Raw genomic sequence first — 69,847 nt, 5'->3', positions numbered from 1 at the left:
TTAATTACTATTACAAAAATATGCAACAGTCAATAGCTGTTATAGTAGGCCTATAACATAACATAAAATATGTACTGTATCAGCTTTCCATAAACAAATATATGAAGTTATGAATATATATAAAGTCCACACCTGTGGAGTAACGGTCAGCGCGTCTGGCCACGAAACCAGGTGGCCCGGGTTCGAATCCCGGTCGGGACAAGTTACCTCAACCCAATACGAGCAAATGCTGGGTAACTTTCGGTGCTGGACCCCGGACTCATTTCACCGGCATATCATTCAGACGCTAAATAACCTAGATGTTGATACAGCGTCGTAAAATAACCCAATAAAAAAGAAATATATATAAATAGAATTGTGTCAAATGATAAGCATAGGAACGGCATTTCTTTCGTAAAATCAATTCAGTTGTATTTTTCCTGGACCAAAAATAAAATACAAATGGAGTAGGCCTAAAAATTATTATTTTGCGTGGACCAAATTAATTCTTCCCATAACCCTAACAAAATTAATAACAGGTAATTACGTATTAAAATAAAATATTCAAACATAGTATCGTACATAAATACAGAGTGATTCACGAGGAGTTACCGCTACTTACGGAGCATATTCCCGAAGACATTTTGAGCAAAAAAAAAAAAAACATATAAACATGGGCCCTATTCAATATTTTCAGAGTTACACCAATTTGAAGTTGTTAAAAAGTATACTTTTTTTTCTTTAGTTTTAAGGGTAAAAGAACATTACAATTAGAGAATTAACTAACCATTTATAATAATTATAATAAATCACATCATTATTGTAAACTTCTTAAGACACACTACATTAGGATGCAAAATTGAACTGTAAAGAATCAAGTTGCTAGCAGTCATGTGATCTGGTTCAATTGTTGTGCTAGGTGTTAATAATAATGTAATTGTTATTTCAAAACTGTCTCCTTCATAAAAATGTGAAGTATTTCATATTTCATTTAGGAGAGAAGACTGTAGTATGCGGAAAGTGCTTGCAGAAAATTTTTTCTCGCACTGAATGTAGGAAATCGTACTTCCAATGTCAGTTCTGTTGCCAGGAAACCTGTAATTCCGCACTTTAGTAGAAAAATATTTTAATGGTAACTTTGTTCTAAATATTTAAATATCCTGATTAATAATTACTAACAGAGCATGCAAGAGTGAAGAAAGTTCCTGTAGTTACCCAGGAAACATTTTCGATTATTAAGAATAGCTTTCATGAAAACCTCCATTTATTAAGGTTTGTTTCTATGGAAACATCATTGATAAATGAGCGTTATGTGCACGAACGAAATTTTTAGAATTATAATTTATAATAATTCAATTCAAAGGCGACTTATATCATCTAATACAGCGATTATAATTATACTTCGAAGTTGAGGCACATAAAGTCTGAATGTACGTGCACACAGGATAGAATAATGTTTATAGAGCAGTTATAAGATAGTCCTCTCCTATCATCTGCGTATAAACAGGAGATTTTGCAATATAGGCCGAGCAAATAAATAAATAAAATGTCTCCTGAAGGACAAACGTAAATGTTATATTGACCAGAATACAATGTCTGTCGAGTGTAGAAACATAACATTATCCGAGACCTATAAAGAGTTATACAGAGCAATATTGTTTAAAAGGTAGGCCTAACTCTTAATAATTTTTAATAATTATTATTATAAGACTATTATTATTATTATTATTATTATTATTATTATTATTATTATTATTAACAACAGAAAATATAACATTAGTAATTAAAAGAAACCACATGAATCAAGTAAGTTACCGGGTAATTATAAAGTGTAAATCACAGATATAAACTTGCCTTAGATTAATATCATTGTTACAAAAGATTTTAGATAAACTTTTAGAAAAAAAATATGTTCTATTTTCTATAAATCTAACTCCGCACGATCTTCACTTCCGACCCAGGAGCGAGTTCACCACTTCCAGGCAGTGGGGAGCATTCCGGACGGTGCCTACCCTCGTACCAGGGTCGATGACATGATTGCGACGGAGATGAAGGAAGACCATGTGGGGAGGTCCACACGGTCTTTACCAAGGAAAATAGAATGGAAGGTACTGGCCATCAGACCCCTCAGCTCTGCTCATGACGTCATCTGCCATCAAGGCTGGGCCTTTAACATGCCTCGTACTATGGAAAGCAATGCACCGAAGATATTTATGGCTCTTATAAAAAGACCATTGTGATCCCAAACAATTTTTCAATTATTGTGGGCTCTTTAGACATTGTTAAAACACTTACAGTAGCGTGCAAATTAATCCGAACACGACATATTTTTACATTTTCTGTCATTGTTGGCCTCACAGCTGCTCATACCACTTTAATTGACATCTGTAGTACGTGTAATTCCATTGTTGAAGGTCTGTCGTTATTATTTTTTTTATAATATGTGACTTTTGCCTGTCGTTTTGTACTTATAAGCATTTCAGTTGTGTTGAAGACTTAATACTGCAATCCTGTGTACATTCTGTAGTCTTCACAAATGGATACAACTCCACGAAAACAGTCTAAAATTATAACATTAGCAGAGCATTCTTCTATTACACAGAGGAAAATTGCTGCAGAATGTCACATCGGTTTGGCTACTGTTAATTCGATCATAAAACGATACAGGGAGACTGGATCCATCGCACCCCAGAAAAAAGGAAACTGTGGCCGGAAAAGGAAGACTTCACCTGCAGATGATCGTTTAATTGTCAGGAAAAGTAAATTAAATCCTAGATTAACTGCTGTCGACTTAACCCGCGAGTTAATGGCTACCACTGGGGCGAATATTCACGTCACAACAGTGCGGCGTAGGCTTTTGGAAGCTGGACGAAGGGCTCGTAAGCCTATTAAGAAGCAATTGTTAACCCCTATTATGTGCAAAAAATGCTTAATGTGGGCAAAATTACATCAACACTGGACAGTGAATGACTGGAAGAATGTAATTTTTTCCGATAAGTCTCATTTCGAGGTCCACGGCCACCGTGTTTCTTACGTACGGAAAGGATCCGAAAAAGTAACAGCAGCTCATCTCCAACAAGCAGTGGCGTGTACTGGTTAAAGGGTTTGGGCTACCGCTGACCCTATTATTACACAAAATATATCTAACAATTACTTTAATTTTAATTACTATGGTAAAACTAATAATACAAAATTATTACATTATGTTATATTATAAACTTTTTCTTTTGTAATTTCCTTGGGCTACCGCCGGTAGCCCGCAAAATACGCCCCTGCGGCAACAAGCACCCAAATACCCCCCTAAAGTAATGTTTTGGGGTTGTTTTACACATGAAGGGCCTGCAGCAATAATACCTATCAAGGGAATGATGAATTCTGACAAATATATTCACTTACTGGAAACCAGAATCGTACCCCAGCTGCAAAAATCATTTCTGGATGGCAGAGGGGTGTTCCAACAAGACCTGGCACCATGCCATACGTCTCGAAAAACTACAGAATTCTTCAACAAGAAGAATATTCAGGTACTCCCCTGGCCAGGCAACTCACCCGACATCAACCCCATTGAGAACTTGTGGTCAATTTGCAAAAGAAGAATGCAAAAAATGGATTGTTCTACAAAGGAGAAGATGATTTCTGCCCTCATTGGTGTATGGTTTCGCGATAAAGAAATGAAGAATATTTGTGGGAAATCGTCTCAGAGCTGTTATTAGGAACAAGGGAGGCCACATAGATTACTGAGGTATGTCTTAGATCATTTTTTTTTATCCCGTTTGAGTGTTTTTGCATAAGTAATTACGTTGTTCGGATTAATTTGCACGCTGCTGTATTTCTTTAGAACGAGGATATGAAAATAATACAGAATGACTCTCTAAGAAGAATATTATGTTATTGTGCTCACATTACATAGTTGACGATTTTCTTAATTTTCTTTGCTGTTTTACGGTCAATTGTGGACGATTGACTTTTCTGCCCTGTCGGGGTTTGTTGAGAGCTTTCATGATCGAGTTCTAGAGTATCATTCAATAACGAACGGATCTATAGGCCTACTAGAGATCTTTTCGTTCAGTACAGTATATTAGCAAATGTTTGTGCTACGTTTCTGAACTTGTTTAATGTAGTCCCATGCTATTCCTCAAAACACTTCTCAAATTTGTAAACCACACGAAGCCAGTTAACAGAAGGACGAATATTTCTCCGTGAAACACATTGTAACCAATCGGATTTCTTACTTTCACAGTTTTTTTTTTCTTCACCATAGAAGAGTTTGTTTGCAGTTTACACACACATAGATATTTCTTCTTCAATCGGTACGAAAGATAACCGGGTAACATTTCAATCAATTCACTTTTTTCATAATTATTTAAGTTACTTTAGGACTTCGATTTAACTGCCATTGTTAAGTCCGTTGTTAATCGTATGTTTGTTTGTTGATGTTTGATAATTCAGTGTTTCTTAGTGAGTGCAAAAGGATTAATTTATAAAAATGTCTAGCAGTTGTGCATCAGCAACATGTAAACAGAGGAGAAAATTGTGCTGATAAAACGTAATTTACAATCGATATCCAAAGGCACAAGCTGTTTGTGAAAGATGGATATAGTATTTGCGTAATACAGCAGATAGTTTTAGACCTGAAATACCGCATATTTGTTCGATCATTTCGATAATTCTGATCATCGCGATTTTAAAGCAGAATTATTAAGGTTACCACAAAAACTGAAACTAAAGAATTCGGCCGAACCTTATTTATTTTATTCTTACCTAGTAATACACAGTGTGATATCCGAAAGGACGAACGCAATGCAAGGTTTTATTTAAGCACTATGAAAAACTTTTATGTGAAGTTTTGAAGCCAGGTACATCGAATACATGTAGTGAAAGTGAAAATACCGAAGAGAAAGGGTTATTAAAATTTGAGCAGTGAACGATAAACTGCAAAAAGAGCTACAAGTAGCAAATTACAAAATATTGCAGTTGGAACAAAAAATTTCAGAACTCGAGAAATAATTTTCAAAATCGAAATAATTTCTTGTTAAATATGAACAACTCTTTTCAAAATGCCAACGTAAAAACCACAACTCCTGGCTCATGATAAATTTTGAGACAGTAACTATATTTCAATAGTTGTGACACTTCATGCAATTTCGAAAAGACGTTCAGAATATGTAAGGAACATTACCCCTTACCCAGTGCACATACTTTACGTAAACGTCTTTCGACAACTGAGTGTCCGCCAGGCTTTAATTAAAATTAAGAAAAATATGGTCTTGTGTTACGACAGAATGAAAATAGGCAGTGGACCCAACAAGGAAGTGTTTCTATGAGTCATACAATAAAATTATGGCCAGTTCATATTTGTTCATTGTTTGACGGGGAAATGGAAGCAGTCAATGAAGTATATGTTTGATTGTACAGGGACATCATTTTAATTTTGCTCACATTTTTAATATTAACTTGCCTATACCTCTGGATCAACACCGTTTGCTATCCCCTTCCACGACTGGAGTTCGATGATAATGGCGTAATATACAAACAAATCACTTTACTAGGTATAGGAGGGAAGAAAAGTAGTTCACCCATTTACGTAAACTAGGAAATATTGCGCTTTTGAGTTTGATAATTTTCATTAGGTTTTTGTTTAATCAAAATACAGTACAGTATTAACATTGAGCGTTTTTATTCACGAACTGAGCTGTCCATGTGGACGTATTCATTATGCAGTGTATAATCATATACTGTCTACAGCACATTAGCGTACAATATAGAGAATGAAGTTAAATTGAAAAATAATCATAATATGGATATTTAAACACATTTTTGAAAATGGTGGCCGTTCATTTCGATACAGGCTTCAGTTCTAATGTGCATATTATCGCACTATAAACTATTGTACCTAATCCCAATTACCAGTTTCGTCCTTCGTACTAGTAACTCAAGTTGAAATAATCCTGTACCTACTCTATAAAAGAGTACCTTACATACTGTAAATTCAATCTTCACTTCTGCCCGATCCGAAAAGATAAAACTACTCAGACATACTATCTACTGTCCGTCCAAGTGGTTATGTCGTAGGGTCGTAGAAAAGGAGGAAATCACGTGACAGTTAATCACTTAACAAAGCTCTTTTATTTAAGTTATTTTAAACAGTTGTATAATATTACGTAGACGTCCAGTTCCTAACAGAAATTAATGTTCTCAGAAAAGAGCTAAGACAGCCCAGCCACTAGCTGGCGAATAAAAGCTGGTGGGGGAAACCGGAATACGACGTAGGCAAATGGACGACAGTACCTGTGCGAAAATGATTCAATATTGAAAGCTCTTTCGTCACTGGAAAACGCGAACATATTTTTGGAACGTACTGTTTACTATGACCGTAAGGCTACTACGACTGTATATGCGGTCTTGGTTCTGTGTGGAGGACGGTTGAACTTCATTAGTAGAAGGGGTGGGAGTGAAGTACATTCAAAAACTCAGGTACAATAAAAATTGAAGTAAAAATAAAATGATGTCCCTGTACTATCACACCATTATATATATATATATATATATATATATATATATAATAATAATAATAATAATAATAATAATAATAATAATAATAATAATCTCTGTACAAGCCTCTGGTTTTAAAGTACCGTCATTTCCCATAACTATGGTCCACGATGCAACTGTTCAAAGAACATTGTAGAAGTAATATAGACCGGTCATAGATAGCTGCAGTGACTTGACTTCAAACTACAGTATAGCAAAAATATAGATAAACAAGGTACTACGTTATTGAGTACAAAATTTGAATGGACCATAGTTGTGTTCTGGGACCATAGTTATGGGAAATGATGGTACGTGCTTTCTTCTGTGACATGGGTCCTCAAAATCAGAAACTACGGAAAGACATAGGAATTAATGTGAGTCAGACACATATTTCAATTGATGTGACATCTGAGCGTAGAATCTGAGGTTTGTGTGATATATTGCAAACGCTGAAATTAATGAGGAATCATTTATTATACACTGGATCTATTTCGGAAACTGGAAAAAGAGTGAGGCCAACAGTATCAGAAGATTTAAAACATAAGAGCGGGGTTAACAATGGCAGTCACATCGAAGCCTTAAAGTGAATTGATTGAAATGTTAGCCGATTATGTTTCGTACCGATTGAAGAAGAAATATCTATGTGTGTGTATACTGCAGACAAACTCTTCTGTAGTGAAGGAAAAAAAACTGTGAAAGTAAGAAATCCGATTGGTTGCAGTGTGTTTCACGGAGAAATATTCGTCCTTCTGTTAACTGGCTTCGTGTGGTTTACAAATTGGAGAAGTGTTTTGAGGAGTAGCATGGGACTACATTAAATAAATTCAGAAATGTATAGCACGAACATTTGCTAATATACTGAACGAAAAGATCTCTAGTAGGCCTATAGATCCATTCGTTAATGAATGATACTCCAGAACTCGATCATCATTTTTTTAGTAGGCCTAGGTTATTTTACGACGCTTTATCAACATCTTAGGTTATTTAGCGTCTGAAAGAGATGAAGATTATAATGCCGGTGAAATGAGTCCGGGGTCCAGCACCGAAAGTTACCCAGCATTTGCTCATATTGGGTTGAGGGAAAACCCCGGAAAAAACCTCAACCAGGTTACTTCCCCCGACCGGGAATCGAACCCGGGCCACCTGGTTTCGCGGCCAGACTCGTTAACCGTTACTCCACAGATGTGGACTCGATCATCATGAAAGCTATCAATAAACGCCGACAAGGGTAGAAAAGTAAATCGGCTACAACTAGTCGTAAAACAGCGAAGAAAATTAAGAAAATCGTCAACTATGCAATGTGAATATTAAAGATTTTATTAATTTGTCCCACAGAATAACATCTGTAATATTGACATTTAATATTTGAGGAGAAAAATTCGCTCCGGCGTCGGGGATCGAATTTTTCTCCTCAAATATTAATTATGTAATGTGAGCACAATAACATAATATTCTTCTTAGAGAGGCATTCTGTATTATTTTCATATCTTCGTTGTAAAGAAATACGTGTTTTAACAATGTCTAAAGAATATTATAGATTTATTAATTTGTCCTACAGAATAACATCTGTAATATTGACAATATTTGAGGAGAAAAATTCGCTCCGGCGCCGGGGATCGAACCCGGGTCCTTGGTTCTACGTACCAAGCGCTCTGACCACTGAGCTACGCCGAATTCAATCCACAGCACCGGACTGAACCCTCCTCCTTCAATGTTTCCCTTTGTGACCTGACTCCAAGTTAGGCATATATGTTGACGTAGGCCTATATGTCCAATGTCAACTGCCATTATACTAGGAGCGCACTCAGCTGAGTGACTTGTTTGGCCGGGATTCCGCAGTTACGTGCACAGTAATCTGTACAGACATATGCACTGCAGCTATGAGAATATTATAGATTTATTAATTTATCCTACAGAATAATATCTGTAATATTGACAATTAATATTTGAGGAGAAAAATTCGTTCCGGTACCGGGGACCGAACTCGGGTCCTTGGTTCTACGTACCAAGCGCTCTGACCACTGAGCTACGCCGAATTCAATCCACAGCACCGGACCGAACCCTCCTCCTTCAATGTTTCCCTTTGTGGCCTGACTCCAAGTTAGGCACAGAGCGCTTGGTGCGTAGAACCAAGGACCCGGGTTCGATCCCCGGCGCCGGAACGAATTTTTCTCTTCAAATATTAAATGTCTAAAGAGGCCACAATAATTGAAAAATTGTTTGGGATAACAATGGTCTTTTTATGAGTGCCATAATTATCTTCGGTGCATTGCTTTCCATAGTACGAGGCATGTTAAAGGCCCAGCCTTAACGGCTGATGACGTCGCGAGCAGAGCTGAGGGGTCTGATGGCCAGTACCTTCCATTCTATTTTCCTTGGTCTTTAATTCTGAGTGAAGAGCGAGTTCATCACTTCCGGGCAGTGGGGAGCAGTCTGGATGGTGCCTACCCTCGAACCAGTTGCGACGACATTACTCCGACGAAGAAGGAAGAAAGACATGATTCACATGATCCACCTTTGGATTAACGTATATATTATTTTAATGTACCGAAGCACATATGATATTTCCATGCAGATATTCTGCGTCATCATACGATGAAAAAGTAATGGAACAGAGAAAAATTCTCTCCGGGTTCAAATCCCGGTGCCGGAGAGAATTTTTCTCTGTTCCATTACTCTTTTATCGTATGATGACGCAGAATATCTGCATGGAAATATCATATGTACTTCGGCACATTAAAATAATATATACAGTGGGTGATCAAATTATTAGGGACACTTGGTAAAATTAGGAATTTCATCTTCAAATTCACATAAAACACAAGTAATTTGGATTTTCTCAACTGGAAAAGCTTTATTACTCTAAATAGCGTTTTATAAAGAATATTATTACATATTTAATTGTGTAATAATGAATATGGAATGAAATAAACAAGAAAGCTAATATTTTGTCACACATCCCTTTGCAGCAATTACAGTTTTAACTCTCTTTGGCATACTAGAAATGCATTGAAGACATTGTTTTTAATTTCTTGGCTATGATGCCACATATTGATCAGTTTTTCTGTTAAAGATTGTTTATTTGTAATAATTTCTGAATGAATTTGCCTCTTCATTAGCTCCCAAATATTTTCAATCGGATTAAGGTCCGGAGAGTTACCAGGCCAATCCAGAACCTTAATTTTGTTGTCAGACAGGAATTTTGTCACCTTATTTGCCTTGTGACAGGGCACAGAGTCGTGCATGAACACAAAATCACCATCAGGAAACCATTCACGGACTTGTGGAAGAAGCCGTTCCTTCAGAACCTTTATGTAATGATACTGACTCATCATTCCTTGAACAAAATACAGGCGACCAGTTCCATGACCACTAATCACAGACCACACCATGATGCTTAGAGGATGTTTAACAGTCTTCTGCATAGAAAGGCGCCAATGAGAGATACTGGAATCAACATATCTTCTATGACAACCCGTCGGAGGATCAAAGAGTTAGGGTTTTCATGTCGCACTCCAACCAAGAAACCATTCCTAAAACCATACAAAGTGAAGAAGCGTCCCTCTTGGGCAAAGCAGCATCAATTTTGGACTGTGGATGATTGGAAAAAAGAGAGCTGTTTGTCATTCACATGATTTCTTTGTTAGTCACAATTTTACTTTGTACAAATGTGTTTTATGTAGGCCTACTGTTTATTTATTTTTTCAGGTGTGTTTTTCAGATGAATCTACCATACAGATACTTGCTGACAAATCTGTGTTCGTTAGAAGGCGTAAAGGTGAAAAGTACAATAATGACTGTATTATGAAGACTGTTAAACATCCTCTAAGCCTCATGGTGTGGTCTGTGATTAGTGGTCATGGAACTGGTCGTCTGTATTTTGTTCAAGAAATGATGAGACAATATCAATACATAAAGATTCTGAAGGAACAGCTTCTTCCACAAGTCCGTGAATGGTTTCCTGATGGTGATTTTGTGTTCATGCACGACTCTGCGACCTGTCACAAGGCAAATAAGGTGACAAAATTCCTGTCTGACAACAAAATTAAGGTTCTGGATTGGCCTGATAACTCTCCGGACCTTAATCCGATTGAAAATATTTGGGAGCTAATGAAGAGGCAAATTCATTCAGAAATTATTACAAATAAACAATCTTTAATAGAAAAACTGATCAATGTGTGGCATCACGGCCAAGAAATTAAAAATAATTGTATCCAATGCATTTCTAGTATGCCAAATATAGTTAATGCTGTAATTGCTGCAAAGGGATGTGTGACAAAATATTAGTTTCCTTGTTTATTTCATTCCATATTCATTATTACACAATTAAATATGTAATAATATTGTTTATAAAACACTATTTAGAGTGATAAAGCTTTTCCAGTTGAGAAAATCCAAATTACTTGTGTTTTATGTGAATTTGAAGATGAAATTCCTACTTTTACCAAGTGTCCCTAATAATTTGATCACCCACTGTATGATATGCGTAAATCACTCTGTGATTTAAGACGGCGCTTATTCCGTCGGATCCCGGCCATAACGAGTGCACCTCAGCACATATGTGGACTTCAGTCCTAGGTTCATAGACATCTATGACGTAGTGCAGAGGGCGGCCACTAGAGGGAACCCAAGAGTTGGAACTTAAACTGAGACGATTCTGTCCGACACCGGGATGGGTATCCGGTGTGGCTTAGTGGCTAAATCATCAGCACGTAGATCTGAAAACCCGGGTTCAAATCCCGGTGCCGGAGAGAATTTTTCTCTGTTCCATTACTCTTTCATCGTTTAGATTAATGGTTAGCATGTCTAACCGTGAAACGTGAGGGCCCAGGTTCAAATCCTGGTTGGGACAAGTTATCTGGTTGAGGTTTTTTCCGAGGTTTTCCCTCAACCAATTGAAGCAGAATTGCTGGGTAACTTTTGGCGCTGGACCTCGGACTCACTTCGCCATCAGTAACACCCCTTATTTCTATGGCATAAAATTATATCAAGTTAACCTTTCTATGTATCTGAATAAATGCCAACTGAAACATCATCTGTGTCTTATTTGTAATCTAGCTTAACATTATTCAATAAAATTCCTTCTTCTTAATCGAACGTGACATCAGTGAAGTGACAACTATAGCTAGAGACTGAACACAGTGCATGCACCGATCGTCGTTTCACAGAGTCTACATATAAAGTGACTATTTGCAGTCTGTTGAGACTGTACCAACGCCAAGAATTTCCAATCAAGCATCTCAAAATCAAATCAATACTAGGGCTTATTTTCATAATAGTTAAATATGTCCATTCCTCGGCATGAAGGGTGGCGCCACAGGGGTACGAAGGAGGGGCTTGTGCACCCCTTCCAAGTACCTAACCTACCCAGTGTAGAATAATTTCAAGGACAAATTGTTTCGTGGCCGGGTATCGATCCCGGGACCCTTCGCTTAGCGCACGAATGCTCTACCGGCTGAGCTACCCCAGGAACTATACACGACACTGTCAAAATTCTTCCTTTATATCCATACAACTCAAATGGGCTGATAAGACGCCAGAACCCAACTTTGAGTGCACACAAATTCTGTATGACTTAAATTGTGGCTTCCTGTTAACATATCTCCATATTCGTTACTGGACCAGATTTGCATACTACCCAGTGTAATCTTAGTACAGGGACATCATTTTATTTTTACTAACATTTCTAATATTAACCTGCCTATACCTTTGGCTTAAAGGTTGTGAACCGGAAACACCGTTTGATACCCCCTTCCACTGGAGTTCGATGATACTGGTGTAAGATACAAACAAATCACTTTACTAGGTATAGGAGGGATGAAAAGTAGTTCATCCATTTACGTAAACTAGGAAATATCGCGATTTTAAGTTTGATAATTTTCATTCGGTTTTTCTTTAATCAAAATACAGTAAAATATTAACAATAAGTGTTTTTACTCTCGAACTGAGCTGTCCGTTCGGACGTATTCATTATGCAGCAGATATTATACTGTCTATAGCACATTAGCGTACAATGTAGAGAATGAAGTTAAGTTGAAAAATAATCATAATATGGATATTTAAATACAATTTTGAAAATGATGGCCGTTCATTTCTGTACAGGTTTCAGTTCTTTTTTGCATATTACCGCACTATATACTATTGTACCTAATTCCAATTAGCCTACCAGTTTCGTCTTTCGTACTACTAACTCATGTTGAAATAATTGTGTACCTACTCTACAAAGAGTACCTTACGTACTGTAAATTCAATCTTCACTTCTGCCTGATCCGAAAAGATAAAATTATTCAGACATGCTATTTATTGTCCGTTCAAGTGGTTTTGTCGAGGGTCGTAGAAAGGAGGGAAATCACGTGGCAGTTAATTACTTAACGAGGCCTTTTTATTTAAGTTATTTTAAACAGTTGTATAATATTACGTAGACGTCCAATTCCTAACAGAAATTAATGTTTTCAGAAAATAGCTAAGACAGCCCAGTCACAAAGGGAGGACAGAAGTGGATGGGGGAAACCGGATGCGACATAGGCAAACGGATGACAGTACCTGTGCGAGAATATGATTTAATATTGAAAGCGAACATATTTCTGGAACGTACTGTACTCACTAACTCAGTGCTGTTTATGTTTACTAAGACCGTAAGTCGACTTTGACTGTATACGCTTGGTTCTGTGTGGAGAGCGGTTGGAAATTTACTAGTAGAGGGGGTGGGAGTGAAGTACATTAAAAAACTCAGGTACAATAAAAATTGAAGTAAAAATAAAATGATGTCCCTGTATTATATTATCATGTATAGACTGGATGATGAAGAAGAAGAAGAAGAAGAAGAAGAAGAAGAAGAAGAAGAAGAAGAAGAAGAAGAAGAATTTAATGTACAGTAAGAGTAATTTTAAAGATTCGAACTGTGAATTATTACCAAAGATAGGATTCAAGCTTTTATAACTACTACTGTGGAACATTCTGGTTCACAAGATGTTTCAGCGATTGCATAGTCCACACCTGTGGAGTAACGGTTAGCGCGTCTGGCCGCGAAACCAGGTGGCCCGGGTTCGAATCCCAGTCGGGGCAAGTTATCTGGTTGAGGTTTTTCCCGGGGTTTTCCCTCAACCCAATAAGAGCAAATGCGGGGTAACTTCCGGTGTTGGACCCCGGACTCATTTCACCGGCATTATCACCTTCATATCATTCAGACGCTAAATAACCTAGATGTTGATACAGCGTCGTAAAATAACCCAATAAAATAAAAAATCGATTGCATATTTTCGTTTTAAAGTAGTATTAGCTAGAATCTTCTAGAACCACCTGCTATCGGAGTTCGACATGAAAGAGTTAGTTAATGGGGTTTAAAAAGGGCACTTCAGCTACTACGGGTATTTGCGCCCTTATCTAAAATTCATTCAAAAATAAAAACAAATAATAGCCTACCATAAGCTGAATGTTAACACGAACTGAAAAATGTTGTCACATTAAAAGGGAAATACACAAGACATTAAAGAGCACGAAAAGAAGAACCGGGGATCGAACCCTCACAGGCAGTCAAAATATTCATGGAACCCATTACTCTAGCTGAGAGCCGTTAACTGCCTTGAGAGATCCGCGTCTTAGAAATAAATGTTTCTTGACTTAAACCAGTCGTGGCGAAAATCCCATCGTGCGCCGAGCCACTGTGAAAGCTGCAACGTGCATAGCACCTATGGAGGGAGGCGGACACCCGAAGGGAAAGGAAGCAACTGTCTGACTTATTAACGGATTTTCATTTTCCTTACATCAACCACTTAAATAAAATTATATACAGTACAAGGCTACAAACTAATGTTTAGTACGTGTAACGAAGAAAGAAATGAACAAGAAAACCTAGGACACATTATCACAACCTAAAATTAATTGTCTTCAGAATGTCTCTGCGACAGAGTTTCAAAATAAGGAGTTATGTCACTTACTATCAGTCGTAGTTGATCACGAAGGTATTTGTCTGTCAGTCGTGATCTAAATTTGATTTTTACTATTTTCATTGTTGAAAATAATTTTTCACAAACGTAAGTTGTAGCGAACATGGCTTCAACAGAGCAAGCGAAAGAACGAAGCTTCAAATATTTATTTTTTGCCAAAGATTTGAAAAGTTCAACATTTGTCAAGTCCTTACATCTAGCTTTCATTTAACATCACATTGTAAATCTGTGAGTTTAAATTGAAGATCTAACCGTATTATTCGTACATCTGCTGAAAAAGGATCGACGTACAGAGATAATAATAATAATAATAATAATAATAATAATAATAATAATAATAATAATAATAATAATAACACTTAATCTTTTAATGTTTCATCAGTAACATGTAGTAACTTATAATGCCGTTTTATGTTATACAACCGTTTTCCTAGTAATACTGTGAACAAATCATACATTTAATATTCTCATCATATTGTCAGGAAAAAATGCATCCTCCCATCCTACTTGAAACTTTCGTTTTTATAGAGGTATATGGTTTCGAGAGAGACATTGCGACGATACGCCACTCGCAGGTCAGAGACTCCACTGAGTGAGAGAGAGGGTGGGGGTTGTAGGTAGGAAGCACAGTCTAAGACATACAGTCACGAAACTTCAACACTTTTTCTGCCAACATTCGCGACACTAGCGCCCAAGCGGCAGGCAAGGCACTGGCCATAGTCTCGTTCAGCCAGCACGTGCTTTAAAGGGATGCGAGATGTTATAATAACGTTTTAATCATGCATCGGAATAAAGGCAATGTGTGCAATGACGAAAATTGCAGTAACAACAAGTTTAAATCTCCGAATTTGTCGTTCTTCAGATTCCCTAAAGACCATGAGAAAATCATAACTCAGGAATAACCAATAATCCACGTTGTAGGTAGCCTACGTATTGTGTTCTATAAAACATTATTATTACTTATCAGTTACCTATTTGTATGTCAGGAAGGAGAATTTAAATAAAAACAAAGTAAATACCTGTTACAGTATATTATTTTTTTGTAGAAATCATATGTGTAAATGTGTAACCATTCCGATTTTGGATAATGTATCTACAGTTTTTAATGCAAGTAATTCCATAATTTTTGTATTCGTGTTTTTTTTTCTATATATTTTTCAAAAGTTGAACGTTATATTGCATTCAAGTAGGGATCATGGTGTTAATTTTTCAAGAATTCATGGAGTATTGTAATCCTTTTGCAAAATATTCACTTCTTGAATAAATCCAGACTGTGTCGATAGATTTCTGATGTGTTGGTGTAGATTCATGTGGCAGACGTATTAAGTTCTCAAGAGCCTTTTTAAATTTAATATAAAAAGCAATCTTTTCTGTAATAATTTGTATGACTGCTATTGGTGTTGATTTTACATTCCCAGTGATTATTTGAGCTGTTCAGAGCAGAAGTGGTATAAGTCAAAATTAGGTAATGAGATTTAAAGTAAATATTCTGTAAAATACAGCGCAAAGCAGCAATTAATATATCCTTCGTGCTATTCACTGACTACTAATAGTTTAAATAAATCCAATATTAACTGCTACTTTGCGCTGTATTTTAAAGAATGTTTACTTTAACCCTCATTACCCATTTTTACTTACACCACTTCTGCTCTGAAAATAAAATTAGGCCTACATTTTCTGAGTTAATTGAAGTCACAATTTTTTCAACAAAATTGTGTGTTCATTTATTTGTTTTCACCTACGTCATATTAAAAGTAAGGGCATGTAAATTACGTATTATATAGGTAGGATAAGTTAAAATTAGGCATTATATGTGAAAACTGGAAATGTAATGTAAAATGCGGTAAACTTGCCATAAACATTTAAACCATAATATCAGCACTATTTGTCACTCAAAATAATAAAGGAAATACCTGTTCTTAAGAAATGAAAAATAATAAACTTCATAAATCAATGTCTGTCATATTAAGGTCTAAATCTTCCCCTTTTTTATTTTCAAGTTTACCTCAGCGGCCGAGTTTACCCCAATTTGCGGTATGGAAAATAGTTAATTTCTCAGGAAATAGGGAGAGGAGTTCACCACGCAATGTAACCTACAATTTTGAAGCTACTAATTTTGACTCTTCTCACAGGAAATATAGAGTTCTAATGATTCATAAATATATTCAGGAATGAATTTAATTAACCATCCACGTACGAACAATTATATTATTTCGAACCATGATACGTGAACAGTTCCATGATTCAGTTGTAAGGAGCAGAAAGAATTACGTTTATTCTCAGCTTCTGAAACTTGTAGATTAACTGCGTGTGAAATTCTTCTAGGATTCTAAATTAAAATTAATAAGAATCATATACACTTACTGTATAGCATAAAAATATAAAACAAATTACGCAAAACCCGTTTTCTGATATGTTATCATATGTCGTGTGCACACTTTTAACTTGCCTGCCGCTAGAGGGCTACTGTCGCGCCGGCTGTCAAATGTTGGCATATTTTATACATATGAGTTGCGTGACCGTATGTCTTAGACTGTGGTAGGAAGCAAGGGAAATGCACTGCGAGCCACGATGTGCTCGTGAGTCGCATTTTCGCCACGGCTGACTTAAACGGATCGTATGAATCAATATTATAATCAGTCAACCTGTTTATACCTATTTATGGCAAAACTCCGTTGTAGGAAGTTACTAAACCTTATTGCTGTGCTGGAGGCGGAGTCTGGAGTTTCCCTCCATTAATTTAGTAGTAGTAGGTTTATTTTGCCTGGCAGAGTTAAGGCCATGAGGCCTTCTCTTCCACTCAACCAGGTTTCATTAATATACACGAGATACAAAATTTGATTACAAAACAACACAAAAGAAAATACCTTAGAAATTACATAAAATATAGTAGGAAATTACAATAGACAAGATCAACTACATAATATAAAATTACAAATAGTCAAGATCAGTTACATAATATTGTGACAGCGACGTGAGATTCGAACTCACGACCAGCGTCCCGCAAGAGAGAAGATCGCGCGGAGCACTTGGGATGGCGCGCGGCGGAGAGGGGAAAAGGGCCAACGCGGCGAGAGAGTGGAGCGAGAGTGCGCGCGCATCTGGTGCTGGTAGAGAGGAGAGGGCTCTGGATTTCTCTGGAGAGCCATCTCTAGAGACGCGTGGAACCTTCGAGGCTACGTCGCTGTGGTTATAAATTACGGTCGCGAAGGAACGACAGCAGTTTTGCAGTTTGCAGTTTTCAGTTATTCAGTCAGTGAGAAAGCCAGAGCAAGCAAGCCAGACTTGTGTGCCGGAGTTCGACTCGAGTGTGCGTCCGCATCTGCGTCAGCATCCGAAGGCCTGAGTTCGAGTGCAGTGGATCGCAGTTGGAGGGACCTGAGTTCGAGTGCAGTGGACCGCAGTTGGAGGGACCCGAGTTCGAATACAGTGAACTGTCTCTGAAGGTCTGTGATTCGAGATACTGTGAACTCGAGTGACTGAGATAGAAGAACTGTGAACTGAGAACTGATAGTTCTGATTTGTAAATAGTGCTTTGTAAATATTAGTTAAGATTAACAGTTCATTGTTGTGCGTAATAGTCCAAGTAAATTGTCATTGTCGTCGGTGGAGTGCTGTAACGAATACTGTGTTGAGTGAAGATCCAATTGTTGACGAGAGCGTTTAAGGTGAATTGTAGAAAGGAATTATTGTTGTGACAAATAAATTACATTGTTGTAACTAATAAAATTCACAATATATCAAATAAAGTGGAAAATTACACATAATCAAAAGCAGTTACATAACATACACACAAACAAACAATTTATAAGACCTAAAATGCCCGAGACAAATTGGACGATTAATTTAGTTGAGATATATTATTCAGTTAATATACTAACTGGAGAATACATATGGGTGACAAGACATAAAATGTTGATTAGCAAAGTCCTACTAAATGGCATACAAACACAAATGATTAAGTAATATATGAAGATAATAAAAAAAGAAAAGAGAAAAAAAAAGAAGAAGAGAGAGGAGAAAAAAATAACAACTTGGTCATTTAAGACTATTTAGAAACTTCCGCAAGAGTCTAGTTCTGTTCATTAAAGACATTTCTAAGTAGAGTGTACTTAAAAGATTTTAGACTCCGACTGCTCCTGATTTCCTGTGACAAGGAATTCCAGGAACGGGCTGAACCATTGTCGCAATAGATTGACAAGTCATCTGACACATCACTGCTGTCAGTACGTGATACTATTGGCTGACAATTACGAAGAAGGAGGTGAATAGTACATTGTGTCATTCTTTAAGATTGACACTTGCGCAGATCAATGGAGTTTTGTAAGTTGTTCACTTATAGCTGTTTTCAATCATTATTAAAACTTAAATATAAGCGCTGCGAGTTAGAGAAATTCAAGACGAAAACTGTCTACCCCAGTTCAGTTGTACGTGATGCCTAAAACAAATTATGAACGGCTTGCGTCAAACACTCTGTATATCTACACATTTCTCTAATTTTCTCTTTACCATTTTCTTACTAAGCGAATAATACTATTTTGCGCGAGTCATATGCTTTCAAAACCACTTTTCCTCAAGATTCGGTGAAGTTGTAAAGGCAAAAATGTGAACAGTGTTGTTTAAAAAAAACTCAAGGTTATGAACAAGCCTGTGGAATTGAAGTAGGTAAACGTGCTGAATGCCAATTAAGAAATTCTAACAGCAGAAGAAGTAGGTACCGCATTATGTAATGGGAAGAAGTTTTTCACTCCAAAACCGGTTTACACGGCGCAAGTAGAGTGGCAATAAGTGAACAAATACAATAGCTTGCTTATGTCGTAGTGAAGCAAGAGCATTTTCAAGTAGATAGAAAGCTAAGTTACCAAAATGGACCTAAAAATACGAGAGAATAATTAAAAATTTGTCAAGATTATTGAACAGCTTGCTGAGATTCTTGAAGAGGAAATTGTAAGGGAAAAGACGTTATGGTTAAGGAAATGATTGACAAAATGAAACACATAGCTGCTCAGCATTGCTTTTGAAAGAACTGAATGCAGAAGATACGACCACAGTCTACTATATACAGCCACGAAGCTTGAGTTTTGAGGGTGCTAGAAACAATAGACTGTGACGGTTCTATTTTGCATTGGCTGTAATGAGGCGATATTAGCGATCTTAGTGGTGAGCAACTATCTAATGTTTGCATATTTACTACGTATTGAGCTTCGCGACTGTATATACTAGACTGTGATACGACTGAACACAGGGCTTGTCTAAGAATATCTTCCGAATGCGTTGATATATTACACGATTTAATAGTCAATGATATAAAGAGATTATAGATTCACTGATACGAGACTCCATAATGTCTAGAATTAAACTGGAAATTGCACGTCATATTTAGCAATAGGTAGGGTTCGAATTAACAGGGGGGATGGGGTGGATTTCCCCCCTGTTGGAAAGTTATCCCCTCTCATGAATTCGTATTAACATCAGGGATAACTTCTATCCCCCTCACAAAATATATTTTTTTTATTATTTTAATACGAGTATACGGTTAGCGCGTCTAGCCGCGAAACCAGGTGGCCCGGGTTCGATTCCCGGTCGGGGCAAGTTACCTGGTTGAGGTTTTTTCCGGGGTTTTCCCTCAACCCAATATGAGCAAATGCTGGGTAACTTTCGGTGTTGGATCCCGGACTCATTTCACTGGCATTATCACCTCATCTCATTCAGACGCTAAATAACCTAAGCTGTTGATAAAGCGTCGTAAAATAACCTACTAAAGTAAAGTAATACGAGTATACTTTATAAAGTAAGCAAAGAGAATAATATTGATGTATTATCATCACTGGTAAGCTGACAACAATCAATAACTTAGGAATTACACATCTTATTTTAAGCCTGCTGCTGGATATAGGCCTAATTATTATTACGTTCAAGATGCAAGACAAGCAACTCAGTGGGACCAAGCTGTGAGCCGTATCGAATGAGGATAATAATAATTTTATGTTTGGTAGTCTCTACTTAGGATTCTATCTCCACCTCATCCAAAGACCTCATCACCTCATCAGATATCTTAGGCCTAATTGCACCTTGGTAATAGGATATAGTTACAGAAGTCTTCAACATTTTTTCCGGGTTTCAAAATCTTCAATATCTAAATTAATTCCTGAATTGTGTGCGTTTTTATTTCTGTGCTCATATGTTCCACTGGCATTCGTGCTTCTTTTATAATTCCACGAACTTACATTTTAATCGTTTCACCTTACAGGCATTTTATACCAGTACTAAGCTTAGTTATACGTAAAATGTAAAATAAAATTATATATTTAAATCACGCACTATAGACTGTATAGGGTGGAAGTGAAATAATCATACAGATTGAAAGGGACGATAAGGTACACTTAAATAAATAAAAACCCTATATTAGGCCCGTAACACACTGGAAGAGTTTTCGCCAGCGAGAAATGTGTTGCGAGAAAATTAAAAAATTGATAACATGGATTCAAATGGACGTCCACACACTGGAAGAGATTCTCGTTCGAGGCAAAAACCTCGCGCTAGTTTCTCGCTGGGATCGGTAGCTCAGCGAATTTTCTTGACACATTTATCAAAGATGTTTGACATTTATTCTCTTTATGGCGATTGAATGTAGAAAAAGAAATCACAGGTGGCGATGAATTGTATTGTTTTTATTTGAAAATGAGGAAAGATGGCTGATAATTGCAGTCAGAAACTTATCGAACTTGTACGATGTCACTCGTAGGCCTATTTATAGGATACACGGGACGAAAACTTATAAATACACGAAACTTAAAGAAGAAATCTGGAGACAAATATCAGATTACCTGAAAATAAATGGGGCTATATTTTATTTTGATGAGATTTAATAGTATTAATTAAACATTTGAAATAATGTATCTATATGTCTTAACAGTTTACATAATTTCAATCAGAACATAGCAAAGAATCCTCTATCATATAATGAATGGCAAAAAACTGTGGTCCATTCAACCTGAAATAATGCCTAAACGTGTCATCATTCAAATCGAAACCAGTGTCCAAAACTCGCCCTTATTTTCGTAAGATACAATGTGATTTTCAGATATTTCTGGCTTTAATTTTAGGCCTACTTTTTCTTTTCATTAACAAAATATGTTCATGTAACTCCATTTCCTCATCATCTGAATTCTCAGATTCAACATAGCGTTCGTACGTAATTTGTAAAGTACGACAATATACTTACAGGTTATATATTTAAGTACGACAATATACGTAAATACATAATCTATAATATTTCCCCCAACGAGTCATTACAATAATCAGAAAAATGCTTTCTGCATGAAGGCAGTGCATAGATGATCGTAGCGAGGTGTGATCTGTGATAGCGAGAACTCGCCAAGTGTGTGGAGGAAGGATCTTCGCCTCTTTCTCGCAACATATTTCTCGCTAGCGAAAACTCTTCAAGTGTGCTACGGGCCTTACGTTTTGTGATTAAATGGATGGTTAATTAGAAAATTAAGTTGGAAGTTTCAGCAATCTGGCAATATCGCCACTAACACACTCCTCTTTCTTCTCGTAATACAGATGTAAGAGGTTAACGAACTAAGGTCTGTCTCCCTAGGTGAACTACTTTCCACTTCTCTCTCTAACTACAAGGATGCAATCTGTTTGCATCATTCAATGCCATTGAATTAGTGTTTTTACATTTAATTTACACGAAAACAGTCCACACTATTGAAATACGTCAAAGACATAAATTATTCTTCATTAGATTTTCTATCGATATGGACAAAAGGTCCCCATATCGATACCCGGACCCGTAACAATTTTTCCCTTGAAATTATTTAAGTCTGCTTCACTGGGAGCTTTACCTGAAAGCTAGATTTGCAATATATATATATATATATATATATATATATATATATATAATATATATATATATAGCCTACGTTATTGTAGGTACGTTAACAGAAAACTACAATTATTTCAAATCACACAGTTTGTGTGCACTCGATGTGGGTTTCTGGCATCTTGTCTGCCCACTCGAGGTATGTGGATATAAAGGGAAAAATTGAGACGGTGTCCTGTGAAGTTCTTGGGTAGTTCAGTCGGTAGAGCGTTGGTGCACTCAGCCAAAGTTCCCGGGGTCGATACCCGGCGTCGGAACAATTTTTTCCTTGAAATTATTCTCATAAACTTAGTCTTCATGCCTCCCTTTATGATCATTTGTGGAAATGCTACGAATAATTAATAGTTTTATATTTCAATTCCTTTCCCCCAGAGAAAAAAAAATACTACTTTAATACAAAAAATGAGTAGCCCTACTCGTACGTTAAAAAAATTGAGGCTCTTTCTACAGAGCTTGTATTATATACTGTAGATATTTGATTTACAGTACAATGTTGATGTACGATTATAATTATTGCGCCAGTTACATCAAACGTATAATTTTCCTTCTGTTTTCAGTCCAATTATTCCATTCAAATGTCATTAATGGACAATGTAGCAACCACAAGAGGGCTCTAGCAACAATCGGAAAAACTTTAGTTCATAGTCCACCATTTTCGGTCAATACCATTTTTAATTTGAACTGAAATGGCCGCAGTAACGCCATCTGTAATGAGCGTCCAAAAAAAGATAGACTCTGAAACGTCGAAATTTGTAAATCAATCCACCAGCGGTGTAAAATGAAAGTTAATTAAATAAAGTGATGTTGTTAATAATGGCACAGTGAAGTAGGAGAACTTCGCTTATAAACGCTATGGGAGATGCGAATTTATGTCGTCTTTGTGCAGTGCAAAAGGATAGCTTTGTTGGAATTTATGATGAAGAGGGCCACAAATTGAGCCTAGAAACAAAAATTACAAAATGTTTGCAGATAGAGGTTTGTAAGTTTGAAAACTATATGTTTTTATACCGTTACATTTTCACGGATGCAACAAATTTATAAATTGTGAATCCTAACCTAATAGACCTTCATGTAAACGAGTAGTTTCCTATCGTTTTGACAGGGGCTGTGTCAGTGTTGCTATCGTATTCGTTTGTTACAAAGCTGTTACAGTTGTAGGTATTTATTAGTGTAGATTATATTATTATTTTCCTATATTCCTGTATTAACATTTTACAAAATTTCGATGAGACGAATTTAGCCTAGCAGTTCTTTGTATTTATTGATATTACTTGTTTAATTTCATTAATGTAAGCGTACATGTTATGTTACTTACAAATGGCTTTTAAGGAACCCGTAGGTTCATTGCCGCCCTTGCATAAGTCCGCCCTCGGTTCCTATTCTTAGCAAGATTAATCTAGTCTCTAGCATTACATCCCACCTATCTCAAATCCATGTTAATATTATCTTTTACCCTCAAATCTCCCTCATGGAACTCGATTTTATATATTAGTATTTATCTCAACATTAAAGTAATTTGTAGTGAATGCTAACTCAAGGGTTCATAGGCCTTTGTTCCTACATGGAAAGCCAGGAAGTACTTTTGCTATAGCATGAACAGTGAATTGAAAATCAGAAGGACAGCGACAAACGCACACATTTTGTAGCATTTCTGAAGATGTTAAGACATTGATAATTTAAAAAATACGATGGAAAGGTGTGATGTCATATCATTTAAATAATCCCCTCAACTAACCTACTAACCTTGTCACATACTTTACCTTAATGTCACTTAGCTATCCCCTCATTTAACCCATCTAACCCATAAAGAACGTATGTGACAAAGTTAGTGGATTAGTTGAGGGGATTATATAAGTGAATATGACATTATACCTTTCCATCGTATCTTTAAAATGACCAAAATGCTTCCTTTACTGTCATATGTCGTTCTAAACGTCTAACACCTTTGTTAACATCCTTAACACTTTTGAAATCCATCTTCCCACGTGCCAGGCGACTAATATCATCTCAACAGTCTGAACTTTACATACCTCCTCATCAGACAGTTACTTCTTTTATTACATCATGTTACTTGTACTACACTCGTTTGATAGCGTTTCTTACATTAATTTTTTATTACGGCTTTTTTTTACTTGGACTTTATTGTACAGCCCAAGTACTTAATGCCCATGAATCATATAAATAACGCGAATATGGTATGTAAGTTGTAATGGACAGATGGACAGGCAATGTCTAGCAACATAATATTTTTATGTTAGAATTTAGTAGTAAATTCTTACAGAAATTATGACAGTTATAATATTATTCTCATTATCATCAAAATGAAAAACTAACTTCTTTAACTCTTCTGTAACAGACAGGCCATGAAAAGTTTGTGCAATAAGAAATCAGTTTCTGAAATAATTAAAAATTGTAAAACAAAATAAACCCATTAGTTGCTTGCTATACTCCCTTGTTATCTTTTCTTCAAAACTGAAGTCAGCAATGAATACTTACTTACTGGCTTTTAAGGAACCCAGAGGTTCATTGCCGCCCTCACATAAGCCTGCCATAGGTCCCTATCCTGAGCAAGATTAATCCAGTCTCTATCATCATATCCCACCTCCCTCAGCATGTCGAAAATGTAAAAAAAATGAAGTTGGAGAGATTAAATTCTTTTAACATTTCAATTTTAAGTTTATTATTTCATATTACTGGTACTGAATTAAAATGCATCTTTATTAAACTTTAAAAAATTGCACTTGGACTCATTCTGATGTGAAATGGTTGCCTACTAGTTTGATTTTTATTTGAATGGTAATTGATATTTAGAAGAAAAGACTTCAAGGCCTAACTCTGCCAGGTAAAATAAAATAAATTATTATTAGGCCTATCATTATTATTTGGAGTTCACCATTTTAATAAATTAATGTAAAGAAAATTACGTTTTGTTTTGACTTGACAATTTCATTTGATCATTAATAACTTTATTTCTCATATATTAATGTGTCATTTTCAATTAAAGTTTTTTTTTATCTTATATAGCCTATGATGCATAATTCTTTTTGTCCCAACTCTTTAATTTAATTTTCTTTATTATTATTTTCTAATATACAGTGGTCATTTTTTCCCAATAAAAGTTATTTAATTTAATATTGTGTTTTCATTAAGTATGTCCACTCATTGTGCTAGTGCAAGTAATCATAGAAAATGTAAGCTTATTACAGATCACCATATTACAGGGTGAGCCAAAACTACTTACCTATTGTGTTTAACTACTTAGAAACTACTTATAGTATAAGCACAGTCTAGTATATAGGCTAGTCACGAAGCTTGAGTTGTGAGGGTGCTAGGAACAATAGACTGTGCTGGTACTATTTCACATTGTCTGTAATGAGGCACTATTAGCGATCCTAGTGGTTAGCAAGTATCTATGGATGCATATTTACTATGTATTGAGCTTCGTGACTGTATATAATAGACTGTGGTATAAGTTTGTCACATTTATTGTAATTTTGTTATGCAGTGAGTCTTGGATTCGGTCGATTCTTTGTAAATTGGCTATTTCAACAAATTGATATGTTGCACTGTGCATCAGAATTATTGTATTTTGTGTTGAAGAGCACTAATACTGGTACTTCATCTGTGTTATTGTATATTTTCAGAAAGTTTTTGCTTCAATATTAATCGAGTAGAGGACGTTTGAAGGTCTTATCTGATGTTGCGCATCAAATATTTATAATTTTTCTTCAGACCCTTCAAGTTGTAGTCTCTGTCTTTGAAAATTTGCACAATGAAGTCATACAGAGTGACATGACATTGATTATTATGATCTAAAGTATCAGTTTTGTTCAATAATGGAATTAATACGCTCAACCTTCCTCCTGTGAATAAGGTGATCATTCCATTCAGTTCAACTGTAAAAAACCTGGGAGTTCATTTTGAATCTAACCTTACCTGGGACACGCATATCAAACACACATGCAAGAAAGTATTTTCCACTCTTCACTCATTAAAAAGATTGTACCACTATCCAGCTAAATTAAAGCAGACGCTTGTACAGACTCTTATTATGCCTCATTTCGATTATTGTGACGCTTTATTCAGTGATCTCAGGGTGGATTTATCCCAGAAACTGCAACGTGTTCATAATGCGTGTGTTCGTTTCATTTGTAATGTCCGGTACTACGACCACATTTCGCCTTCTTTCGATAAATTATTGTGGCTCAGGTTAAATGAGAGGAGAAAGTTACATTCCCTTTCTCTCTTATACCGAATTTTGCACACCTCTACTCCCTCTTACTTATCTGTCCGATTCCACAGTCTTTCTCAGTATCATAACTTAAATATTCGGTCACAATATAAGAACACGCTAGAAATACCACTGCACACATCATCTCTTTATTCTTCATCTTTCACTGTTGCTACTTCTCGTCACTGGAATTCTCTGCCGCCTGAAGTCAAGGGCTGCCGAACTTTAATTTCCTTTAAATGTAAATTAGAAAAATATCTTATGATGAGTTGCCAAACCTAATGTGTTGCAAATGTGTTCCACTGTATTTATTATTATTTTTTTTTGTTTCTTATTTTTATTATCTAAATCGTGTTTATTTATCACTTAATGCCAATATGTATCCCACTATGTTGTTATTTTTTTATTATTAATCTATTTTTTTGTGTACATTTTATTCAATTGTCGGTTTCTGGTTTAATTATGTAAATCCTACTTAATTGTAATCTAATACTAATATGTATACTAATGTGTTTATTTTTATTTTTACTGTGTATATTTTTCTTTTTTTTTATTGAATTATCGTCTTCTGTTTTTATGTGATTCGTATTTGATTCTAACAAATTAATATGTATTTCACTATGTTTATTTTTATTTTATGAGGTAAATTTTATGTAACTACCTCTTTTGATCTTATTATGTATCAGTATGTAATTACTTAATTCCGATCAAGTTTTATGTTCACCTGTGTAAGCAAGTTTTAATCCTGGTTGAGTGTAAGAGAAGGCATTACGGCCTTAACTCTGCCAGGTTAAATAAAGCCATTATTATTATTATTATTATTATTATTATTATTATTATTATTATTATTATTATTATTATTATTATTATTATTATTATTATTATTATTATTATTATTATTATTATTATTATTATTATTATTATTATTATTATTATTATTATTATTATTATTATTATTATTATTATTATTATTATTATTATTATTATTATTATTATTATTATTATTATTATTATTATTATTATTATTATTATTATTATTATTATTATTATTATTATTATTATTATTATTATTATTATTATTATTATTATTATTATTATTATTATTATTATTATTATTATTATTATTATTATTATTATTATTATTATTATTATTATTATTATTATTATTATTATTATTATTATTATTATTATTATTATTATTATTATTATTATTATTATTATTATTATTATTATTATTATTATTATTATTATTATTATTATTATTATTATTATTATTATTATTATTATTATTATTATTATTATTATTATTATTATTATTATTATTATTATTATTATTATTATTATTATTATTATTATTATTATTATTATTATTATTATTATTATTATTATTATTATTATTATTATTATTATTATTATTATTATTATTATTATTATTATTATTATTATTATTATTATTATTATTATTATTATTATTATTATTATTATTATTATTATTATTATTATTATTATTATTATTATTATTATTATTATTATTATTATTATTATTATTATTATTATTATTATTATTATTATTATTATTATTATTATTATTATTATTATTATTATTATTATTATTATTATTATTATTATTATTATTATTATTATTATTATTATAATATAGCATTTCTTTTAGTTTCGAGAAATAGCTCTTACTTATGTTGGTATTTTCACATTTCATTGCCTCATGCTCAGTACTAATTGATTTTTGTTTCAGCTGTATCCTAAGGACCCATTGCCCAAGACTGTCTGCCTGGATTGTTGTGCGAAGTTGAACCAGTGCTCAGACTTTCTGGAGACAACCTCCCAAGCTCAGGTTACGCTTCATATGTTTCCTGATACAAAAAAAGAAGAGGAGGAAGAAGACATAGAAGAGCATTTACCTGAACTAGGTTCTGAACTAGATCATGATTCTTGTTCGACTGTTGAAGAAGTAAGGGATAGTTTGTCTTTGGTGTAAACCATATGAAGGGTACACCAAAAGAACAATCAAAGTCACATTTTTAGTGTTTTGAGCAAATGATAATTTTTATGTTTGAAAGGCTTATTATTTATAAAATTAATTTCAATGTAAAAATGTTGCACCGATATCTGTCATGAAATTATGATCTAATAATATGACTTGAAATTACTTTTAATTGCTTAATTTTTCAACAGTATACTTTAGTGTAACTGTTTGCAGTGATATAACAATCAAAGTCCTGAGAAACAAGAAAAGAGTAATCAAAGTCCGACATAGAAATTAAACTACAGTGAAACCTCGATTGATTCTGGGTTTTTCAGGGGACTGGACAAATTATACCCAGAATTGAGAGAAACCCAAAATGGGGTTTTGCCAAAATTGAAAATGAACATATTTAAAAACTAATTTTTATGGTCTAACCTCAACTAAAAGAACAAAAATACTTTAAAGAGCTTCACGACATTAAGTTCACTGATTGGTTGCATTAAGTTTACCTGTCACTTCTTGAAGAAATCAAGAATGGATGTCTGTTTTGCAGTCCAGACAGTCTTGTTCTTATAACTGCACATTTTTAAAACACCTTGGTTTTTCATATTTGCCAAATACCAAGAGTTTCAACTTCTCAGAATCATCTGCATTTGTACAGAGAAGAACAGTAAGCCTCTCCTTACTTTTCTTCCCACCATGGCAGGTCTCTCCTTTCATGTGGTTGCTCTTATCTGGCATCAGGGAGTAGAAGAGCCCTGTCTCATCGGCATTAAAGATATCTTTGACATCATAGTCTTCAGTGAGACATGGAAGCACCTCATCTTTCCAATGATCCACCGACTCATCTGGAACACTTGCACTTTCACCACACACATTGTATGTAATGTCATGTCGCTGCTTAAAGCGATGTAGCTATCCATTAGAAGCCTTAAAATTGTCCACTTTCAATCTTAAGGCAATGCTTTGTTGTGAACTGAATCTCACGCGCATAATTAATGCATTGTTTCTGACTAGTGTGTGGCATCAGGTATCTTGCGTGGATGCATGTGGCAGATAAGGAGAGGGTTGGGAACTATTACTGAAACGATCTTAAACAAAGATATAACCGCAAATCTAATCTTTCAGGTAAAGCTTCCTGTAAAGCAGATTTGAATAATTTCAAGGGAAAAACTGTTCCGGGGCCGGGTATCGATCCCGGGACCTCTGGTTGAACGTACCAGCACTCTGCCAACTGAGCTACCTGGGAACTCCACCTGACACTGTCTCAACTTTTCCCTTTATATCCACACAACTCGCGTGGGCTGACGAAATGCCAGAGACCCACATCGAGTGCACACAAACTCTGTGTGACTTGAAATTGTGGTTTTCTGTTAATGTACACAGTGACGTATATATTATGCAAATGTAATCTTTCAGGTAAAGCTTTCTGTAAAGCAGATTTGAATAATTTCAAGGGAAAAATTGTTCCGGGGACGGGTATCGATCCCGGGACCTCAGTTGGCAGAGCGCTGGTACGTTCAACCAGAGGTCCCGGGATCGATACCCGGCCCCGGAACAATTTTTCCCTTGAAATTATTCAAAGATATAACCATTTAGGGCTGGAAAAACACACAATCGAAGCTAGTTTGCCTTATTAGGACAAAAAATTTGTTTCTTAAATGCGGGTAAAACACTAAATCTAGAAACATTAAATTGGGGTAAAAAAGCATTGCGTATATGGGACTTCTGCCGAGATTGCAAAATAAGAATGCAAAATGCGGGTAAATCTTAAATCGAGAAACCCAAAATCGAAGTTCCACTGTATAATGACTCACAATATTATCAACTCAGTACTGTTCTTTCACAACAGTTCAATTAGTGATTCGTTTTTGTTGTGTTGTATGTTCGAATACTGTACCGAAATATCCCATATCTAAGGTTTAAGGCCCAAATATGGTCCAAAATGCCTCTTCCAAGATAATGCTGTGTAATGTAGCCAATGCTATAATATTCATCGACTTAAATTTATGTCCAATTTCTCAGAAATATTACTATCCTTCTAGGTTCTACCAGTTTATTTTGAATCATTCTATCACAAAAAGCAAAGCAAAAAAAAAAGGGTATAATGATATGTTTTCACACATTGGTGCATCTTCCTGCTCCGTCAAGATCCAGGCATGCCGTACCACCATTTATTTAACCTAGGTCCATCCCATCCACATCCACTGGTAAGGTAGTGCATCACAGCAGGCGTTATTGACCTCCGCAGACATGTTCTGAGCCATGGGATAGAGGTTGTCTTTTAGGAAAGATCAGCTCAACTCGGACCTGAAAGTCTAAGTCGCGTTTTTGTATATATACTTACGAGTAGTGAGCAAAATGTCGTACCTGTAGAAATTAATAATATACAATGGATTAAAAATTATTGTTAAAGCATATTGAAAAATGAGAGAGTATGTTTTAATCACAATAAAACTGTATTCAAATGAGACACTGAGATTTAAATCCTGGTCACAGAAATATTTAAATTCTGGTATCAAAAGTTTAAAAGTCACACAACACAATGAATTGCAGGTGTATTTTTTTTAAAAATAGTGTTAGTTGGTATCAAAACCTTCCCTGAAATATGGTAGTGAAAGCTGGATCCTGCATTACAAATATAAATCCAAATTAAAAACAGCCCAAATTAAATTTTTATGTTCGATTTTTAAGTTAAAAGGGTAAAGGGCACTGAGATAGAGTAAGCTCTAAACAATGCTCGTCACATGAAGATGTAGTAACAGGCTCAACTGAACCTAAACATAAAGAGTTCATGATGAAATCATTTTAATTATTTTTTTTTTTTTACTTGTACCAAGCGTGTGAGTGTAAAATTTCTATCGCTAGGCCTATTGTATCACACTCACAAAGACTGGCTTCCATGATTTTATTTTACAGACTGAACTTCAACAATACAATGCTATCAAACATTATTATTTTTATTTAAAACATTGGTTTTGGTTATGTCACAACCTCATTATAAAGGAAAGATATTAATAACATTTGAACTAGATTTGGACTTTGATTGTTCTTCATAAGGACTCTAAATTTTGACTATTAATGGAGAAAATTCGTTCCGACATTGGGAATCGAACCCAGGACCCCTCAGCATGGCACGCTGAGTGCTCTTAATCAACTGAGCTATGCTGGGATCCGATCCACAGCGCCGCCAAATTCTTCTCTTTTGTATCATCAATGGCCTATTACCTGCATTTTAGACATACACGACATATACAGGGTGTTTAAAAAATACGGGGCATAATTTCAGGTATGTATTTCCCACATGTAGACAATCAAAATAGTTCATTACAACATGTGTCCGGAAATGCTTTATTTCCGAGTTATGGCCTTCACAACATTGAAATTCACTGGAACATTTTTCTTTCCGCAGGTCGTTGCTGTCAAAGGAGACATTAAGAGGGCACTCTGACAGTTCATTCCGAGGCGAAGGTTACATTCAGTGTTGTGTAGGTGTTAGACTGTGCGACATGTATTCAAATCAAGAGCTGGCAGAGATACACTTCATGTACGGTAAGGCAGACGGCAATGCTGCGCTGGCTCGTCGTTTGTACCAGGAGAGGTACCCATAGCGACAATGTCCAGATCGGAAGACATTTGTACGTCTCCATTACCGTCTGTGTGACTATGGAAAATTTAACTCTCCTGGTTTGGGAAAGGGATGACCAAGATCTACAACTCCAGAAGTACAGGAGGAGATTCTGAAGGCTGTGAACATGACTCCTTCTATCAGCACACGAAGGGTAGCGTTGCAAGTCAGTGTTCCTCATACGACTGTCTGGAGACTGTTGAAAGAGTATCAATTGTATCCTTATCATTTGCAACGTGTACAGGCCCTGTCACCAGCAGAATACCCTGCACGAGTTAGGTTCTGTCAGTGGTTCTTGCAGCAGTGTGGTGTAAATCCGAACTTTCCTGCCTTAGTATTATTTACAGATGAAGCACAGTTCACACGAGATGGCATAACAAATTTCCACAATCAGCATGTATGGGCGTATGAAAACCCACGTGCAACTGTTCCATCTCATCACCAGGTGCGGTTCTCCCTCAACATGTGGGTCGGTATCATTGGTGATCGATTAGTTGGACCCCATGTACTTGTAAACAGACTTACGGGTCAGGCGTACACAAACTTCCTGGAAAACACCATACCTCATGTTTTACAAGACTCTCCACTGATCAATCGTCAACTCATTCACTTCTTGCATGATGGCGCTCCTGCACACTTTAGTCGTACGGCTCGCCGGTACTTGGATCGAAGGTTTCCTGATCAATGGATAGGTAGAGGTGGCCCAATTGCTAGGCCTCCACGCTCACCTGATCTGAACCCTCTCGATTTCTACTTGCGGGGCCATTTAAAATCATTGGTTTATTCGTCTCCGGTGCCTGATTTGGAATCCCTTCGGAATCGAATTGTGGCATGTTCTGAGGACATACGCAATACTCCTGGAGTTTGGGATCGTGTTCGCAGGTCAATGAGACATCGATGTGAGGTCTGTATTCAAGCAGGAGGTGGACATTTTGAACATCTTCTGTAATGACAACGACCTGCGGAAAGAAAATCGTTCCTGTGAATTTCAATGTTGTGAAGGCCATAACTCGGAAATGAAGGATTTCAGACACATGTTGTAAGGAACTATTTTGATTGTCTACATATGGGAAATACATACCTGAAATTATGCCCTGTATTTTTGAAACACCCTGTATACAGGAGCACATATTTCAATGACTTTATGGCAGTTTTCAGTAACAGTTTTAAATCACTGTTAACATACATATATATTCTTATTTGAGGACCTCGCTGTCATCTATTGAATATTGTGCATTCCATGACTTTGTACAGTCATCACATAAGTACTATTAATGGAGAAAAATTCGTTCCGGCAGTGAGAATCGTATCCAGGATCCCTCATCTTGGCGTGCTTAATGCTCTTAAACAACTGAGCTATGCCGGAACGAATTTTTCTCTCCATTAATAGTACTTTGTATTGTATTGTGTTTATTAACATTCCATGATATTCATACATTGCTTTACAGCTAGAATTTGAAACAAGTCAAAGAAATTAATACTACTATGAAGTCTTAATTTATACAGGGGTTGGATAAAAAGTTATGGCAACACTGCTGTCACATGACGATGGTGCGTTCGAGAGCTGCCAGCTGTGTGGACATGAACAAGGACTGTTAGATGAGTTAGTGCAGCCAGCGGCGACAGTACTCTGTCAATCTACTGCAGTGTGTAGAACATTGACTTTCATAGGGATAGTGCGAGCGCCCTAAGACCATGTTTACAAAACTAGAGTAACATTCCTGGATCAAAATTGAAATGGCACGAGGTCGTAGTGCACAAGAATGTTTACAGGGACTGCGTGAAGGATGTGGCGATGCAGCGTTGCCATATCGCACAGTGGCACGATGGGTTAAAATGTTCCAGGAAGGCCTTGTTGGACCGGTACGAATCGTCACTATGGACGAAACCTGGACTCGCTCGTATGAACCAAACTTGAAATGCCAATCAAATGAATGGGAGCATTCCGGTTCTCCTCGTCCAAAGAAAGTGCGCCCTACACAAAGTGCTGTGAAGGTGATGTTCATTGTGGTGTATGACATTAATGGGGTAATACTGCACCACGCTGTATCTCCAAGGCAGACGGTAAACGCAGACTACTACTGCAGGTTCCTGCAGCACCACCTTCGTCCAGCGCTCAGGAGAAAACGACGATACTTGGTGGTACAGAACTTCTTCATTCTTCATGACAATGCAAGGAGTCACACCACTGCTGCTGTCAAGGACCTCTTGCGCCGCTGGAAATGGGAGATTCTGGAACATCCACCGTACTCACCCGATATGAGTCCATGCGATTACGATCTCTTCACCAAAGTGAAAGAACCACTGCGAGGGACCCGGTACAATACCAAAGATGAACTTACCCGTACTATAGGGCGGTCAATACGGAACATCAACAAAGATGGACGCACTGATGGTGTACGCTGCCTCCAAACATTTGGAAAAAGTGATAAATAAAGGGGGAGACTATATTGAAAGTACGTAAATGTTGTACCCGTGTGAATAAAGCCATGTCAGAAATATCGAAATGTTGCCATTACTTTTTATCCAACCTTTGTAGTCACAGTCTAGTTGAAATATATACAGAAGAGGTTTACAGTATAGTCTACTAGTACAACAGAAAGTTTTAGTATCAATTTCATGAAGTGTTATTGAATGTCATGAATTTACCTACAGAATAGAAGGGTGAGAAATTAGGTACTTCTTAAATTTGGCCCTAAATAATTTTATGTTTTGAGTTTAATTTTTTATATCGATAGGGAGGCTATTAAAAATTATTACTGCCATATAATGCACTCCTTTTTGATAGCATGGTAGACTTGCCGATAAAGTATGAAAGTCATTTTATTGACGCGTATTTATGCTATGAACTGTTGAATTGGTTACAAAGTTTTCACGTTTACATACGAGAAAGATTATTAATGAAAAAATATACTGACAAGCCATGGACATTATTTGTAGTTTTTTTTAAATAGTCCTACACAATTCCCTAGATTCGGCACCAACTATTATTCTAATTACTCTTTTTTTGTAGTAGGAATATACTGTTACTATCTGTGGAATTTCCCCAGAATATTATTCCAAACCTCATTACCATACATTTAGCTAGCTAAGAATAGCTAGTAAAATTCGAAGTAAGAAATACAGCCCTAAATATTAAGTGAAGTGATGGCTGCACAAAGTCATGATATACACAATATTCAATAGAGGACGGCAAGGTCCTCAAACAATATAAATGTATGGTAACAGTGATCTAAAACTGTTCTTGAAAATGGTCATACAGTCTTTGAAATATGCGCTTCTGTATATATGACATGTATGTCTAAAATGCAGGTAATAGGCCATTGATGATACGAAGGAGAAAAGTTCGACCGGCATTGTGGATCAGGTCCCCCCACACCAAGCTGAGAGGTCCTGGGTTCGATTTCCAGTGCTGGAACGAATTTTTCTCCATTCATAGTGTACTTACGTGATGACTGATGACTGCACAAAGTCATGGAATACACAATATTCAATAGAGGACGGCAAGATCCTCAAAAAAGAAAATATGGATCTAAATTTTGATACCTCTTTAACTTGGACTATGATTGATTTTTTTGAAGTAGAAATTTCTCTGAATTGTAGCTCAGATTCTCTTGTGCAATATGCCATCAAAATCTTATTTTTGAATTATGATTGTTCTTACTGTTTTCCCTTCATATGTATGTAGTTGTAATTATTTTTTGGGACATAAGAAATATTTCTAGTGAAAGTCTCGTAAATTAAAACACAATAAATATAGAATCACATTTTTTTTTTATGTGATGCTATGTTTGTTTACCTACTTTTACTTTGGCATTAACTGCTGATGTGCCTTTTAGCCTATATCACAAGGACAGTGAGACTACATAGCACTATAAATTTGTTGTTGTTGTTTTCTAATGCCAGGCATTTGACAATAAAGTCATTTGACCTCCTGCACTCCAATATTTTTCAAAGATATTGTCATGGTTAGCCACTGACGCACAGATTTTGAGATGTTCTGATCCATTTCTTGAGTACTATAAATTTAAAAAAGCTCTTAACCAAACAAAAGATTGACTTTATGGTTAAAAATAAAAAGTTCTTAATCGAACAGAAGTTTGACTTTACGGTGACTGCAAGCAATAAAACTAACATGCAGTGAACAAGATTCAAAAGGTCTGTTGCTTATATAAACAGGTGTAGCTGTTCTACTGACAGATGCACGTGTTAATATGTTACATATGCACAGGACATGAGAGAAAGTTAATCAGAAGATGAAGATTGCGTGTTATTTGAATTTCATATTAAAATAGTGATTAGTGAATGAGAAGTAAAACATTATAATATTCTTTACTGCTAATTAAATAGACTGTTCAGAACAATACTGTTGTAACTACCACTAATGGCACTGCTAGTTACTGTAGTATTGCTCTGAACTGTCTAAATGAAAATGGTCATTTTTGGTAGTTTTTAAATCCATATTTAATTACATATTAGGATACAAATAACTATATATGCAGGAGATCCATTTGGGTATGGATAAAATAAAAACATTGTTAAACATTTACTACTGAACTTTATTTGTTGAAACTTTATGTATACAGCATTGAAAGATGGGAGATTTCTCAGAACTCTACATCACCCCTATTGTGCACTCTGCACATTTCATAATGGTGATGCAATTCAGCCCATGCCCGTTGTAATATCAGAGGGCTGATTTGTTGGAAAGCTTTAGTAATTTTTACCCTTAGATCATCAATATTCCTGGGTTGCTGTGAATAGGCAATGTCTTTAACAAAACCCCACACGAAGAAATCAAATCTATAGCGTATTGTCTTCTCTGCAAAGAAGAATGGTCCATAATACACTTTATTGGAGCTCACTCCACACCATACTTTAACTTTTGGACTTGACCTTTCAAGCTCGTAGGAGACATGTAGATTTTTCCTTACCCAAGTAATGCAGTTATGTGTGTTTACTCTCCCGCTGACATTTGTAAATAGCCATTTATTTAAGAAGCTGTCATCTTCTGCAATCTGTTGGCATACCATGGATGGAAAATTGAAACAAGCTTCATGATCCTCATTGCATAAGGCTTGTAAGTGATACGGGTACAATTTCAGATACTTTCAGACAATACGCTGACAGGACGTATAGGTTACAAACCATCTTTGCTGGCAGCTTTCTTAAACTTTTCGTAGGACTTCTTGTCATGGCTTCAGAGATTCAGAGATAGATGCTTCTCATACTGAGTTTTGCCTGCGACCTCCTGCATGTTTTTTAACACAGAACCTGTTTCTACAAATGTTTGGTACCACGACATTATGGAATCATATTTAGGTACATTACGCATACCATACTCATGTCGAAATTGTCTTTGAACTCGTTTAACACACATTGTGCCTGCTGTTGATTTGTAGTAGCCATTTAAATCACCTACGATTTTCATTTCACATTGTCCATTGATGATTTTCATTCTTGCCGTGTATGGAAATTCCCATCTTTTAAGCAAAATATTACCAGCAAGAAATTTCTCATAGGGTCGATTTCTAAAACAAGGTCTAGACCACGGCCATGGTTTTAAACTTCGTTTGGACTTATAAAACGAGGTATTTTTAATTTTTCTGAGTCATGGCTCAAAACTATGGTCTGAAGCGGAGACCACGGCTGGGGTAGGTTTAAAACCTCGGCTTCATGTGTACAAGATGGAGGTAGATGATCAGCTGGGTGATTATAGGAGGAAAATTTGTGTCTACGGGTATTAAATCCCCGGATTAGAGTGATGAGAGACAGGAATAATCCTTTGTAACTATATAACGACGATAATTTCAGGCAAATATTTCGATTTTCGAAGGAATCAATGCAAAATTTACCAAGAATGCTAAATAATTATCTGCAACGAAATGCAAGAGGCGGCAGGTTGACCATTTTTTACACGTTCTTGTTGCCTTCAGGGAAGTAAGATATAATATTTTATATTAATTATACCTTTATGTCTATAAGACGATATAACTTAATTTTTAGTCTTTATAGTAGTTTTGGACATTATATTTAATACTCGAAAATGACGTGAGCGTACAGGAATATGAAGCAAACGTGATTTTGTTTTCTTATTTTAAGTTTTATGCTACCAGAGCTTTCAACGTAGTAGGCCTATTATATATGAAAATAGAACCACACTACATTTTAGTTTCAATTGAAACTTTAATCCAGTTAATATTTAGGTTATTAATTCCTTAGAACCGGGTTTTCAGATAGTTAATGGTGGTAGTAGTTATGAACAAATGATAAAAACAACATAAATGCTCGATTTGTGCTAATTATTTGGATAATTTCATTCTGGTACCTAAAAATCCAATCCCTATTAAATACTAAGTAATGCTAGTATTTTAACGCACATATTCTGTAAATTAGTAGACATAACATTACCTTAGCTGAGAACAAAAGAATGTGACTTACTGCAATTCAATAAAAATATTAATCCCGATGTTCATTTCTTTCTAATATCGACATTTACAGGAATAAAAATCGATTCTTAGTTGCGTTGCCATATATAAAGCCCTCGAACCTCAGTTTCTTCTCAAGCCGCGTCTCGACTTCGTTTTAGAAGTCGCATAAGGATTCAGACCTCGATCTGGTTTTAAAAGCTGGGGTTTGGAACTACGATTTCGTCCGTGTTTTAGCAATCGACCCATACTATCATAATAGCTTTATAATAATAAAATTAACATTATCCACCACACCCAAACAGATCAGCCTGTATATTTTATATATTTACTACATATAAATCCGTTCACTGTTCATAAGTATTTTTCCCTCTCTCCCTCCCTAGCTCTCTCCCTCCCTCCCCCTCCCTCCTTCCCCCCTTCCTCTGTCTCTCTCTTCATCTCTCCATCTCTGTGTGTTGTTTGTAAGAAAAATAAATTGTATTCTATTGAAATCTACAAGCTGTGTAAGAGTAAGCAGGTGGTGACTGATTTCAGGAAGGAAGCGTAGAACCAGGGCCTCCAGGATTGGTGGAATGTGTGCTGTCTGACAGTCAGGGAGCAGGTGGCCAGCAGAGTAAGTTCTTGAAAATTCATCCTTGAATTGACACTTCCAACGAGGTGAGGCTATCACTGAAATCTTATGAACGAAAGCTTCTGCACCTTCAGAAGACAATGTACGACAATCTTTCATTTCCTTATTAATTTTATTGATCTAAGTAATACGAGTATTCACTTCTATTTTTATAAGTTAATTTACCTGTAATATAATGTTGTATTCTTTTTACTTTTTTTCATCATACTAAGTATAAAAGATATTATTGAAATGCTGTAAAAAATCTATTCGAGATTTTCACGGAAATAAAAGTTTTCATCATTCTGATACAGTAGAATTTCTCGTATTCAGCAACTGTGAGACAAAGCCAGTGCTGGATAATTGGAAAATACGTTTATAGGTTATGTAAAGACACACTGTACTACACAAACATTTTTTTCCATGTTGAAATTGAGTAATTTTCATATAGATATTTAAAAATAAAGTTTTGAAATATGTACAATGTTCATTTTTAGTACTGAATATGGTAATGTACATTAATCAGTTCATAATTATTGTAATACAGTAATACATAATAGCGTAAAAAATACTAAAGTTTTCGTAACCTTATGACAATTTTAAATGGTGGTCATGTGAGTTATGTAATGTGAAGAGCAGTGTAGCCAATGTCGCATATATGAAGACAATGAAGTAACGCTCAATGATTTGAGCATAGGGTAAGAATATTTCGCTTGCATTTGACGGAATCCATTATGCAACAGCAGTGCTTAGTGGTAATAGCCATGATACTATCTATCACTCAAATGAAATTTTTGCGCGCTGTAGGAACAGAGAATTTCACACTTTCCTATTTAGACTTATCCAACACCCCTTCGAAACTGGTGAATTCAAGTAGTAAATTTAAAGATATTGTCTCTGCGCATTGTTTGCAAGATCCAGGAACACAATGGTTTTTTTTCGTAATAATAGTAATAATAGTTTTATTTCCCTGGCAGAGCTAAGGCCATCAGGCCTTCTCTTCCACTCAACTAGGATCAAATCACATACAGAAAAGTACATACCGGTAAAGAGTAAATATGATATGAGGCATGTGCGATCCATGAAAACAACTCACATCTTCGTCCGACTCTTCCCTTTTGTATGAATGACTTTTTTTTCTTTTGGCCTAGCCAAAAGTCCCATTGTTTTGGTATTTCCGGTTATTTGAGTGCCGGATACAAGAGATTTTACTGTACTAAGAAGGTGAGTTTGAGCATGCTGTACATGTCTCTGTACAAAGATTTCTGCTGAGCTGTTGAACAAATTTTGCCCATTTTCAGTATTTATAGGTCATTTTATCTAGAATGATGCACATGAAATATAATTATTTTAGTAAACAATTAACAGTTCCTTTTTAAATAAAAAATACACACTGGCTATTTAGTCAGAATTAAATTAGGCAATTTTCATCGTGATTTTTATATTACAAAGTACAAAACTGATAAATGAAATGGTGCAATTTGTATTGATTGAAAAATCTTCTGCTGAGAGAAATTAGTGACGAACAGAATTATTACTTTTTTTTTTTCCGTTGCAATTTTGATGTAATACGGGGTTCTGTTAATGAGTTCTTGTTGAAACTGTCCCTCAAACTGCACGCTTAAGTACAGTAGAACTCCTTTTTAACGAATCTCTGTGGAATTATTTTTTTGTTTGCTTAAAGAGGGGTTTTCCTTAAAAGAGGATTTACATAAAATGGAAAGGAAAGGTTAAAATAACTAGTAATAACGTGTATTACATACCAAATGTGTTGTTGTTTTCTTATGCCAGGCTTTGACAATAAAGTCATTTGTCCTTTTGCACTCCAATATTTTTCAAAGATATTAGCATGGTCAACCAGTGAAGCACAGATTTTGAGGTGTTCTGAATCCATTTCTTGGTTTGAGTTGCACAATGGGCAGTTAGGGGACTGATATAATCCAATTCTATGCAGGTGTTTGACCAAACAATCATGGCCTGTTGCCAATCGAAATGCAGCTACAGACGATTTTCGTGGTAAATCGGGAATTAACTGTGGATTACGATGCAGAGTTTTCCATTTTTTTCCCTTGAGATTGTGTTATCAAATTTTGTTTGTTGAAGTCTAGGTATGTAGATTTAATAAATCTTTTCACAGAGTAATACGTAGATTTTGTAACAGGTCTGTTATACCGCCAGCATTCCATTGTAAGATATTTAGTTGATTCTGTACCATTAAAGTAGTCCCTGCCCGGAGATCCGATTGGGGGACTATTATACCTCCGGATAATTTTATCTTAATGGTACTCATTTCATATTGGAGTGAAAATGGCAAGTTGTAGCCGATTTAAGTGAACACAATATTTTAATGTTTTGGTGGCTACTTCATTCGCACACAACCCCCAGAATGTCTGGAGGACCACACCTGCTGTTGGTCGACGGGTCCATTGGACCTAGCTGGGAGATCTTGTTGATCACCATCTTTCCCTCCTTAAGCCGCTGGAGGACGATTTTGGTGCCATAGCAGGTCAGAACTAGGAACAGAAAAGTAGAAAGAGGAGGAAGGAAAGTGAAATGAACCCCTGGGCCTCGAAACATACCAAATGTTATAATCATTTAATTAGGCCTATACTTATTATTTACAATAAATTTCATTATGTTTTCTAACTCTTCAAATGGTGAAGCACAAATGTTTTTCCATTTGGTTGACCCCAAAAGGGCCTTTCAAATTGCGACCTGGACAGCTTTCTGTTGGTCCACACTCATGGGGGATGTGAGGGGGGCGGCAGTTCTGATACTTTAAATAGAATGATGCATTCTTTTTTAATATTCTGGTTCTCCTTAACAAATTGGGCAATTTGTGTTTGAAAGATATGCTTATCCTAAGGTACAGGATTTTTTCTTTTTTTCAGAGGGTGATGCAAGTGCAGTTTCTGATTCATTACATGCACTTTCATCCAGGCGTAAGCGTCGTGTGCCAATCAGGTGTGCTCAACAGTTGCAGCAACAGCAACAACAACAACAACAGCAGCAGCAACAACAGCAGCAGCAGCAACAACAACAACAACAGGAGCAACAACAACAGCAGCAGCAGCAACAACAACAGGTAAAAGTGGAGACATATTGAAGTTTTCATGCATCTTCTCTTTAACTGTACATCTATATATATAATTTGAACTGGTAATGGAAATTAAGGGGAAACGGTTGGATGAATTTTAATAAATGACCCCTCATTTTGAAGCTTGGAACTCAAAGTTTTTCGGAAAAATAGTAGTTTTCAGTGAAATGTCAATTTTTAAACATAATTTTCCTATTTTCCAAAATCCATCTGTCGTCAGTTTTGAGAACTAGCTAATAGCATTCATAGCCGACTTGATATACCCTTCGCTTTTTTGTAAAGGAGAAGCAAAGCGAGCATCAAGTCGGCCGTGTTGCATTTCAGAATAAAACAAAACACATACTGCAGTAAACAATATTACACGAAGGCCATGTTCTGCAAGAATGCTGACATATTTTGAGCTCAAATTAAATTGGTTATTAAAAACTTAACTTACTAAAAATAATATTTACAGGTTCGATTCTGTGGTGTGTAATTTTCTGGGTACAACTATGTATTGGATATTAAAAACTACAAAACTTGAGGTGGTTTGATGACATTATTACCATTAGAAATGAAATATTATTGTAGTTAATGCCATGTTGTGACTATTTTTCATTAATTATGCATATTGATGCTATATTGATGATATGAAAGTGAAACGTTTTGGGGTTATATAAGTAGATGTAGAGAATAACTTAAATCAGATTTTGATTTCTATATTTTACTATAGTATATATAGTATATGATGATATGAAAGTGAAACGTTTTGGGGTTATATAAGTAGATGTAGAGAATAACTTAAATTAGATTTTGATTTCTATATTTTACTGAGTGGCAGCTATATAGTATATATAGTATATGTTACTGAAAGGTATAAAACTTACTTAAGATAATAATATTATTAAAAATCAAATATTTTTATAATTATTAATCAAGTGGAGTTGGGTCTTTTTCATATATTTAATGGCGGTGTGGTGTAGATATTTATATGCATGGTTCTCTTCAGTATTGGCTCGAGAGAGTATCTTTCATTGTTATGGAAGCAAATAACTTTCCAAATGTCTGGTATTCTTCGTTGAAAATAAGTCTGAAAAATGTTTATTTGAACTTAAGCCACTAGTGGGTTTTAATTTCATTTACTTCATAAGGATGTTACCATAAAAGTACTTGTTATAAAGATTAATAATATTGGTGATTGTGTGAAACTTTTTGTTTTATGCACATGCAGAAACGTCCTATGTAGCCTATGTAGTTTAGGAAAGACCATCTGTATAGCTCAGGCAATTCGATGTTTACCTATTGATCTGAGGCTGCACTTGGGTGTGGTTCAAATAAAGTTCAAATAAAATTGCACTTGAACCTATTACCTGGTTGGGTTTCTTACAAGATTTTCTCCAACTGTAAGACGAATATCGGGTAATCCCATAGATAATCCTTGGTCTCATATTGTCAAATACAATCTTGCTATAATTTAGTAAATTACCCCCCCCCCCAAAAAAAAAAAGAACATACATTATTCGTATTGCTTTTTGTTCCACTTCTGACAAAGGAATCAGATTGCTTTAACATTTTGCAATTAAATCTGGAGGACTTTAAAATAAAAATAAATTAAAAGATTTTTGTCACTTCACTATGTGGACCTTACATAAACATTGCAACTTCAGACACTTGAAGTTTACGCTACTGTCTTGTGCCCTTTGAATCTCATAATAATAAGTTATATAGTAGAACCTCTTTTTAACGAATCTGTGAAGGATCACTTTCTTCTTCCTTAAACAGGAATTTTCTTTAAAAGAGGGTTTACATAAAATGGGAAGTTAAGGCTAAAATAACTAGTAATATTATGTGTGTTATTTACCAAACATTATAATCTTTTAATTTATTATTTACAATAAATTTCATTACAGTAATTTTTAACTCTTCAAACAGTGAGACATGAATGTTTTTTCGTTTGATTGAACCTGAACTACACTGGTATTTAAAATTTCTTCTTTTGTCTTCAGTATTCCCCATAATGTAGTAGTTGACATACTGTGCTATCCCTTTTCATTATCACGGATAATAGAGGTTCTACTGTATCTCAATGGATAATTGATGTAATTAATGTATAATTCCTGAAGAGAATATCTGTGACAGCTATTTTAATTTATTATTAAAAAAACAATACATTTTCAGCAGAATTTAAGAGAGAAACCAAGAACAGGCCGTTCTATAGTTACGAGGAGGACAAGAAGAAGTAAATCAAAAACTTTAGAAGTAGTTGCTAAGCAAGAGCAAGACCACTCCATAGAGCTGCAACAGGAGGAAGAACAAGAACAGCAACTGCTGGAACAACAGCAAGAAGAACAGCAGCAACAGCAGCTGTTTCCAGAAGAAGATAAGGTAAAATTGGAATTTGAAGAACTGGAGCATCAACAGGAAATAATACATCATGTACAAGAGCAAGAAGAAGACAAAGAACAAGTGCAACACTTGGATGATTCGTCCTCCCCCCGGAAACGTCGAGATGGTTGGGAAAAGTACCCATGGATGTGTACAGACTGTTCTCAGGTAAATCATTCACAATTTTCAGACAGCTCCTAATACTTGCAGTTCTCTCTTTAAGTGTGCTGTGTATTCAGAATATAATACTTCACATGGAAAAGACTATCATCAAGAGACTTGACACCCTCAAATTACAGTAAAACCCAGGTAAGACGCTGTTCAAGGGACCGGGTGTAAACCGCGAATTAACCGGGACCGTGTATTAGGCGGGTATACTAATTTTGACTTACATACAGTATCTAATAGCATTTTCCTTTATTGAAATACATGATTCATGAAAGGTAATACAGTATTACTCCATTATGTAATTACTGTACTTTACTGTACGTCAAAGACATTTACAATATGTACTGTACTTAATTCTTTCGGAAAAAAAGTCATTTATAGTTGTTTGCCATGTGCGTGTTCTCCAAGTTCTCATGTTTACCGCACTTCAGTTTCCTGCGATTATATCCTCCCGATGACGTCACAACTCTAATGATTGAGTCGCAATATTGTATTATCGTTCTTAATATCGATGATGGGATTCCTAATGCATCAGGGAGTTGTTTCTGATTAAGAGTACTGTTCTCATCGTACTTTCGTAAGATTTCCAATTTTTCCGACACAGAAAGCGCTTTTCGTTTAACACTCATTGTAATCACATTCACAAACACTTCAATACACTAAAGGACAACAAACTGCCCAGCAAAAATTTCCAGAATTTTATTACGGCCGAGTGAGGAATGCTGTCTGAGAGAGAGGGTTAGCAAGAGGGTGAGGTATTGTAACTGTTGTAGGCTTTAAGCGCGCAGGTGAGGAGTCGAATAAGAGAGCGTAGCAAGAGGGTGGGGTATACTAAGGTATGAAGTATGAAGGTTTAAATGTGCAGGTAAAGGGTCGAATATCAATACTTTTCAGGTTAATGGCACCAGTGAGTTCAGTGACCAAGATGTTTCATTGCTGAAAATTACATCTAAAATATTCCACAAAAATAGTGTATTATGTGGGACTTTAGCGCAACAAATGGGGTATTTTATAAAGCCGTTATATATGAAATGTGCAGGGACCAGACAAAAAAAGTGTATTACACGGGATAGCGTAATAAGCGGGCATGTCTTATCGAGGTTTTACTGTATTAAGGCGAGCTAGATTTCGCGTGTGTTCGAGTTTTCAGACATGGAGGCATCCCTTGTAAGTCGAGCAGTGGAATTTTATCTCATTCGTGCAAACAGGCCAATGTCTTTGGAGGAATATAGAAAATTATATTTTACCATCATCAGGGTTATCAAGCTCAAAATGTTTGTGTAATTGTGAACATACTAAGATATTATTAGGACTTCTTCATAAAATAAATACCAAAATTGACGTGTGGGAGATCAGTGTCTCCCTATGACAGTTCAGATCTTGGCCCATACATGTACAGGAGGAAAATAATGTTTTGTGGTATACTTACAGTGGTTCAGAAAAACTGTATTTCATGGAATTATTACTTCTCTGGTCAGCTGTAGTTAATGTATTTAGGAAACCTGTATTTAAAAAATATTGTGACTTTTATTCTACTTTACTTTAACCACCACGCACCCTATAACAATGTGACTTTTATTTCTAATAATTCACCCTACAACAATGGGTATTCCACTCAACACAGCAACACAAAAGTCGTTATTGCACCCCACACGACGTGTATTATAGAGGAGAACAACAGTGTACTCCTAATTTCAATTAATGTTCACAATGCACTACATGCAGAACAAAAACTGTCATTTCTCAATTCACAGTTCGCTTGCCTTGGCTAGTGCTTCTAACTCACTGTTCAAGTTCACTGCACATCGAACTCAGGTCTTCCGAGCTGCGTCATACTCGCCTGGTGGACATGGTCACAGTTACAGTCTCACTCAAATTCACTGCACGTCGAACCCAGATTCCCCAGATGCGGTTCACTACACGTCGAACTCGAGTCTCCCAGATGCGGTCTGCTGTACGTCGAACTCAGGTCCCCCTTGCTCGCTGCTGTCCAAGACAAGACTTGAAAACTGACTGACTCTCTGCCAGCCACTCACGGTGTTATTTATTACATAACATGTTCTGGAATCTTCGATTCGTGTAGCTTTTAGACTCTTCGAGAGAAATACACTTTTAGATGTTTCCCTTGCTCTCTCCGCTCCACGCCGTCACAGTAGTTCTCCTCCCCTCGCTCCGTACCGTGCTACAGCTCCTACTGAAGCTCGAGTTTGCGTTTCCCCACACCTTCCTTCTCGCTAGATGTGCGTGCACACTCCTGAGGAAACCAGAACAATCCAGACTGGTGCCACAATATAAACAAATATTGTTGATGGTGATTCCAATTTTAAAATGTGCAGTGGTGAAAACTCATTGACAGTCCAGTTTGGCAGGTCTCTTGGGAAAGACATCCATTTTCTAAAATTCTGTGTCGTAATGAACAGCCTTGATTGCACCATTGTTTATTTGTTGAACTCAAATGTTAAGTATGAATTATCCACAGAACGAATGCACATATCTTTTGCAGGCACACAGACACTCAGAAAACTAAATTGTCGATCTCTGCATTAAACAAATAGTATTAGTTTATTCCATTATGCAGGTAACTGTCTGTTTTTATCGATTAATAAAGTGAAATATGATTAAATCTCTCGAAATATTCAAAGAAATGAGGAAACTCATATTGATGAGAGGACTTCCTTTACCACTTTATACATTGAATGAAAATGGAGTAAGTTACAGCTAAATAACATATTACTGAGGTTCCATTCCTATTTCTTACCTCAGTACATGTGAAGGTGAAGAACTTCAATGTTAATGAGATATTTGTTCATTATTGCAGGAGCTGCCCAGCATGCAGGCATTGCGAACACATCATCAGACAGATCACAACCAAGCTCCTCGCTTCATGTGTGCCCAGTGTTCGAAGGTTTACACAAAATATTACGGATTTGTGAGCCATGTTCGTCGACATCGCAACCACATGAAGTTCTGGTACATACTCTTATCACAGTCTAGTATATACAGTTGCGAAGCTTGGGGTGATTTTTTGCATTTCTCGCGATAGTTGCTAGCCGCTTGGAGCACTGTGTGTACTAGGAACAATAGACTGTGCCACTGCCATCGTGATCTAATACAGGCCGTAAGGCAGACCATGTGACTCGCTTAACCCTATCACGAAGGGCGGCGTTTCAACCATATAAATTAGTTGGAATGCATAAAAAGTAACATATATTTCTCTAAAATATAGTGTAATTGCATTAATAAAATTTAAAACAATGATTATGAGACACTTCAGACATAATTCCTTGCGAGTTAAGGAGTAATATTATTTTTGGTGTGAAAATTATGTTGTTTGTATGTGTAATACTTGCCTTCATTTCGATTAAATATTGCGAAATTATTGTACATTCATTTATGCACGATTCAATAATTTTCAGTTGCACCGCACGAATATTTAGATATGTTGAAATTATAGGTTACGTTTACTGTCCCAGTTGCCCCTTTCTGTCTAATTTTAGTGGTCTCCAATGCCCTGCCATTCATCTGGAAATATTATAGGTTATGTTTACTATATCTTGTATTCCTAAATTCGCAAATATACATTATAATTAAGCATAATGTCATGTATGATACTCCACACATTCAATTTGTCTGCATTTTAATACTACAATTGAGTATTGAATTATTGTATTTATCTACTACCTAAGAGACGAAGTAACAATCGTACTTACACTAATTTCATAAGAGTGGTATGATAAATTTTCTGTCTTTATCAAGGAAGGTAGATGTGCTATATTAAAATCACAATATAAATTCTTTTTTTTTTTATTAAACCTCAAAATAGCTTCCATTCTAAACTTAAAATGTTGATGCGAAAAGATTATGTTAACATGTAAAATTCTCTTCACATTAAAATAACACAGTTTTGTAATTATTTCTGCAACATATTATGCAACAAGAAGTAAAGGGAACTTATGGACACATTACACTAAATAAAACTTAGCTATGATACGCAATAAAGTTATAATATAATAATTCACTAAGCTCCATACACTGAAATAGAAAACCCGAACATATATTACGGCCTGGTCTAGATCGAAAAGGCATTGACTGTGCCGTATTTCGCATTGTTGTGAAAAGTTGTGTGAACTGTGAAATGTTCGTTATCGGTTGTAATAACTGTAAATGGCTAAAATACAATAATTTGAGTAATAATATGGGACAAGGAAACGTTTGTTGCACTATAAATTCTAAGAAAAAGTGGTCAGAGTTATCCTTCCAAAAGATCCAGGAAGGTGAGTTTATAAAATATAATATATACTTTATGAAAATAATATATAAACCTTATGTATTTCGTATTTCAATAGTGGAAGGAAGGTGTTAATTTTTCAAAAGAACACGATATCAAAAGTACAATACATTTTATCGTCTGCTAGGGAAAGAGTCTGTGATGAGGCAATAGTAGCGATCCTGGTGGCTAGCAACTATCTATGGATGCATATTTCAACTGTCTATGTTTGCATATTTAGTAAGTATTGAGCTTAGCAACTATAGATACTATACTGTGCTCTTATGTTAGAATTCCGAGTCAGCAAGTATGTTCTTGATTTTGACACCTGTCTAAACAAAACTTTACTCACATCGTTTAAGATAGGTATGGTGATGAATTGTTTCTATTAAGACAGTAGGGATTTGCATACATTATAAGAGCCTTGCCATTATTTCGAGCATTTATAACAACTATAGAACTAAGCATTCTTCTGCTGGAATCGCAATGCATGTGGTACATGTGTGTAAAAAAGAGAGGGCACAGGAGAGAGGAGGAGAGGGACACATGGAAGGAGAAAAGAGTGGAAGGTAGAAAGAGACAGTGAGAGGGAGGGTGAGAAGAAGTGATGGGAGAGTGATTATATATGTTTATTATTATCTTCGTGATTGAATGGCGCTTTCAATTACAGCATTCACAATTGAAATTCAATGTAGCCGAAAAATTGCTGGCGAATTTTGCTTGACCCTTTATCATGCTGTAATACTATGGCCATCCTAACTTTGCTTCCACTCTGAAGGAAGCCCTGCTAAACACAGCTGCAATTGAACTGGCAAATGTCAGATTTATTGGCTAGTATGGTTATCACTGCACTACACCACTGAGCACAAGTGATAACGAATGAGGGAAAGGATGATAAAAGTGGGCATAAAAAAGTGGAGAGAAAGAGTGTATTAGGCCGTGTCCTGCATGGGATGCAAGGGCCAGCGGCATGTGTGTCTACTTCAAGCGAATTGAAGCGACAAGATGCTTCACATCTCAGGGTGTCCGCCATGCTAACGCGGACAACAGCGACGAGATTGTCACATGTTTGGTGACATTTTTTTTTAATCATGGCGAGCAAGAGGATATGGGATTTGTTACAAGACAGTCTGGGTGCATTTCTTGTTTACAAGAAAACGAGAAACTCTCCAGTTCGATATGAAAAGACATGTGTAAGGAAAATTCAATCATCTTTATTCTGTTCTCAGGGAGTTTCCAGGTAAATTCAAAGAGTAGGTCTATATAAGAATAACAGAAACTTTTGATTACATGGTGGATACATTGAAAACAAACATATTGCATTTTCCAACAAGCTTTCAACAGCCGATTAGTCATGGAGAAACTTTAACTTAAGATCCTTTTTTGTTTTTAAAGTTTTATAATATGTAACAATTTACCACAGACATTCATGAACTTACCATATTTACTCGCATAGTTACCCCATTTCTAACTGAAAAGCTTTTAAATAGACATGTATTTTAAGTGAGGAGAAATAACGAAATATTTATTTTATTTTCAAATTTCATATGGCAAACGTCTCATTAAATAAGTTGTGATAAAGGTCACTATTTATATTATAACCCTATGATAGAAGACCTTTCAACAAGTGACTAGTATATATATCACAAAAATGTATATGCATATATAACTTACACGAAATATTCACCGCTGCTGCTATGTATGTGTGTGTGTCTCTGTCTCTGTATGTCTGCGCGCGCGCTGAGAGGAGGTTTTTTATGTCTAATGGCGAGTAATTATTCATTCACCCCTATGAAGTCAATTGTGTAGACCAATTCACCGACAAAGTCATTGCCTAGGGTGCGCCATAGGAGGCTGGTATGAAATTTAGAGAGGCTACAGAAGATTTAAGAGAGAGGAAAGGAGTAAGATCGTAATTGAAATATGGAGGGCATAGAGAGGAGATACATAGCCGGAAGTAGAGTGATTGGGAGAGGGAGGGAGAGAGATTGAGTATATGTGCATGTGTGTGGAAGAGGAGGAGAGAAAGGAAGGGACAGTATTTGATGTAGACGAGAAATATTTTCTTAACAGTAACATAAACTAGTTTTATTTTTCAAATCGTCATTGCTTTTATGAAACCTCCTATATGACAATACAGAGCATAATTTTTTTCAGGAGGAAGAAAAGAGTAATAAGATATCAATAGGCCTACCAAAGAAAATTAGATAATTCGGTAGAAAACATTGAGGATCAGTGTAGGCCTATTGATATTTAATTATTTTTTTGTTTGTCTTGAAAATTTATGCTCTGTACTGTCACATGGAAGTTTCATAAAATCAACGACGAAATGACACTGCTACAACAGTTTATCTAGGTCACCAATTGATTGGAAAGGCGTTGATAGTTATTGATTTTCTGTGATTTCAGTTGTGAAGAATGTGGAAAGTGTTTTTCCAACAAGAAGGTTCTCGAATCACATCGTGCCACACATTCAGATGCGCGTCCGTTTGTCTGTTCAGAATGTGGCAAAACGTTTCGTCAGCAGAGTGCCCTTTATGTTCACAATCGATCGCATCAGCCTGATGATGTGAAGAACAGATATCCTTGTGATCAATGTGATAAACGGTGAGTTCAGTGCTTATGTGTATGTTGCAAATTTATAAATGAAAAGTAATATTTAAAAAATAGATTTTAGTGTCCAGATCTAATATATGAAATAATTCTGAGTCTTCGTCGCATTTAAGTACATTTCATGTAATTATTGTTTTGTTAGTGCGTGTGTTCGCGAAAAAGAGAGGAAAAGAGCAGGAAGAAAGAGGAATAGAGAGAGGATTGAGACAAAAAAAATCCGGTGTTTGAGGATAAGTAGGTGGGTGAGGGAAGACTTACGTAACTGATTGACTCTTAAAATTACTCATGATCAATGAACATACAGTGCAACCAACTGACAGAGAGAGAAAGTAAATGAGCAAGCAACAAAGTGATACAAGGAATTTTGGTTTAGCTTGGCTTTACAAGGATCCAAACACTTAGGTACTCCTTGGCCCATATGCCAACAGGTGTCCCGGGAGGCCTGTCATTGTCAGCTGACAGGTGGGCCATTCTGCTTCAGTCCATGATAGAGCCACAAGCCATCTGCACATGAGTAGCCTGATAGAGCCCAGGAACTCGGAGCCCCAAACTCTTCCCAAATCGGTATCGGAAACCCTAACTACCCCCAAGCCTTTACCCCAGCTTATTTTTACTATTGCAGATGATAGATGAAATGAAGGGGAGATGAAGAGTGTTGGTGGAATGATAGAGGGAAATCGGAGTACCCTGAAAAAGCCCTCTGCAACATCTGCTTTGTCCATCACAAATTTCATCACCTGGGATCAAACCTGGGCTGCCTGAATGAAAGATAAGAGTACTAGCACTTGCGCTGCGGATTCTGTGATGAAAGGGATTATTATGCATACCAAAAATAAAATGAGTAAATAAATAACAGGAAAACAAATAATTGTTCATAGTTTTAACACAGTCTAGTATATACAGTCATGAAGCTTAAGTTGTGAGAGTACTAGGAACAATAGACTGTGCAGGTACTATTTCGCATTGTCTGTAATGAGGCGATATTAGCGATCCTAGTGGTTAGCAACCATCTATGGATGCATATTTACTATGTATTGGGCTTCATGACTATATACAGTATACTAGACTTAGGTTTTAATTTATTAAAAAAATTAGTTGTTTAAAAAAAACTTCCTTATAAAATTTTATAGAAAAAGCTAATGAATATATAATAATAATTTAGGTTGGCTGCCCTATGAAACTGGGAATCTACTGATTTGCATGATTTTCCACCTGATTTTCGAATTATAGGACTTTGAATCTTTGCAGATGCCTATTTAGAAGAAAAAAAGGTACATCTATATGTTTGGTAATAATATTATCAGCTTTACTGAGTAACTAGTATGCTGATTTAAATATTTACACAATGTGTTCATTGTGCTGGGAATTTAGAGAGAAAAGTTTTAAGAGGCAGTTTTCCACAAAATTGGTAATATGTATTTGCTCATGAAACATTCTTTTATAATATATGTATAAACATTTTATAGTACCGTGGAAAATTTTACTAAAATAAAATATATTAGAAGAAATCAATGATTTATATGCACACTGAAATTACTACAGCCACATGTCATTATGTAAAATAGATAAAAAAGATTGCAGTAAATAAAGATCACAGTGTCAGTCGTCCCTACACCACTAAATATGTAAACTATAGCCTATATATTGAACAGCATTTTCGCAAAACTAGAAAAGTCTATTTTTCTTAATTTTACAGAAAAAGGTTGTTATTTCCTATTCTATAAATACAAAGTTTGCGTGATTGTTTACAAACGTAATTTCAAATAACTGACATGTCTGTTACATGACATTGTCATTCTGACGTTGTGTATTATATATCTCTCAATAAATGAAGCCAAAATATGAGAAATCTTGCAAAGAAGGAAAAGTCCTTAGAATTATTTGTTCAATTTTGAAACAAAACTACTTTTCACCTAAATAAATGACTCTTAAGGTCCGTACGTAACACACTACACCAAGAACTATGAACTATGTAATATGTGTGGAGACAGCTAACAATGCTTATGTCTTCACACTACAACGAGAAATACATTGCTACACAGTGTAGTCATCTCTGTATAGATAATTAAAGCACGAATTTTATTATGCCAAATGTAAGGCAGTTTGATAAAAAATTGTGTATATAATACTATAATATCTTTGGATTTGATATGCGTTGATAGAAATAAAGTTACATAAATTTGAACATCTGATTTTGTATTAATTGTTCAATTTCATTCACGTAATATAAATTTTATAGGTTGTAATTAGGTTAGGTTACCCTGGGAACGGGATATACAGGTGGTGGGATAGCTATGTTTTAAAAAAATCACTAGCCGACCAATGTCATCAGCTATATCTTATTTCGAGTGTTACTCCATGCTGAAGGAAAGCATTTTCCATAGCTTGACAAACACTTTACATATTTCCCGCTGTAGTGTATTACGGGCCTTAAATTGCTGTGCAGATCTTTGAACTGATCAACACTATTTTCAGCCAGTATTGCGTCAACTCTTCACAGTAAACATGAGATTCAGTTCTGTTCTCAGATGATCTAGTTTAGGAATGAATCTCGAGATTTTTTACATTCTCATTATGAGCATGCAAGCGTTCACCGTTTGAAGTTCAGCTGCTACAAAAGTGGTAAGCAATACAATATATTTTATATGGACAGAATTTTTAAATTGTAAATGCATTTAACATTTCTTTTCCATATTGTACAGTACGATTATTTAGTCCTGACAGTCGCCGGCGATGTGCGCCTAGGTCAGGCGAGTCCATTTAGTTACGCCAAGGGGTGTTTGGGTTATTCACTCACTTGCCTTGGGAGCGATCAGACGTCATGCATGCTGTAGAGCGGTATGTTTCCGGTACAATTAAGCTGTACTGCATTCCTTTAACGACCGCTAGCCCTTATCTCTACTCCAAAACTCTCCCCACTCCTCCTATTACTTCCCTCTTTCGCGTCACTGAGCTGTCAGGACTAAATCAGTCTGTAACTTAAGTGATTATAATTTGATTTTCAATATTTGTGGCTTGTTCACAGATTTTCTACTAAACCAAATCTGGTTACGCATAAAAGAATTCACACAGGGATCCGTAACTTCACATGTGACCAATGTGGGAAGAGTTTTATCCAGAAAGGAAATCTAGATGCTCACTTGCTCACACATTCATCAGATAAGCCTCATTCCTGTCCTATATGTAATAAAGGGTGAGTGTTAAGCATTTGTATTACTGATTGTAAATTACTCAACTTGAAGATTACAGTATTTGACAGATAGTTATATAGAAGTGAAGTTCGACTTAATACAATTTTATCATACAAAGTGAGGATTGGATGATTCTATATTGATTGAAGTTGATTTAAAATGAAGAAAAGTAATCACGTGTTATTATTATAAGGGCTAGAATTTTGATGAAACTGCATCTTTTTTCTAGTAAGCCAGAAAAATTGCTGCTTTAGTATTTATATATATATTGTGTTTTAAACATATTTGTTAGGGCATTTTTTGCATTTTTTGCCTCTTACAACTCATAAGAACATTTTTTGTTTTATTCAGTCATTTTTGGGGTATTTTCATTTAATTTTGACCATAAATTCCCATTATTAATGTAAAATATTATTTATTTCCTTTGATACTTTCTGTACATATTTTGTCAATTAATATCCATTATTTTATATATTATTTTAATTGTTTTTGTACACAAATATTGTCATTTTAACGTAGTACACCTCGATGTAATGGATCAGTCCAACCCCTCCTTTAATATAGACTTCTCTGTACCTGCTAGTTCCGGATAAGAGTGGCCTTGTGGTAACTACATAGAACTGTATCAGGTAAAATAATTAATTAAAGTGTACTACTAAGAAAAATTATGTAAAATTAAATAAACTTGAATATTGGTATTAGAATTTAATTTAATTACTAGTCTAAATATTAATATTGCTACTAAGCCAATTATGTAAGATCAATTTTAGGGCATTTTAAGGGAATTTTTGAAAGATTTTAGGTCATAAATGCATTCTTTTTAGAACATTTTTTCACGATTTATAGGTCATCAAAATCCTAGCCCTAATTATTATTATTATTATTATTATTATTGTTATTATTATTATTATTATTATTATTATTATTATTATTATTATTATTATTATTATTATTATTATTATTATTATTGATCAGATTTTTTGTATTCGACAGATAATGGAGAAAAAATGGGAGTATAAGGGTACAGTGCAGCAGTTATTCATAGATTTCAAAAAGGCATATGACTCTGATAAGAGGGAAGTATTATATGATATTCTTATTGTATTTGGTATTCTCAAGAAACTAGTTCGATTAATTAAAATGTGTCTCAGTGAAACATACAGCAGAGTCCGTAGAGGTCAGTTTCTATCTGATGCTTTTCCAATTCACTGCGGGCTAAAGCAGGGAGATGCACTATCACCTTTACTTTTTAACTTTGCTCTAGAATATGCCATTAGGAAAGATCAGGATAACAGGTAGGGTTTGGAATTGAGCGGGTTACATCAGCTTCTTGTCTATGCGGATGACGTGAATATGTTAGGAGAAAATACAGAAACGATTAGGGAAAACACTGAAATTTTACTTGAAGCAAGTAAAGCGATCGGTTTGGAAGTAAATCCCGAAAAGACAAAGTATATGATTATGTCTCGTGACCAGAATATTGTACGAAATGGAAATATAAAAATTGGAGATTTATCCTTCGAAGAGGTGGAAAAATTCAAATATCTTGGAGCAACAGTAACAAATATAAATGACACTCGGGAGGAAATTAAACACAGAATAAATATGGGAAATGCGTGTTATTATTCGGTTGAGAAGCTCTTATCATCCAGTCTGCTGTCTAAAAATCTGAAAGTTAGAATTTATAAAACAGTTATATTACCGGTTGTTCTGTATGGTTGTGAAACTTGGACTCTCACTCTGAGAGAGGAACATAGGTTAAGGGTGTTTGAGAATAAGGTGCTTAGGAAAATATTTGGGGCTAAGCGGGATGAAGTTACAGGAGAATGGAGAAAGTTACACAACACAGAACTGCACACATTGTATTCTTCACCTGACATAATTAGGAACATTAAATCCAGACGTTTGAGATGGGCAGGGCATGTAGCACGTATGGGCGAATCCAGAAATGCGTATAGAGTGTTAGTTGGGAGACCGGAGGGAAAAAGACCTTTAGGGAGGCCGAGACGTAGATGGGAGGATAATATTAAAATGGATTTGAGGGAGGTGGGATATGATGATAGAGACTGGATTAATCTTGCACAGGATAGGGACCGCTGGTGGGCTTATGTGAGGGCGGCAATGAGCCTTCGGGTTCCTTAAAAGCCATTTGTAAGTAAGTATTATTATTATTATTATTATTATTATTATTATTATTATTATTATTATTATTATATAATTTAATGATACAATCATGCAGTACTGTGGCAGAATCAAGAACTGTATAAAGTGACACCATGTTTCTCACCATATTTTATGGCCTGCTAATATATCATGAACAGTGGTGTGACTGGATACAAGAGTCACTTACTGTTGGATGGTAGCCAATGGCAATGAAGCCATAACAGTCCAGTATTTTTCTGTGATTTTGAGATGAACAGGTACTGTACTCCAGCCAGGAGAAAGTCTCAGGGGAATGAGATGCAGCGGGGTAATGCTGTGAATGAATGTTGATGTCATAAATTCACACACGTGGGTACACGCATCTCCATTGGCTAACTCTCAAAGCACAAATGATAACACTGATATACACATACTTATACTACCCTAGTTACAAAATTAGATCACTGTTAATCTCCTGGTCTTTTAATCTCTCCATACATGAAATAACATATGCAGGAAAGCGCATGTTTTTTAAACTGACGCTATAATGGTAATATTATCTATCTACTTCACTCCAATAGATGACGCAGTAGTAAGCACATTCCTTTCACGGTTAATCTCCTGGTTGGAGAACAGTAAAGCTTCGCAATTTTCCACTGTCACTTACTGTGTTGGGTCAGTTCTTGTTAGCAACTCCCAACAACTGTATCCAATGAAGCATGAGTTTATAGTAGGAGAAATATGATTTTGATGTTGAAACCTGTAAGCATTTCCGACACATCAGAAATATTAAATATCAACACATTACTTAAGGCTTTTAAGGAACTCGGAGATTCATTGCCATTCTCACATAAGCCTGCCATTGGTCCGAATCCTGAGTAAGATTAATCTAGTCTCTACAATCCTAACACATTATTGAGAAAATCTATCTTTTTCTTCATAGTCTTATTTTTTCCACCTTAATTATGTTTTCATCACTTTGTTTCAGAAATTAATGCTGTTAATGATTAAGATTTGCTATAATTTGGATGCAGGTTTAAAACTCCACTTCAGTTGCGGAAACACCAAACAGTACACACGGGTGCCAAACCACATCAGTGCGATGTATGTGGACGTCAGTTCCGAGAGCGAGGGACTCTGAGGGAACATCATCGTATTCATACTGGTGCAATGCCTTTTACCTGTGAATTCTGTGGTAAAAGTTTCCGCTTCAAAGGAATTCTTACAGTAAGTCAGATTCACTACTTGACAATGGGAATAGTTACATTTGTTTAAAGAATTTGTTGTTTGCTATCATGAGAGACATATTATAGAGATATATGAGCCGTTGAGAGCAGAAGTGGTGTAAGTCAAAAATGGGTAATGAGAGTTAAAGTAAACATTCTGTAAAACACAGCGCAAAGTAGCAATTAATATTCAATTTATTTAAACTATTAGTAGTCAGTGGATAGGATGAAGGACATATTAATTGCTGCTTTGCACTGTATTTTACAGAATTTTTACTTTAAACCTCATCAACCAATTTTGACTTACACCACTTCTGCTCTGAACAGCTCATATGATTGAAATAACCATTAATAGTGATTGAATGTTTAGCATGCCCACCTGTAGATTAAAAACTGTGTAAAAAAATAGTAATGATTCAACCAATCATTGAGAATTATTATTTAACTATAATGGAAGCCACTGGCATAGCTCAGATGGTAGAAAGTTATACAGGAATATCTTTTAACTGTCCTGGAGAGTTGCTGCTTCCCACTCTTGTGATTAACACGCTGATGACTCAGTTCCCGGTTGGCGGTCTCAGTGCTAGACTGGCTGCCATATGAGGTGGATGCATACTCCAATACTCTTTAGTTTCTGAGGTGTGGTTAATTATTTGTGTGAAGTTAGTGATTAGTGTGTGAAGTGTTTAGTTCCAATGCCATTTTCAATACGTGAGTGTGTGCATATTCATAATATTTACATAAAATACAGAAAATTTTGTGCGAAAACGCAACCCAAATTCCGACAGAAATTTCCAAACCTTGTGTGAAAACAATAAAAAACCTAACTAAAAATTCAAAGGAACGGGTTCAATAAATGATCGTAAAGAACTACATAAGAGCTGAAATGGAGTCAATCAATGCTGCTGAACTGGTGAAAGTTAATAATAATTTTATAAGAAGGTGTCAGCAATGTGTAGCAGTCAACGGGGACATTGTGAGCATAAAATATTGTGACAGCCGCGTTGGGGGTCGAACGCGCGTCCAGCAGAAGGAAGGGACGCGCGGGAAGACAGGTGGTGGAGAGAGAGGAAGGCGAGCTCCTTGGAGCGCTGGGCATGGCAGAGAGAGGGGGAGAAGACGAGACACTGAGCGCGGCGTAGAGAGGAGAGAAGGGGACGGAAAGCTGCAGGTGTTGCGCTGTGCGAGGTGAAGCGGGGAACGAAACCTCCCGAACAGATGGTTCTGGAAAGCGACGCGAGCTGATCGGGTGGAAGATACTCGAAACAGTACTTTCTGGAAACTATGGTTTAGTAATAAATAGAAGACGCGAAGAAAAGCCAAAGCCAGTTTTAGTTTAGAACAGCGAGTCAGTCTTGTGAAGCAGCAGTGGACGAGCAAGGAAGCCAGCCTTCGAGACTGGAGTTCGACTTGAGGAGGACCGCAACTGTGGCAGTGACCCGGCGAGTGTGGCGTATCCGGAAGTCTTGAGTTCGAGTGCATTGGACTGTCTCTGGAAGTCTTGGGTTCTATATACTGTGAACTTGAGTGAATGAGCTAGAAGAACTAGCCAAGGCAACGAACTGTGAACTGAGAACTGACAGTTTTGTTTTGTAAATAGTGCTTTGTGAACGTTAGTTGAGATTAGCAGTACATTGTTGTTCTCAATAATCTAAGTGAATTGTCAATGTCGTCTGTGGAGTGCAAAAACGAATACTGTGTTGCTGTGTGGAGTGAAATACCCATTGTTGACGGGAGTGTTTAAATTCAGTTATAGAAAGTCATTATTGTTGTGACAATAAAAGTAACGTTATTGTGTTGAATTAAAAGTCACAATATAAGCTGGGTAAGTACAAATAACTGTACATTGCTTGCCTGCCAGGCAAATAGCAGGTGCATGCATAGCAGGAGACAGTTGCTCTGCAGCCGCGACAGGGAAATTCCAACTCTCCGGAACAGTTAAAAGATATTCCCTGTACTTACAGTCTGAGGCTGCGCTTGGATATGGGTCCGAATCTTTTTTTTTTCCCGAGGTTTTCCTCAACTGTAAGATGAATGTTAGGTAAGACTCCTCAAGATTCATCTTGCCGAAATACTTTTTGGGCATCACCAATTTCACCAACACTTGTAAGCTCACAGTCAATACAGCATTGGTAAAAAAGAAAAAAAAAATACTATAAACTTGTAAATCAATGCATTAATAAAAGATTTATCCAATTTTTATCACTGCAAAAGAACAAAAATGTCACGAAGGTGACATATTTTCTCTTTAATTGTTTTACGTATTTTGCAGTAGTTCAGTTACTTTATTCTGTTGAAAATTATATTAAATGAAATGTCGAAAGATCTTGCAGAATGGTAAAAAAACGGACAATAGCTGACACTGCCTTTTATATTTGAACTGATGTAACAGTAATACTTCATACTGCAGAAGAAGTTATTGGTCCTTCGTGCATTGTTATAGTTGGAACTGCTTGAAATATAGTTTCAAAATTTTAAAAAATACTGAAACAAAAGGAAGGTCAGATGACTAAGTGCCGTGAATTTCTAATGCCCTTTGTAGAGGTGTCACAGACATTAAATATTTGAGGATTGGTGATTTAGTCTGATACCTCAGATGCATTTATACAAACTGAGCTACACAATATGATAATAAATATTATATTTGAAATTATCTCTAATAAAAATTAAAGCCCTCAATAGAGAAAGAAAGATAGCAGCACACACAGGCTTGCTTGTGTAAAAATGTAACAGCAATGGGCGAGGGGTGTTTCCAAGCTTGTGTAAACAGAACCTTGTAATGAGATACACAGCTGGAACTCTAAAATGTTATGTGCCCTACCCTCACAAGAGTTGTCAAGTCGTTCATTCTTTTATAGCCTGAATATGTATGTATGTATGTATGTATTTATTCACACTGCAATGGGTATATACCCTGTGGCAGTGGTAACTAATTACACTCAATAATGACAATAATAAACTTATTAATTAAAAATACAATTAATAATAATACTAATAATTAATACTAATAATAATAATAATAACAACAACAACAACAACAGGGAATATACTAAATTAAATGAAACGATCACTTAAAATAACATTTGAAATATTCTAATTTGTATCTTAAAACTAAGATCGAACTAAAACCCACGAGTATGATATGTTCATATCTGCACAAGTACCTTTTAACATTACACTCATTTTGCTGTCAACTCACTCACTGCACTGGAACTACGACACATTTCACTGATTCTATCCTGATTTCACTAACACTTCAAAAACATTTCACTGTTAAAATACTTTGCACTGCCACTATAAACTACAGGAACACGTTTCACTTACACAGCACACTTCACTGACACGACATACTTCTTCACTGATACAACACACTTCACTGACACAACATAATTCTTCACTGATACAACACTTCAATAACAACATATCATTTACACCCTTTAACTGCTGTGTATAATTACCGTCTATTAGTAAGGTCCTTAAGCCTATTTTTAAATGCATTTTTGGTTGTTGGTAAAGCCTTTAGTAAGTCTGCAGGTAAAGCATTCCAGTCCCTGATAGTACGATTGAGAAAAGAAAACTTTCCAGTGTCCGTCCTCTGCCTTCTTTCCCTCAATTTATATGAGTGAATATAGTAATCACTTTCACCTATTCTGGTTTCTAGAGTAATGAATTCTACTTCTAAATGTTATCTCAGCTGGAATTCAGTATTGTTACACTAACAGAGATCTGGAAGATCCTAAATGATGACTATCAGGGTTTTTTTAAATATTCTTTGAAATCAGAGTTTGTGCTGGCATGATAATCTTTACTTTTTTTTGCAGTAGATTCTTTGAAAAGTGATACACTTCTTAAAGTACTCTATTGACTTTTGTAACACTTACTGTAGACTGTTTTCACCAACTTCAAGAGAACAATGGAACAAACAGTTTCAATCTCTTGATTGCTCCGAAACTTCTTGCCACTCAGCTGTTTGCATAGTTAGAAACACCTAAAATTCTCAGAGTGTGGCGTGTCCCTCCAGAGTTGTCTTCAGAAATTTGTTGGTCGAATTTTTCCATACTCTATAGAATTTTTTCGTTGTTCATCTTATTTCATGAACAAAGAAATCTTGTCCACTGCTGTGGAGTAATGGTTAGCATGTCTGACCGTGAAACAAGTGCCCCAGGTTCAAATCCTGATTGGGTTTTTTTCTGGATTTTCCCTCAACTCTTTAAGAACAAATGCTGGGTAACTTTCGGTATTTGAGCCTGGACTCATTTTGCTGGTATTATCACCATTTCACTCAGACACTAGATATAACTATCGCAGTTGATGAAGCGTCATAAAATAAAATAAAAATCTTGCACGCAATAAATTTATTACATTGTATTTTAATTTTTTATCCACTGAAAAATCAAAGTTGTACTTAATTTTTTTTCTGTCTAAAAATCTATAATCCTCAGCCGGGATTGAACCCATAATATTTGGTCTAAGAACAAGTATGGTAATCAATACTCTTTTATAAGAAGATGGTTGGAACATAGACAAGATTAAAGGTACAAAATACAGAAGAAAGAGATAGAAACCAAACCCTAGATGTATTCTATAAACGTGGAGATAGAAACCAAACCTTAGACTCATTCTACGAGGTTTAATCATTAAATTCCGAGGCTGTGTCTGCTATTGGCGAAGGGATCACGTGATTGGCACGCACGTGCAGCAGTGGCACTAGACGACCTTGAAGAGACGCGACACAAGATTTCATTTGCGAAATCACGATGGACTCGAAACTGGAGCAGAGAGCCAACATCAAATTCTTCGGGAAATCGGCAACTGAAACCCATGGAATGTTGAAGCAGTGAATCAGGCGAGGTGTTTTGAGTGGCATTCGCATTTCAGAAATGGCAGAACATTGCTGGAGGACGACGAGAGGCCAGGTCGATCACACACATGCAACACTGCCGAAAATGTCGAAAAAATTGGACAAAATTTGTATAATTATCCTCACATCCATTTTGAACATGAACGACCACCTCTGGACAGAAAACAAATGGATACTTCATGACGACAATGCACCAGCTCACAGAGCTCTTGCAACACCCCAGTTTTGCACCTGTAACAAAATGATTTGACCTCCGACTTTTTTTTTGTTTCCGAAGATGAAATTGAAGCTAAAGGGTCGCAGTTTTTGGCACGGTGGAAGAGATCCAATGCGAATTGTAGAAGGTGCATGACAGGCTTCAAGAACGTGATTTCCAGGAGGTATTAAAAAAATGGCAGCCACTTTGGGATTGGTGTATAGCTGCTCAAGGTGACTACTTTGAAGGGGATGGCAGTCAAATTTAAATCAGATAATTTTATTTCCATTTATGGGACAGGTCTTGGAATTTAATGATCACACCTCGCGTATAAACTTGAGTATACTTTTTTTGAACTCTAGCAATATTGGATATTAATAGACCACAGTCTCCATTCTACTGAAAGAAACGGTAAATGGAGTAAAGAAATTTTATTGTCTATGACTTGACTTCTGCTACAATCATTTTCCACGCCAAAATTTAATAGTCTATAATAATAGGAGATTCAGTTGAATAATATTAGCTGTAAATAAAGTTCAGAACACAACCATAGTTTCAGCAGCAATGTATACAGCAAGGAAATTGTCACTCAGCTAAAGTCGATTAACTCAATATCACATTACCACATATACAGAAACAGGAACAACTGGATAATATGCATGGTAGACCAATGTCAGTAGTCAATGTTGCTCGCTGGCCACTAGTCACTGGACCATACCGACCAGTATCAAGCAAAAGACAATCGAAATGGTGGTAGTAAAATTCACGACTATATTCTTAAATAATTCACTCTAATAGTTAAGTGCAAGGTTTATACAGTACAATGGCAGTGTTTTGAATGCACCAAATGAAAATGCAGATGATGTAAGATCTTAAAGTAGGTTATCACAACGAAATAAAGGGGGGAAAAAGGTGTGTTTCAGGGAATATCATTAAAATGAAGAAAAGTAAATTTCCAGTTAATGTTCACCAAAGTGTTAAGTACATAATTATGACTGCGTTGCTGTTTTATTTGTGATTTAGAGAAAATACCTCGTCTTTTACAAAAAAAAACTTTTAGCAGCCATGAAATTATTCACCGCTGTCATCATATTATTGTTTACCAATATTACGAAACAAAAACTGTCATAAGCGCCTTGACTGACTGGATCATTCTGACTTTCTGCGCATGCGCGGACTTGGATAATAAAACCTAAACTAACCAAACCTAACCTTCGTTTAATATGCAAGATGTGTAACCAGAGCAAGAAGGGATCTTCTTCATTTGATCTGGAAAGTACACACGAGAGGCCATGAGAGGTCTGCGCATACGTAACAGCAAAACTGTTCCCGTCACGAACCCCTCATCTAAGTCACGTAATCTACTCGCAATATTTACGCAAATACTGTACATCTTGTCGCTAACAGTGGTGCTACCTCTCAGTAATGTTCAGAATGAAGACGGTGGGGAGAAAAAAAAATCAAATTTCTCCTTCTAGTCCACACCTGTTGAGTAATGGCTAGCGCGTCTGGCCGCGAAACCAGGTGGCCCAGGTTCGATTCCCGGTTGGGGCAAGTTACCTGGTTGAGGTTTTTTCTGGGGTTTTCCCTCAACCCAATATGAGCAAATGCTGGGTAACTTTCGGTGCTGGACCCCGGACTCATTTCACCGTCATTATCACCTTCATATCATTCAGATAATAACATCAGATGTTGATACAGCATCGTAAAATAATCTACTTCTCCTTCTAACGATGCCACAGACCAATATCATGTCCTTATGTTGGCGACATTGTGTATTTAGTTAAATTTGGTTGTAACCGTAATGGCATGGTACAGAGCTACCATAGCAAATTCTCCAGTTTAGCATAGAAATATTCTAAAATGGACCACCTTTAATGTGATGGACACAGTAGTCACAGAAGGAACTATAATAATTAATAGTAAGAAATGTGCACAAGTGTGCATGAGTTGATTTGTTATTATTCTTTGCTGTATTCGCTAATTGGCTTGATTCTGTTCTTGCATTTTATTATGTGATATCTTTTGCAGAGCTGATCACAGAGTTCGCACACGCATTCCAGACTAGGAGAGTGGTAGTGTTGGGTCTTGCAGAGTTTGTGGTGGTAGCTGTGGGTCGCCAGACTTGTTATTGTATGTCGTAGTTCTAGGTTGGGTCCTGCCCAAGTTCTGTCGATCATCGCGTTCGTGCTGTAGAAGTCAAGCCAAATCTCGTCTCTTTTCTGTCTCCTTTCCTCTAGCAGTCTGGTCGAACTCTCGGTAGATGGCAGTTTGTACCGTAGGTCTTCTATTAAGAAATTTTCCCTCACCAACTCGTAGCCTATTCTCGATGGTGCGTGTTTTGAGATCCCGAGAGCTGCTTTCAAGAACCGCGCTTTGACGTTTTCCATAGTTCTGAGATCTCTTAGGCTTAGGTTGGTTTACATGATGTCAATGCCGTAGGTTATCGGGACAATTTCTGCCTCGAAGAGCCTAATAGCAGTGTCCAGGCTGAGCTGCCTTATATTCTTAATATCAAATATTGCCTTGATTGCTGATGTTGCCCTTTCTTTGACATGGATCCGGAAGGACTTTGTCGTTGTTTGCACTGTTACTCCCAAATATTTAAACGCGTTGGTGACTTTTAGTGGTTCATTTTTGTAGTAGAGCGTGTCGTCCATCTTTCTACCTCCCCTCCTGAACGTCATTTGTACTGTTTTGTCTTTGAACTATAATAATTGAAGAGTATTTTATTAATAAAATAAAATAAAAGTACATTATGCAACGAGTCTATAATGAAGGTAATTAAGAAGCTAGTATGGATATTTATGAAACGAGCGCGAGTTTCATAATTTTCATACGAGCTTCTAATTACCATTATAGGCGAGTTTCATACGACTTTTTATGCTCGACCATATTTCTAACTTGATATTATTAATTTTCTTTGTATCTGACCTTGACCAATGTCCTGTATGTTGTGAGGTGTGCGCAGACGCGAAAGTATTGATTTTTTCCGAGGAACAGATGTCCACATTGACCTTGCTAGGCCATAAGAACCTAAAGAGATAACACTGAAATTAAATTAGACATTGAAAAACGAGATGACAAATTGAATTTATTTGAATATTATTTACAATTAACGCTAATTATTATAGTAACAGAACATAACCTTCTGCGACAGTATTGGATTTCCAGTCTCCGTGACTTTTCGCTAATTCTCTTTCGATTGCATGTCCGAGAATAATCGATACTTGCGGTTTTATAACGGTAGAAAGCTGACCTGTCATTGGCTGAACAGTTGTAACCTGAGTCGTCATTGGCTGAAAGACCTGACCTTTAATGAGTAGGTGTACTTTAATGACATGCATTAAAGGTCTGCTACCAGGTGTATAATTACTTCATTTCGGCATGGTCGAGCATAAAATAAATTAATAATTATTTTATTAATAAAAGCACCTGTGAATTGAGCAGATTCAAATTTGCAGTGAATTAAGTTTTCTTTTTATTGCTCTATAGCACAGTGAAAGTGATAAAAATATATTGGCTCATTACAGACGCATCGTCGCCAGCATACGGGAGAGAGACCGTACTCTTGCTTAGAATGCCAGCATCACTTCACCAACTGGCCCAACTACAACAAGCATATGAAACGTCGACACGGTATAAATACAAGTCACCAGCCAGACCCCAACAAGATAGCGGCGGCTGCGGCGGCAGCAGCAGCTGAAGCTGCAGCAGTAGCAGCGGCAAATAACACATCGCTACCCTCAGTTGTGTCTGCCACAATGGCTACTCACAATATATACGTGAATCAGGGCTCGAACCCAGGACACGACACGGACCAGCATCTTATGAACCGTGGTGACCGTGCAGTGCAGTTCTATAACCCGGCACCTGCACCCCCTTACGGAGCAGCACCGTTGCCTGCAGGAGCTATGTTAGGTTTTTATAATATTCCCCAGTTACAGCAAGGCATGGATACAAGCACCATGGAAATGCTTCATTCTGTGCAGCAGAGGTAACTCACCCCATACCTCATACCCTGTTACAAGAAATGGAAATCTGTAGTACGAGGAAGGTTGTGCCAGGTATTCTGAACTATTATATAAATATTTATTTTATTTACGTACTACAAAGTATTCCAGTGATTTTCAAGATACTGCAATTTCATATGTAATATTTTAAAGAATGCATAAAAATAGTGTCTCAGGCATATTTAAGCAGAAAAATCACAGCATTGCCTCTGCTGTATCTGAAAAAAGCCCTCAGTCCTCTATATTGCTTAAATGAAAGAGAAATCATCTGAGAAAATACTCTCTTCAGGCTTAAGAAGTCAAATAGCAATAATAGTACATTATGCAACGAGCCTATAATGGTAGTAATTAAGACTCAGCTATGTTTGTTTATGAAACGAGCGCAAGCGAGTTTCATAATTTTCATACGAGCGCCTTAATTACCATTAATAGGCAAGTTTCATACGACTTTTTATGCTCGACCATATTTCTAACTTGAAATTATTCATAAGTATTCATGTTATGGTTATGTAAGTGAGGAGTGGAACTGACCTAAATTGTGAGATGTGCGTAAACGCGAAATTAACCTTCTGCGACAGTATTGGATTTCCAGCCTCCGTGACGTTTCCCTAGTTGTCTTTTGATTGCATAATCGAAAACCTGAACTTTAATGAATAGGTGTACTTTAATGACATGCATTAAAGGACTGCTACCAAGTGTATAATTACTACATTTCGGCATGGTCGAGCATAAAATTAATTAATAAACACCTGAAAACATACTGTTTTTACTACAAGATCAACTGTATTAACTATCGTATTTCCTCAAATACAGTTAATACTTCGTCGCATATAGAACCTGCCCATATTTTCAACAACGAATTAAACATTTTTCCTTCATTGTTCTATATATATATATATATATATATATATATATATATATATATTTTAAACTTATATAATCACTGATTAACTTTATAACTTCTTTAATGTGTTAATATTAGGAAATTACTTGACTAACTAGTTTCGAAGTGATATTCTTCATTGCCTAGTGCTTCCGACACTGAAGAATACCACTTCGAAACTAGTCAGCCAGGTAATTTCCTAATATTAACACAATAAAGAAGTTATAAAGTTAATCAGTAAACATTTTTATTTTGTATCATATTGAAACTTGCAAGCATAGTTTAAGGACAACTTTTCTTACATCTTAGTTCTAAAAAGAATAGTGTCTTCACGTTTTTCTCTTATCTGTCATCATTGCATACATAGATGGGCATAATTCATAAAATAACACAGAAGCAGCCGTTATTCAAGTGCTCCCCATAGCGATAGGAGAAATTATACCATATTTATGCATACTTGTGTATATTTTGCACTTTTCGAGGAAATTTCTTCAAATAGTGATATTTAAGTAACACGAGAAATAAAAGGAATAATGCACGACATATTAATACTACATTTTATTCTAATATACGTTAATACATAATACTGGTATGTACATTGTACATATACATTTCAAAATTTTCGAAAATCCTAAGCTGCTTTGATAAAATCAACACCAGTTTTGTGAAATGAATAAGACTATGTAATGTTTTACCATAATTTTACGTATTCAGATATGTTACTTTAAACGAATTGTTGATTTACCAAATGATATTAATTATTCCCTTAGAAGCTGCTTCATTACTGGCCTTGGGCTCATGCTCAAACTCCTCCTTTGTTACGTCATCAGTAGGGCCAGGAAGTTCATACATTTGCATATATTTTTCCATTGGCTGTAATTAATTGCTGATTAATTATCGTCACAAATCATCAACTTTTAAGCTTATCAAACCGAATTTTAATTTGAATATATATGAATATTTTGTCGTTTTTTTTATAAGTGGCCAAACACCTGCATAAAATTGGAATATATCAGTCCCCTAACTGCCCATTGTGCAACTCAAACCAAGAAATGGATTCGGAACACCTCAAAATCTGTGCTTCAGTGGCCGACCATGATAATATCTTTGAAAAATATTGGAGTGCAAGAGGTCAAATGACTTTATTGTCAAACACCTGGCATTAGAAAACAACAACAACATAAATGCATAATATTTCATGATATTTATATTATTGTGGCATATTTTCGCGTTTAAGCTCATTAAAGCTGATTTTGTGTTGCATAAAAATGCATAGTTTGGATTTTAAAAATAAGAACATATTCTATTTTTGAAAACTGGTATTGAATGAAATTATTATAATTATTTTTACCAAAAAAGTATTGAAAGTTTCACGGCACAGTAGTGTGCCGCCCTCAACAATAAATATAAATTTAATCTCATCTAGTTCGATCTATAATGTTATTTCATTTATTGATGTATTGCCTATTATGATTATTATTAATTATTTATTAGTGATATCAAGAAATATAGAATTTTATTAGTGCATATTTATGGCCATACTTTAAGGTTTTTAAAAGCATATTTGCATGCATATTTAGTAGGTTTTTAGGGCT

At 35.8% G+C, this 69,847-nt stretch overlaps 1 protein-coding gene across 1 annotated transcript; it reads left to right on the top strand.

The window, feature by feature from the left end:
• The first annotated feature begins 23,066 nt into the window (after positions 1–23,066).
• Positions 23,067–67,697, top strand: LOC138695938 (zinc finger protein 892-like). Its single transcript, XM_069820339.1, has 10 exons — positions 23,067–23,322; positions 28,332–28,547; positions 39,156–39,234; positions 42,123–42,316; positions 44,489–44,860; positions 47,679–47,830; positions 51,537–51,734; positions 54,766–54,933; positions 58,108–58,300; positions 66,890–67,697. Exons 1-10 carry the CDS (start codon positions 23,200–23,202, stop codon positions 67,355–67,357), a joined length of 2,163 nt encoding a protein of 720 aa, XP_069676440.1. The 5' UTR covers positions 23,067–23,199; the 3' UTR covers positions 67,358–67,697.
• The last annotated feature ends 2,150 nt before the right edge of the window (positions 67,698–69,847 follow it).

This window comes from Periplaneta americana, chromosome 3 (assembly GCF_040183065.1).
Source record: "Periplaneta americana isolate PAMFEO1 chromosome 3, P.americana_PAMFEO1_priV1, whole genome shotgun sequence".
NCBI classification, from domain to species: domain Eukaryota; kingdom Metazoa; phylum Arthropoda; class Insecta; order Blattodea; family Blattidae; genus Periplaneta; species Periplaneta americana.
The sequence above is the reverse complement of the archived record's forward strand: the minus strand, read 5'-3'. Positions and strand labels throughout refer to the sequence as shown.

Coding starts and splice junctions, on each gene's coding strand:
- LOC138695938 (XM_069820339.1), top strand. CDS start 23,200: ATGGGAGATGCGAATTTATGTCGTCTTTGTGCAGTGCAAAAGGATAGC. Junction 23,323..28,331: donor CAAAATGTTTGCAGATAGAG/GTTTGTAAGTTT, acceptor TTTTTGTTTCAG/CTGTATCCTAAGGACCCATT. Junction 51,735..54,765: donor TGTGATCAATGTGATAAACG/GTGAGTTCAGTG, acceptor GCTTGTTCACAG/ATTTTCTACTAAACCAAATC.